Source organism: Electrophorus electricus, chromosome 3 (genome assembly GCF_013358815.1).
Source record: "Electrophorus electricus isolate fEleEle1 chromosome 3, fEleEle1.pri, whole genome shotgun sequence".
Lineage (NCBI taxonomy): Eukaryota > Metazoa > Chordata > Actinopteri > Gymnotiformes > Gymnotidae > Electrophorus > Electrophorus electricus.
Window position 1 is genome coordinate 9530408 of NC_049537.1, and position 72089 is coordinate 9602496.

Genomic DNA, 72089 nt, shown 5'->3' on the forward strand with positions numbered 1-72089 from the left:
CAACATATGTTTTTGGTGTGTTTCAGAAATGCAATGACAGATAATGAAAAAGTCATTAGTCTGCGTTATGAATAGCACTTCAAACAAGAATATCAGATTTTGCAACAAGGAACTCCTGTTGAACATCGCTGGTGAAAGCTAGTGTAGTGTGTGGGCAGCGTGTTTTTCTCTGTCTCTCCCCAAACCGGCCTTTACACCATGCACAATGAAGAATTGTTCACATTCTGTTCCCAAACCTTTGACTCCTGCAAATCCTAAGAGAGAAAGAGAGACAAAAAAAAGCAAAGACTGTAGTGCAATCGAGGATTAAATCATAACGGAATAGGCTGGGGTAGAGCATGTGACTCTGTCAGCAGTGATATCACTGGGAGGTGGGCAAATGCATGTAAAATTTGTCCAGAAGGTCAATAAACAACAACATATTAGATCTCTAAGATTATATTAGCCTGGATAACTCAATAAACAAGCTACATCAAATTAAACTAATCATAGCCATAGAAAAATATAGATGAAAGCTCCAATATGAGACTCAATGGGACTTTATGATCACCAAGAATCTATGTAGGTTTGGTTTGCTCTTCTGTGCATTGTGGAAAGTAGGTTGTGTAAATTGTGGAAATTTGTGGAAAACAGCAGCACAAAATAAGTTTACACCGTGGCTATTTAGATGATTCCCTGCTCCTCAGGTGTAAGCTTGCGCTATGCTGTTACCATGGCAATCCCGATGGATCCAGTCACCAGTGCTACATCTTCCTTCCTTCCCTGTGGCTCCCTGCTCAGTTTTGCCATTTCACCTCCGCTCAGCCACCTCTCTCCACCCCCTATGGCCTTTCTCCTTTGGCTTTATCCTTCGTGCTATTTATTTAATTATTTTTGGATGGCGTGTCAGTCAGCCATTATGCAACCCCTGAAAAAAAGTGACCAGTGCAACAGTAAGTCACAAATAAGACTAATTAGAGCAGACTAAATTAACCAAACAGTACATTTTGTTCCCTGCAGCCTGCCTCATGTTGCTGATTCATTGAGATTAGCAAACTGAATTGGCCAGTGTGTATTTGTGTGTTTGTGTTTGTGTGTGTGTGTGTGTATGTGTGTGCTTTGACATTTTCTTGAAGGCCTGATGAAAAATTGTAATGAAGAGACACTTGTTGGTGTAACTGCAATAAAAATAAGAGAAGATGCGCACACACACACACACACACACCCACACTCACACATGCACAGACTCGCACACGCACACACACACACACACACACACACACGCACACACGCACACACACACACACACACACACACACACACACACACACACACACACACACACACACACACACTTACCAGAAATCCTTACATCAACCTCTTTCAACATTCACCAGTTCTCTTGGGATCTCTCAACACTTCAGAACATTTTAACCCAACCTGTCCATCTCCCACTTTGCTTTTGTCTTGAAAACATCAGGCTCATTCACCCAAAGATGATTGCATCAATAGAGAAGGCGATGTGGAGGGAAGGGGAAAGAGAGAGACAATAAGAGCGAGACCCTCCATTCACTTCTCTGTGAATGGGTATGACGCAAATCCCTGACCATTTTATGGAACTAAGTGACCTCTGATCAACAGCATGTCCGTTTCCACCTGGTTTCTAAAGCCAGACAGACACACATTTCTGCCAGATTTGAACCCCTACCAAAGTTTCTGACCTTTGCCACACTCTCTCTCTGAAAACCGTTATTTCTGTTACATTCATTAAAATCTTAATTACTTTTGACATTAACAAGCCAAACTGTAATAAACAAATTGCTTAAGATGAATATCTGTAATATCTAATTATAAATCATGTCTCCATGAAGTTCATTAAATTCGTCCTCAAGTTTTTAATTAATAAATTATTATAAATTAACACTTAAATTAAACAGAAACAATTACTAAGAACCATGCATTATTCAAAATATACAAATTACTTGGCAATAAAAAGCAGCAATGAAATGAATGAAGAGGTGTAAAATTATGCCACTTTTCAAACTACGTGAAGAATAAAAATCAACTCTGCATCATGAAGTCATTGTACATATAGCTGCATAAATGAATAAAGAAATTAGTGCACACAGAAATAAACAAGATGATAAATAAACAATTAATAACATATATCAACCAATGAGTGCAGATGTTAGTTACATTACTGTAGTTTTTTTTTTTTTTTTAAATTAAGCGTTTTTAATAAAACAAATAATAGTCCTTTTCCAGTTTTTAAACCATTGCCCCCACCCAAAAGGTTTCTAAACAACAACAATCAAAACAAATAAAATGATAAAATTGATCCAAATAAAAATATGAACATACACTGCCTGGCCAAAAAAAAGGTCACACACAAAAAAGGTCAATCTGTTTCAGAAGGGTCAAATTATTGCCATGCATCAAGTAGAGAAAACATCTAAGGAGATCGCTGAAACTACTAAAATTAGGTTAAGAACTGTCCAATGAATTATTAAAAAGAGGAAGGACAGTGGGGAAACATCATCTTCAAGGAAGGAATGTGGTCGGAAAAAAATCTTGAATGATCATGATCGGTGATCACTTAAACATGTGGTGAAATCAAATCGTAGGAAAACAGTAGAACTCAGGGATATGTTTAATAGTGAAAGTGAGAGCATTTCCACACCCAGAAAGGGAAGGGAACTCAAGGGATTGGGACTAAACAGTTGTGTAGCCTTAAGAAAACCATTTGTCAGTGAGGCTAACCAGCAAAAACGACTTCAATTTCCTAGAGAGCATAAAGATTGGACTCTGGAGCAATGGAAGAAGGTCATGTGGTCTGATGAGTCCAGATTTTCCCTGTTCCAGAGTGATGGGTGCATCAGGCTAAGAAGAGAGGCGGCTGAAGTGATGCACCCATCATGCCTAGTGCCTACCGTACACGCTTGTGGGGACAGTGCTATGATCTGGGGTTGCTGCAGTTGGTCAGGTCTAGGTTCAGCAACGTTATGTGCCCAAAGAATGAGGTCAGCTGACTACCTGAATATACTGAATGACCAGGTTATTCCAGCAATGGATTTTTTCCTTCCCTGATGGCTCGGACATATTCCAAGATGACAATGCCAGGATTCATTGGGCTCAAATTGTGAAAGAGTGGCTCAGGGAGCATGAGACATCATTTTTACACATGGATTGGCCACCACAGAGTCCAGACCTGAACACCATTGAGAATCTTTGGGATGTGCTAGAGAAGACTTTGCGTAGTGGTCCAAATCTCCCATCAGCAATACAAGATCTTGGGGAAAAATTAATGCAACTCTGGACAGAAATAAATGTTGTGACATTGCAGAAGCTTGGGGAAACGTTGCCACAGCGAATGCGTGCTGTAATCAAAGCTAAATGCAGTCCATTGAAATATTAGAGTGTGCAACCTTTTTTTGGGGGGCCAGGCAGTGTATATTCATCAATGATATTACAGCATTGCATAATAAAATTAACAATGAATATGACATTACATGAAAATAAAAATTTACCTATGAAAGCAACCAGTTACTCATCCACTGTTACTACATGCCCAGCATTGTAGTTGTAGGGCAGATGCTCCACCCACTTCTTATAGACCATACAGATCTTCACTTGTGGTTATCAAATCATAGCATTCTTGAGAATGTGAGAAAGAATTTTAATGACATTGTGGCATGGAAAATTGCCCTTCCACTCAGTGCCTCCCAGAGACTAGATGTATCATTGCATCTGGACACATACACACCTGGTAATATTAGCAACCCTATGAAAGCCTGCAGGTCAGTCTCATCCATCCTTTTCCTGTAGTCTCCATATTTATAGAAACCCTCCAAAATTATGTGATGAGCGCGTAGAATGTTGAGGTGATGTCCTGGGCATGGGCAACTGCATATGGCGTGGACCCTGGGATCATCCTTATAATATTCGGTGCTGCCATTCTGCCCTGACTGCCATAAGGTGACAAGGATCATGCTATGTTGTTGTTCTTGGAAAGGAAATGTGTGTTTTATCTTGGGGGACTTTCTTTCATTGGAAGATGATGCACCATGCTCTAGCTTGTATTTTTTCTCATTTTCTTATTCTCTTAATCGTTCTTTTGTTCCTTCTGAAAAAACCATATCTGAAAAAACAAAGAGAGAACTGTGGGTATTCTCTTCTGCAGTACCTTTATAGCTTCTACCTGCACTCTCTCTCTCTCTCTCTCTGTGTGTGTGTGTGTGTGTGTGTGTGTGTGTGTGTGTGTGTGTGTGTGTGTGTGTGAGTGTGTGTGTGTCTTGTGATTATTAAATGCCGAAACAAAAATAACCCTATCCAGCAGTTTTGGTAGAAGGTCATGCACAAGTGATCAGAGATTTCAGGTCTTGTCATTCCTTTCTGTTCCATTATAGCTCTGCTTAATGATTTCTCTTCATTGTCAGCACCAAGTCACCTCAAATCCTTTTTATTAATATCACTCACAATTGCAAACAAAAAAGTTATACTGCTCAGTTTGAAGGACAGAACCCAAATATCAATAAATAATTGATTTAACCTCCTTACAGATCATTCCAATTTAGAAATATTCACAACAAACCCCAAAAATAGTTCAAAATAATTCGAGGAAACCTGACCTCATTTATTTTACGATACACTGAAAGCTCACTTTCACAGGTGAAAAATATACATAGAATTTAACAAACACCCATCACAAGATGGCTGAGATGGGAGAGATGGATGAGTAGGAGGGTGCTGTAGAAGACGGGGGTGGAGGGGAGGGAGGTTGGGTGGCTGTGGCACCTCATCACCTTTTTATATGTGCACAAACAATGAACTGTGTAACATTACTAATGAAAAGGAAAAAAAAAGGGGGGGGGGGGGGGGTAGCCCAAAATACTGGCCAAGGAAATGATAAAAAACAAACAAACCAACAAAAAAACACCCTAAGAAACACACTGAGACAATCTTTGTATCGTGGTGGTACAGGTTTCATAGAAATACTGTATGAACAAAGGCAATATTTTTTACTTTGACTAATGTTGGGTCACTTTAGGAACTTTATGTCATCAAATTTCAAGTTGAAAAATATAATTTAGGGGCTTTTCCTTGCTGTTAAAGGTGGTAGCGCGTCATTTTTCACCTCTAAGATAACACAAGGCTTAAGTACTACAATTGTATTTCAGAATAATTTGAATATATTTAGCATATTCATGCCAAGCAAGCAGGGGACCTTTTCACATACCAGTTTAGTTACAGGACCAGAAGGTTATCTGACAACCAATACAGCCCACTGGAGCAGTCATTTACCAATGAGTTTACCATCAAGCTGTAAATAACCCAAATAGGGAATAGAGGCCATTTACTGCTTTTAATGTTAACCACCCACAGTCTCTCATGGACACTGCTCCCCTACATTCGAAATGTTTTTTAAATAAACTCCACTAACTATTGAACCCGTATCTGTTAGGCAAGGGACACGCACCCCTCCTGTTGTCACCTTAATAACTGGGGTGGGTCCATTAAAGTAACTAATGCCTCTGCCTGCACATTAACTGAGCCTGCTCATACCCCAATCATAGCTTGGCTCCTTAGTACAGGGGGCGATAGTTTCCATGCTGCTCCTGAGCCTGGATTACGCTCTGGGCTTGCCATTGCCAGAGTCAGAAGTGGCTACAGTTACCAAGTAACATGTCCTATCCTCCCACATTTAAAACAAATACGTCGACCTGAATTGTCATACTGGGATTCCTGTCTTGGCCTACGAAGAAGCGCCTACTTCCTTGAGTCCACAATTGTGCCAATTTCTGAACCAATCACTCTAACCTTTCTTTCTGCCTCCCTTAACTCAAGAAGAATGGAATCAGGGTTAGGGGTCACAGTAGTAATGCTGGAACATTCTACTACAGCAGTTGTTGTTTCACCAGAAGAGGGAGCGCTACCTAAATTTTGATCTTCTTCCCAAAATAGCATAGCTTCCTTACACAGGGCAGTAAACTTTTTATAAAGGTCCTGTCTAAGCAACCTCTTCAGTTCTCGATGTAATGAAGGGTTCCTTACATTCTCAGAAAACTGATTACAAAGTGTCTGTTCCCCACATAACACTACACCTCCATTACACAGATTAATATCCTCAGCCAAAGACAATAAATCATGCAAGTATTCATATAGACTATCCCCTCTCTCACCCTTTCTTTATGTTAAAAAAAATTCTGGGCACTAATCAATGTGTGTGTGGGGTGGGGGTGGGGGGGCAACCATAGGCCTCTTTTAAGGTGTTCCAAATAAGTATTGGCTCTCTCCTGATTTGTTTAGCTTCACCTTCCAAATGATCATAAATAAAACTGCCTGCTCCATCTTTTTATATTATTTGAAATTAAAAGAATGTTGAGATTCATCCAAATTCCAGGGCTACCAGAAAACATGGATATTGTTTTGTTTTTGGATGCATAAACCAATTCAATAGAAGTATCTAAATTAATTGCAGAAGGTGAAAAAGCTGGGGAAGAAGGCCAGCTTAGCTGGGAAGCCTGTAAGTCTTATTAAGCAACCCTTTGGAAAAAGTGGACATAGTATCAGGTCACAAAGAAGCAATCACCCATAACTTAACTTTTAGTATCTCATTTTGGTCTTTCAGCTGGGCCATTTCTGTCTTTTCTCTGCAGTTTCTCTTTTTGATAGCCTCATTTTCTTCCTTTAACCGTTCCACCAATATTGTCATGGCAACCAAATCACTTCCGGGTTTTTCACTCGTCTCCATGGTTCCCTGTCTCCGCCCCTTTGTCTCCAGCTGTTCTGAGTTTTTCCATAATTGTAGTCTTATGTAAACCCCGTTCCTACGTCTCTTGGTTATTGGTCATTGTTTCAGTCACTACGTTTGTGTTTTGGTAATGTGTGTTTAGTTAGCTCTCGGTTTTCCTCGCTCATGTTGGGTGTCTGGTAAGATCCTGCTTGTCCTAGCTCTTCGTTAGCACATGTTTAGTATTGTCCCGTTTTGATCTCACTCCTCCTTTTATGTACTTTCTCCCCGCGCTCCCTGTTTGGTTACCCTCGCTGTCTTATTGCTTTCCTTTTTTGGTTCCCTGCTGTTCGTGTGTCTCTTGTACTTTCACTCTGTGTCTATGCTGCCTTACCCGTTATTGCCATCTGGCCTTGATTGTTCTGCGATTGTCTTGTTTACTATTAAACCTTTTATTTATCGTCAATTCCGTTATGACATCGCTCTTATTTCTGTTACATAACATCCAGCGCGTCAGCTCTTCGCAAGTGTGTTCGCTCGTCACCCCACCGTCGTTACACTAAGTGACACGGGCCACTCTCATACACTTTAGGTGTAAAGGTGAGCGCTAAGGAGGCGGACGCAAGTGCGGAGACGAGCGTGATTTATGAGGGTCAAATCCAGGTTCACTCGGAGGTTAAGAAGCACAAGGATAGGATAAACACAAAGGCACGGAGTAGAAACTTGCGTGCAGATACTGTGACGTGAGGAGGCAGAGCAGAATGCGGAAACAGTTGTTAAATGCAACAAAATGCTTTTTACACAAAACGGACAACTATGTGGCTAACCAGGTTCAAACAACGACAGCACTCGTGTTCAAACAGCAGACTTGTATACATGCACACTAATGATACACAATAAGAAGCAGGTGTGAAACACCAGTGCACACATATCCAGAGACATACCAGCTGATCTGTTTGTCTCTGGGGTGGGCACTGGTGATACTGCCTTCTTGCCTTTATGAGGCTTCAGCGTAGGCACGTGAGCTCTGGGGCTCCGAGCCTCTGCGGATGGAGTGTCCTCATCTGATGATGTTGCCACCCTGCAAGCCTACTTGTTCCAGAGCCGCGCCTTCTGGGTGGAGCCTTGGGCGCAGGAAGCCCTTCGCTGACCACAGCAATCTCCCTGAACAGGATCTAGTAATCACTATCAAACATCCAAGGAAGTGTCTCAAGCATGAAGAACTGGACAGCTCCAGGCCCTTACATGCTCTATGCCTACTGGCTGAAGAAGCTGATTCCACTCCATGAGCACCTGGCAGCACAAATGAACCAGCTGCTAACAGATGGAACCCACCCTGAATGGTTAACTGAAGGCCAGACAGTCCTGATCCATGTGCAGGCCCCGAATGGTATTGGGAAGAACACCAGAGGAGCCAAGCACCAGCTGTTGGTGGATAACACAATCATTCGAGACTCTAAGACCAGACAGGCCAACCTGTGCCATGCCAAGACTGATTACAAGAACGCCTATGATACAATGCACCACACATGGATCCTGAAATGCTTGAGGCTGTATAACATCAACAGCACTTCAAGAGCTTTCATCAAGAACTCAGTGGACCTGTGGAAAACAACCCTAGAGGCCAACTTCAAGCCAATAGCATGAATCACCAAGTCCAGGGTTTACTAAGGAGAAGCCCTGTCTCTGCTGCTGTTCTGCATAAGCCTGAACCCCCTCAGTGAGATCATCACCAACAGTGGCTACGAATACTAGCTATGGAATGGAGCAACCATCAGCCACCTCCTGTACATGGATGACATAAAGCTGTATGCCAGAAGTGAATGACACATCAACTCACTAATCCATCTCACCAGGATATACAGCAACAACACTGGAATGTCATTTGGATTGGATAAGTGTGGTCGTATGGTTACAAGAAGATGGAAGGTGGCTAGAACAGAAGGGATCACACTACCAGAAGGTAATATAACAGATGTTGAGGGCAGCTACAAGTACCTTGGAATCCCACAGATAAATGGGAATCATAAAGAGGTAAAAAGGGAAGCAGAGACAGCTGCAAAATACCTGCAAAGCGTCAGGCAAGTCCTACAAAGTCAGCTGAATGGGAAATCCAAAATCCGAGCTATCAATACTTATGCCTTGCCAGTTAGAAGGTACCTCACTGACATAATAAGCTGGTCTAAGGGTTTCATCTCAAATCCAGCACTCTGGGGCTGTTCAATAAACGTAAAGAGGGGGGCAGATAACTAGTGAGGGTCAAAGTCACTATCCAGTAAGAAACAACCAAGATCCAGGAAGACACCAGGATAATGGCCCCAATTGACAAAGTGCTTAGTGATTACCTCAGCCAGCAGAAACATGAGGAGGAACAGGGACCATCATGGCAGTAAAAACATCCGCACAGTATATTCCACTGGCAGATAGTGAAAATGGCTGATATGGCGAAATCCTACCAATATGCTGGAAAAGGCTGGATTGAAAGACAGGCTCGGATCTACAACACCAGGCAGGATCCCAGATACAAGCTGTGCAAAGATGTCTCTGAGACAATCCAGCATATTAAATGGGGATGCTAGCAGGCAGGGCCTACATGGAACACCATAATCAAGTGGCTGGCATAGTGTACAGAAACATCTGTGCTGAGTATGGACTGGAAGTTGCAAGGACTAAGTGAGATATACCCCCAAAGGCGGTGGAAAATGACCATGCTAAGTTCCTGTGGGACTTCCAGATTAAGACAGATAAGATGGTAATGGCTATCCAAATAGACATAGCAAAAGAAGGCCATAGTTAGTGATAGATGTAGCAATCCCAAGTGATAGAAACATCAGGAAAAAGGAATATGATAAGGTCAAAAAATACCAAGGGTTGAAGGAACAGATAGAAAAGATGTGGGGGCATGATTCCCATGGTAATTGGAGCACTAGGGGTTGTAACCCCCAAACTGGGAGAATGGCTCCAACAGATACCAGGAACAACATTCGAGATCGTGGTCCAGAAGAGTGCAGTCCTGGGAACACCTACAGAGGACTATGCGGGACTCTTGAGCTCCCAGGCCTCTTATAGGAAGGAAGAAGTCCACCCAGAGGGCGAGTGGGAAATGTTCATATATATATATATATATATATATATATATATATATATATATATATATATATATACACACACACAACCCACTCCTCCAACATAGAGTTCTGTTTTTATTAGTTTTTTATCAATTGTGAATTTAAATGACCAGCTTTCATTTCAATAAATACCATAATTTGCACTTTAACTAGAAACTTAACATTTTACATTGTTAAATTATAAATCACTTCATTATCTTAATAACATGAAATTAAATAATATTGACATTATTTATAAATCTTGTAATTAGTATTGTATTGTCATTAGTTATAAATCAAATATAAATACTGTTGTAATTGGTCAAAATAGTTGAGAAGAGTCTGATCACAGCTTGTGGATTGTGGAAATTCTGCCATCCAGTGGTAGAGATGAAACCGCTCTGCTCATGTGCACTGCATAAATCCTTTATGGGTCCTGTCATTGGTGTAGGTTAACTAAGGTTAGATAACATTACAATCTTATATAGCCCTGTTTTATTTGCCTATTAAATAATTAAATCATGAATTCCCCTTTATTATTTTTAGTTATTTTGAAGCCATTTGTGGTATTTGGGTTATGACAGCAGAGTGGCTTATTGTATGCTAATTTAGTTTTCATTCAAGTAAAATTATTATTCTGAATGCTTCATAAACATCGCAAACAACCCTTTAAATTCAATAAAAATGGCAAGGAACTTGACCTCTAAATATGATTAAAGATAAGTTAGATAAGCCGTCAAGTGTGGTCGAGTTTATTGTAGAATAATAACGGGTGCATTGAATATTGTTTATTTATTTGTTTAGCGAGACTCTGGTGAAAAAGATCCATTGTCTAATGACAACCACTGTACATACAGTATTTTACACACACAAATAATGATCCTGTTTGCTCTTGCGCCTCCCAGTGGCATACGTAGGTATTTAATTACTTATTTATTTAATGGTTATCCCGCGTGGATTTTTATACTTATATAGGGTCGTCATTAGACCCAATTTACTGGGGCAGGTACCCCAATAAAATGTTGCCGTGTCCCACTAAAAAGGTCTCCTGGATTGCTGAGTGGAACTACAGCGCATGCCAAGCAAATTCACTACAGGTACTATATTTCCCATAATGCTCCAGCGGATTTCAAAAGCTTGAGCAGCTAATGCTTTCAGTCCGAGCCAGTTTATTTCGTGCTGTACAATAATGGACATTTGTATATATTTAAAAGAAAGTCAGCCACGCAGCAGACAAGGTAATGATAGCTCATAGCTATGTGTTTTGGTTATAGCCACTTTTAACCTTTTAATCTACCAAAAATACATATTAGACCACTAAAGAAAAGGCATTAAACCAGCAAAGACATCAGCATCGACTGTATTTATGCTAGCTAGTAAAAGGGCATTGATAACACAAGTTGGAAAATGAGTGTCGTTATATAGCCAATAAAGCAAATTAATAAAAGTTTATTTTGTGTTAATATGTTATTTATTTCCCATCCATGGCAGAGTACTGCTTACTCTAGTTATAAATTGCTTAATCTATTTACTGTTTCACAGACTTTTTACTAGATGACAGTTTTGGTGCCACGACTCATTGGCAAGCAGAGGTGTAGCTACAGCTGTGCCCTTGTAAATTCGGTGTGTGCCCCAGTACAGTACGTAATCTAGAAACACCCACGTACTTATATATTTAAAAAACAAACAGTTGGTAGGTTAACAAAGAGGCAAGACGGAGAAGTAGATTGGACATTAAAAGTGTGAAGTATTGCTATGAATGGAAGCATTTGTTATGCGTTCATTGTTTTTGCAATAAGTTAGAAATCGTTGTACCATTTTAAACCATATTGGATGGATTGGACAAATATCATAATTGGCGGTTGAAGAACTGGTGTTATGTTTTACATGTACTAAATATGAAGTGAAAAACATCTGCCGAAACCCGGGATCGAACCAGGGACCTTTAGATCTTCAGTCTAACGCTCTCCCAACTGAGCTATTTCGGCAGCTTATCACTATACACCTCATGTACAATGACTAATATATAAATATATAAGTATAATATATACTTTTTAGCCTTTTACTTTATAACAAAATAATGTAACTACCTAGTTAGCACTTAGGTACACAGTTTAAAGTGCAATTGTCTTGATAAAATTAAAATGTGGATAGCCAATTTTGATTGCGTTCTCCCTTGAAGGCTCGACACCATATTTTTCATAACTAGGTTAACCTAACCTCACTAGCCATATATTTGGCACCGAACCAACACCAGCTAGGTTAGCTAGGTTAGCTTGCTACCAAGCTCCTATAGTGTACATTGAAATAGCTGACGATTGTAGATCAAAATCATTTATTTATATAGCGCTTTTTACCACAGCCGTTGTCACAAAGCAGCTTTACACATGCCTGAGTCAAAGCAAGCCAATGTTGACAGTGGCAAGAAAAAACTTGGGCATGCGGAAGAAACCTAGAGAGGTACCGATGCTCAAAGAGGGGGGCCCCATCTGCCTCTGGTGCCATAACTTTTGCCATCTTTAGATCCAAAGCAAATATTAATATGTGTTTGACTACATTATCACTGCGTTCCTTTTTTTTAAATAACTTATATAATACGTTTTTATAATATTTGAATCAATATGATTTCTCTGTCTATAAGCCTTAGAATGGCCAAGCAACTGACTGAATAAACACATTGCTGTCTACAGGAGCAGTTACTTTGTGGTTGTTCTCCCTTTAATCACTTAATTATAGGTATTTAATTTTAGCCAATGAATACATCATTTTCCCCCTATTGTTAGCTAACTTAACATTTTAGTAGTTACATTCATGAATTAAATATATTTTCTCTAAAGTAATAGCTCAGGGCTTGGTTGTAAAACATTTTTGCTTTCTGGCCAAATTTATTATTGTTGTTATTATTATATTAAATCTAGTTAGCCTACAATATTTTACACTTTGCCGAATATGAAAGCATCGATTTTAGCTGCTTAAACAAGCCTCACAAATATTAGCTGTTATTAGCAGGCACCAAGACTTATTTCATATGAAAGATATTTAAAAATGTCACATTTTATTAACATATCAGCAAAATTGTTTCTAAGGCAATGCATGGTTTATGAAAAAACAAACAATATATATTCTAGGAATGGGTAGGTTAAGGGAGTTTTTACATGAGTGACTGTCTGCCTTTTGCTAAAACTTTACACTTAAATTGCAAAGAGACGTAAAGCACTGTATGGCTAGGCTGCCATTTATTTTAGCTCTACCCTTAACGATCCCTAAAGAACAAAGGGAAGTAACAAAACTGCACTGAAAGACATCAGTTAAATAACTTGCAACTATTGCAGCCTCTAGGAACTGAAACATTTTCTCACCAGTAAGGTTCATGCCTTTAAAAAGGAGGCACATCTTTATCCCTGTTAGAATCTATACCTTTGACACGTGTTAAAAATTCTGTCTTGTTGAACTAGTCATGCTTGATTGTAACATTTTATACATGTTTTATTTATTCACCCTGTTCTGCCCTTTCTGATTTTATCATGCTGTATGGATGTGAAAAGATCAGTAACTTTTTGAGTTCACAAAAAAAAATCAGCAAGACAGATACTCTTTATTTAATAACATAAAATTTATGGGTGAGGGGAGTGAAAACCTAAAAAAACTACAGGGGCGTTTGTAGCCCTTTTATGCCTTAATGTTGGTCTGCTCTAAGCTATAGGCTACAATCCTTGGAGCTAGGTTTACATCAGTAAAGTAACTCATAAGGAGTACATTGGAAACAAGACTTTATTCAACAATGGTGCTTTCACATTATGCCCCCAAGAAAACATATAAATGTGGGCATATAGGCCTATGACTTTACAGGAGAGAGAGAGAGAGAGAGAGAGAGAGAGAGAGAGAGAAAGGAAGGGAGAGAGAGAGTTAGTTTGTGTGTGTGTGTGTGTGTGTGTGTTTGTGTGTGTGTGTGTGTGTTTTGTGCGTGTGTTTCCTAAGTTTTACATCTCCCTAGAGCTACAACCTACACACTGCTCTCCTGTTCTACTAGTGTACACATAGGCTGTGGATCCCACACAGACAAACTCACAGATGCTCTGAGTTTAAAGTATGGTGGTGGAAACTAAAGATATTTACTGAATGTGGTCTTTGTGGTTTTATAGCTCTTGGTCCTTACCTAATTTCACTATATTATGTTGCCGTTGTGTAATTTTCTTAATCATTTCCTTATTGATCAACAAAGATTTGAATCCATACTTTTCAAAACCTTTTGGATCAGACATTATAGATCATTTCCAGACTAACTGAAACTATCCAATTTATTGATACAGGCATACTAAACGTACATGAAAACAGCACAATGACAGTATTATACAGTAATTTCAACATTATATAACATGCAGTGCATGGTCAAAGGATGTGCCTCTGATTCAACACAACCAGTATGTGCCGAATAAAGAAAATTGTGATAAATACCTAACATGACTTTATTGTAAACCAATATAGCCACTGATAATGATGTAAAATATTCCCCATGCCTCTGTCTGATCTGCTCAGCCCCACATGGACTCCAGAGGAACAGGCCAATGTGCAATCAGTCTGGGGAGGGGCCTCAGGGTCTCATGGGGATTGTTCCTTGGCTTCCAAGCTGTTCAGGTGCCTTATTACAAGGCCTGTGGAACTAGGCAAGTGAATGGACATGTGCCATTCAGTTTATCCCCTGTAATGAAGTCTCAACAAGGGCCAAGCAACCTAATCCAGCTTTATGCATTAATATGTTACATGCATATAACAACACACGAAAACAAAACTATACAGTTTTAGGATTTATTGACATGTTTATCCATAGATGATATTGAGCCCAGTGAATAAATCATCTTATTCTACCCGGTTTATGCTGAAAGGGCATAGGAAGGGTTCTCCTACATCTAGGAGATTTTTAAATACCTCAAGCTCCATCTTTGGTGTGGACCTGCGTAGGATTGTGTTTTTTGAGATCCTGACACCGTAAACATTGTATAGTCATTGTCGACTTAGCACTTGCAACGCAGTGGCTAGAAAACAATGTAAAGTATGTACAGCAGTTAACATCTACAATATACTTGAACCTGATTCTAATACATGTTAATGCACCTCTCTCATACTGACTTGTGCAATCCTTTTTAGAGCATGTACACCCACACTCAGTGATGCACACAAGGGGAAACTGACTCTACACAGTTATATGTTGATGAGAAGATGAGAATCCTGCATTAGCCAGTGTAGAACAAAATTTACTTGTTGGACATACTCATATTGTGGTATCAGTAATTTATAACAGCCAAAAATAAATTAGTAAAGGAGCTAATTATACATCTCTTCAAACAGTTTTTCTTTCATAATCAAACTTCCAAACACCTTCTTTAAAAAACCAAACAGTGACAGATGATGCAACCCATTAGAAAAACTTGCATTCCCCTAATGATTCTATAAAGCCAAAAACTCATATTGAACACTATGGTAACCCATGAGGAGGCTTAAGGTATGGGCCAGCTTCTAAGCAACTAGATGTTTTGTAAAAAAAAAAAAAAAAAAAAAGAAGACAGCAAAGGATGCTTTTTCATGCATTTAAATGACATTATAATTGTTGTATGTTCAGTTTACTGTAAGTTGTTATAGAACATTAGCGCTTTAGTGAGTGCTCTCAAAGAGCAAATTTACCTTTACGTAAACAAGCACTTGTAATAAGTCCACAGACTGTGCTGCAAGGCTATTGAGCGCTTAATGCCCGTGTCTAACTCTGCATGTAAAAACGTGTAGGTGTGTGAGGAGGTGGCCAGGGACCAATCTAGCTAAGAGAGATTTTGCTTCAGCCTTCCCTTCATGAACCACACATTTGCTGGTGGTAGTATAATTTCCTAAACAGCAGTTGATAAGGAAGCCCAGAGGTGGCTTCTGTATCCAATCTCCAACAAGACTGCTAGTTAGCGAACAAATGAGCTGCGTAATTGGCACACCTGTGCCATTTCCAATTTGACTTTAAGTTGCAAATATTGCAGATTAGTTTATTACTGACAATTACATACATACAGTTCTTGAAAATATGATAAATGCAGTCATTCCCAATGAAAGAATAATTATATTGCATAATTACATTTATTATATTACATAAAATACAGAAAATAAATGAGTTCTTGTATTTGCCCAAAAATGCATACTACAAATGAAACATTTATTTAAAATAAATTTGCCAGTAATACACCTTTTATCAGATTAAAAATAATGTACATAATATCATATGTTATTTGTCATTGTCATTGTGTCAATCACTGCACAAAGTTAAAACAAAATCCCACTAACAATTCTGCAACTTGTGAATCCATTGGCTCTATTCATCTTTACTTCTTTTTCATCTATATGACTTTGGAATTGGACAGTACACTTTAAAATTCTGCCTGATAGGCCCACATCACCAATCCTTCTCCAGGAGTCCTTCCATGTTAGATGAATAGGTAAACCAAAGTGTGTGTTGCTTAATTTCATAGTGGTTCTGTTAGACACCTGTCAGTAGCATCACTGCCGTCTAAACGAAACTTACGTCCCTGCCGTGGCTCCACCCAAGAGTTGTGGATGACAGTTCCACCTGGGGATGGGTCCACTTGCAGCAAGGACACCACACGCTTCTTCACCTTGGCCCTGAGCGCCCGACGGAGCTTCTGCCGCGTGAAGGCGTACAGCAGCGGATGGGATATGGTGGTGCCATATGCCATTGCCAAGAACCAAAGCCGCGTTCGGACCAACCCGTCACTGGGGCCTAAAGCAAGGATGAGAATGTTGATCACAGAAATAGGTGCCCAACAGCCCAGAAAGCTGCAGATAATGATCAGGGACATCCTGAAGACCCGCCGTTGGCGCTCACGCCGGTCTCGGTGCCGCCTGACAGCCCTGCGGAGAGCAATGATGGCTGAAACCGAGGCCTGGACTCCTACGACAGGAGCGGGTCCGGTGGCAGTGCTAGCACTCACCAGCGGGGTGGAGGACTGTGCTGGGGGCGACGTGGCTGTAGGAGTCGGCGTCGGGGAAGACATGAGTGGAGGGTGTGTGAGATGCTTGGTCTGGTTTGTCGTTTGCTCTCCTCCCTCGAGGTCTGCTGAGCTGCCCTTTTTCTTCTGTCTCCTGCGGCGCCCTCTACAGGCGGGCCTGGTGCGGTGCTGGTTCCTCCTCATGTGTGAACCAATGCGAATGTTTAGTGCTCGAAGGATTCTTGAATACGTGAAGAGCATCACCACTAGTGTGGCAAAGAAGGTGGGCACCTGCAGCAGGATGTGGTAATACATTCCAAGGCCTGTGTGATAGCCCTGGCCTCCCACACACAGAAGTGTTCGGTTACGCCAGGCTGGGACCAAGGAGCCTCCAGTGAGTTCATTCTCCGGCTCTGAGGAGAAGAAGTCCACCTCAATGAAGGGGATGAAGAAGACAGCGAGAGATACGGCCCATACAGCAGCCAGCAGAAGTGCTGCCCATTTGGGAGTGAGGAACCGGTTAGCCGGCCGCACAGAGATATCGTAGCGGTCCAGGCTGATGACAAGCACATTAATGGCTGTGGAGATGCTGGCGAATGTGACACAGGCTTCGTGTAAGCAACAGATTAGCGCAAGGTTGCAACCTGTTGGCAACAGCACCACGACGACACTTAATGGCACGCACAGCACACATACAACAATGTCCAGGACATGGAGGTTAACTGTGACCATGTTACTGACCGAATCCACCAAGTTAGACTGGGAGCAGTAAAGCACCAGCACGGTCAAGTTACTACTGAAGCCCAGAACCAGCTCCAACAAGAGGAAACAGGTAAGAGACACCTGGAAGCTGATTGGATAAGGCATATACCAGCTTGTGGCAGCACTCGGTCCCATTGGTTCGTCCAAGCCAGTGATGCTGGCCAGTGTCCCGGCTCCATCACTGGTCTCCAGCTGCTCCGTGTAACTCTCTGTACCCATGGCAGACTTGTGTGGGTAGTGACCTCACGCGCTTCCACAGCTCCTGTCGCCCCTTAGGCAGGACCATGGTGACAAGCCCAAAGCATGATGGGGCTTCATGCCCTGAGCACTGTGCAGTCAATGAGAGATGGAGTCCTGGAAGGAAAAGACAAGGAGATTTATTGGAAAAAATCAGATAGAACACATACCTTATCAAATGCAGATATCTTATGCAAGTGAGAATCTGAGCATAGGAAAGAGTTAACTATGATCATGTACACATGTACTAAAAGAAAAGACATGAGACGGGGAGAAAAGCTTAATTGATGTAATCCCTTGTCTTTGAAGAAAGAAGTCTGATTAGCTCGATCTCCCTGTGAAAGAATGACTGCAAGTGTGTCAGGATGTAATTTTCACACTAACAATCTACTCTCTTGATTTTGCCATGGCTATCAGAGGAAGGTTACTGGTGATGTTGGTGTGTAGCCTATATCGGTAGACTTAAAACAACTGATATCACCAGACTTACTGTCTCCTTGGTAAATCACTGCTAAATAACTCGATTCCTGTATTGTATTTCCAGAGGCATGTAATGACTAAAGTAACCATTGATTTTTTTATTGCCCTTGGATGCACATTGATACAGGAATCATCTTAGGCCTTTCTTCTTCATCTTTTTGTTGCACTGACAGTTTCCTGTATTGTTTTTTTCACTCCCTTCCATTTGCCAGCTCTTACTTGGCACCCTGTCATCAAACCTGCCACACACCTATAGCATACTGAGCTGCAGATGTTGCAGTCTAAGGAGAAAACATATCGCCTGTTTTGATGCCTGTCAAGCTCAGTATGGTGGCTTCCTGAGCACAGACAAGTCACTAGGCCCATTTATAGCCAAGGCACTAAGCCCAGTCAATTTATAGCCAAGTCATCAAGCCTAGTCCATTTATAGCCAAGTCACTAAGCCCGGTGCTTTTATTGCAAAGAACAATTTTACCAGTGTTGCATAGATCTATGAATATAAATGTATGAAACTAATTCTTTTGATGGATACACAGATTTCCAAAACAGTTCCTGTGACTTTATCTGCACATGTAATCAAAATATGGATCTGACAGTCAGTTGTCAGAGGTGGCAAGTCTAACAGCATACTCTAACAATTATAACATTATTCTGCACTTTGGATACAAATGTATATAAAGTGAAAGGTAATGAGCAAAATATAAATAATGTAATAGGTCCAAATTGTTTGAATGTGATACAAATATGAAAATCATGCCTATTAAAATTCATTATCTACAAATGTTTCCTTTTATTCCAAACTAAAGTTAAGACTGAAGTCCAAAATATCGATTTTCAATTTAAAGTACTTTCACTTCTGTCAAATGAATCATTTAATAGTAATAGCTCCTGGAAGCTGAGAATCTGCATTATAGCCCATAGTCACATTGAAATACTAAGGAACATCTCAGTGCATTACATATTCCCATAATATACTCTGTGTGTGACATTTCACATGCTGCTTAGAAAAATACATTCCTTTTACACTTGCATATATTTTACAGTATGGTTTTAATGGTTGTCAGACATGAAGATAGCTGCTGTCTATGTATCCAAACAAGATATACTTGGCAATCGAGTATCAAGCAGCACTTTAGCACCATTAGGCAGCAGCACTCTTAAAAAGTTATGAATTGATTATGACATTAAATCTTGCAGTGAGGGAGTGACGTATCATCTAAATGATGCCTTCAGAAGCTTGGCACTCAGACAAAGTTAACAGTAGCGCTGAAGTAGGATGAAATAGCCAGAAGGAATTTTCTCTTAAATATTATATGACAAAGGTAACAGCAGCAGTGTCTATTGTTGTCTACAGCTACAGTTTATTTTTTTCAATCAAACAAAACATCACATACAAATGATGTTATGAAGGATGAAAACCTTTGCTAACCACATAGTACAGGAATACATGATTCACGTTTGGCTAATGGGAAGTGGTGAGTAAGCATGTCACAGGCTTTGTGTGAGCAGAACATGCCTCTGTGACTCCATACTCTAGAGAGCTAGAGGACTGAGGAAGAGCCTAGATTAAAGCTCTACATTCAGTTTGATCCTTATTGCTTTCTTCTGCACAGTCTACACAAATCAAAGCAATGGCAGACAAAAACACACTGTAATACAATCACTTGTCCCATCATCAAACTAGTACAAACATTTTGCACTTATGAATTGCATGTATCAAAGAAACATTTTGTGAGACTGATAGCCCACTGTTCACTTCTATTATTGTTGCCATAGCAACAGGGCTAGGGGCAATCTTTATGGGAGGCCAGATGCAGCTGATTGTTGCACACGTTATGCTTTTACTACTTGATATTATAAAATCATCTTCAGATAGCTAAAGAAATTTAAAAAGTGATGTTTTAACTGTGCTCCCCTCAAGACAAGGGAAAATATTCATTATATGTGCTGATTTAGCTATTCTGCCAATAATATGAAGACAGGGCCAGACATAATGCAAGGGTTGGTGGAATGGACAGTAAAAGGTCGAGTGGTTCATAGGGCCATAGAGTAGTGAGTGAAGACTGCAGAATGCATTACTCTCTCTCTCTCTCTCTCTCTCTCTCTCTCTCTCTCTCTCTTAGTCTTGCAGTCTCTCTCTCAGCTTGTAACGGAGCTGACTGGGAGCGTGAGCGGACTGCCTGATGTTTGCTGTGTCAGAGACGAGACATGGAGACAATAACTGACAGAAGGGTTCAGGGCTTTGTTCTCCTTCCTCCCTTTTATTGCAGCTTCTGACAAAACGCATTCAGTGTGTGCAGCGGGAGCACCTCTCTCCATTATTGATGGTTTCTGTGCTGTCCTGAGGTTGAGGGCGGAATTAGATTAGTAATTCCTAGTCCAAAGTCAGGACACTGTGAAAGGTGGGGTGGGATGGGGGTAGGGGTGCGATGGGATGGCAATCCTGTTTCACAGGTAAACATGTCACTCCAGGGGAAGAGGAGAGAACGTGGCTGTGGGTTTCTCACTCATTCTGAAGACTGAGAACTCCAGAGGCCTTTCACTCTCATCCTCTTTAATCTGTGTTGTCCTAAAAAGGCAACATTATTGGCAGTTCCAAAGAAGATGGGAAAACCGACATCAAGCCATCCAGTCTACTTTATAAAAAGACACATTTTAACAGTACCTGTGGAAAAGACGTTTTGGAAGTTGTCTGAACTTGAAAACGACAAGCATAGAATGGATATTGTATAAATCATGGTATTGGGGGTATGATCTATTCTGAACTCAACACTGTAGGCTTGTGGGTTTGGACCAGTGGGTGCTTATACTTTAAAGAAAGGGAAGGTCTCAGAGTGAAGAAGTGGAGCTACTAAGGTGCATCCTGATCTTCAACAGTGCAGGATTACTCACATAGTCTCAATGGAGTCAGGCAACTCTTTAAGAATCTCAGGTGGTTGGCATCCTCTGAGACCCCAAAAAACGTTACTTACACATTGCTAGTTTTAGGTTGTTTTCTACCCAGTTTGTAACTGAAGCAAGCATAAATTCTCTGGAGTTTTCTTCTGCACAGACCTTGAAGATGAGAGGAGAGGGGAAAGCAGGCATTGATTTCCTGATAGCGTAAAGATCTGGAGGAAATGTCTGTATCTGGGAAACATACCAATCTAACCTTCATTTGAGCCCTAGGGATGCTCAGCCCAAGAATAGACAGTAAGTCCACCCAAAATGAACAGAAAGGTGCTTGTTAAAGTTTCTTGAGTTTGAATAAAACAGTTGGTCTCTTAGCGCTAAATAAAGACCCTATTGCATACATTTGCTATTTAGCAATAAAAGAAAGATTGTATTGCTATCACATTCACATTTTGTAATATTTTTTATTTCCTCTAACAGGAAGACTTGCAAGTACAAGACAGCTTTGGAAACATACACCAACTAAACAATGATAAAACTATGCTACGAATTAATTAGAAAAGCTACACTGTTGTATAAGGGGGCAAATTTCCCCTCTGTTAATATTGTTTTGCATTCCTACCACCTCTCTATTTCTTCTCTATATGGGGCAAGCTATCCAAACACCATCCAGGAGGGTCAGTTTGCTTAATGTCTATCAATGCCCAGCATATCCCGGTGCCCGTGTCTCAAAATACTTTATTATCTCTGTCAAAACTGACATTCTTCCCATCAACAGAGAACCAGCAGAAGAGAGGGTACCCATGCTTTGCAGATTGCTGGCTTGTTGATGAGCCTGCGAGAGTGATGTGTGTGAGGCCCAGGTGCGTTCACAGCTAACACACACTTCCTAATGAAGTCCCCTGACATGGAGGGAGGTGACTGTCTGGAGGGTCTAGGGCTGCAGTTAATCGACTTTAATCACTCCTTCTCAAACCCAGAATAATGGCTTCACTGGAGGAGGCTAAGTATAACCCTGCTGTGATAGCCTTCAACATAATCAATCATCTTTCATCTTATTTACTTTCAAGCAGGCATGTTAGCATCAAAGGCTTGACGAGAATAATGTCTTAAGTCTGCAGTGAAAGGCTGAATCCACCTTTCTGATGTTTCCTGTGTGTGATTTTGTGTCATCACTACATGTCACACAAACTACAAAGACAGCAAAGAAAGCATCGAAACTTGCTCATTCTCAGTGGGCATCACAGTTCACTTCTACGGATGTACTTAGTGCAGGCTCCATTTTCAGTGCTTTTGTTAAGAGTCTTTGAGCCAGTCTTATAAACCCGAGTGCACACCAGTGCGTTTCTTTCTGCATGAAGAGCATAAATAGTTACTCATGTTACTCATGTGTTTTTGTATGCCACAGGTTTGGAATGTGCCTTGTTTGTACCGTTGCTCAGTAAAAGGATGAGAGAACAACATCCCTTTAACCCATTTTTATTTCTTCTATGGCATCAAAGTATGACCTTCCTCTTTTTACACCGATTGAGAGATGTATCATTCAGAACTCCATGTTTTTCAATGGCTGTCCTGTTCAGACTGCCATCAGGGTAGAAGGCAGGTGGCCAAAGAACTGCACACATTTGAAGAGCAGCCTTTAGCAAGATGTGAATTCTGAGAAAGTGTGGGGGGTACCAGCTTCTGTGAAGGTACAGCCTTGACTAGTCTCATTAAGAAGACTTGGAATTCAAATGCGTTTTCTTCACATACCAATTAAGATCCAGTTCTTCCAGAAGGAATGAATGAATGCAAAAGTGTGACAAGGCAGGCAGGGATTTTCTTGATTTGCTCCTGAATGTAATGATGTTTAAGATGATATTTCTGTCATACATTAAGTGCACATATCAGGTGACAATATTACAAAATAAATGTCAAGAGATATCAAGCCACTATACTGGTAAGGTATACTGGTACATTGCATTAAGTATACAAACTGCTTTTTACACCTGCTCTGATTTAGGCCACTCAAAACTGCATTTATTTACTGCAATGTTGATACAATGCCAATGTGTCCCCACGAGCAAGTGAAGGAGCAAAGAACCAAGACAATTACAGAGTGAGAGATAATCAGACAGGAAAAATGGAAGTATGGTGTTATGCTGAACTCCTCTGCTCTGAGCTCCTCCACACACCTCCTACTCGTAAATCTCTCCCAGAGAGAGAGAGAGAGAGAGAGAGAGAGAGAGAGAGAGAGAGAGAGAGAGAAAGAGAAGCCCACACAAATGAGCAGCTCAGTATTTCATCACAACATAAACTCAAACATCAGCCATAAAACATGGGACCACTCTGCATCCTTGTGTTGCAAAATACCTGCATCATAAAGCACTGTGTTGAGCAGGGGAGGCAGCTCTGTAGATCATGTTTTCTAATGATGTACTTTGCCTTAATGACTGCTACAACTAAATAAGAAGTCTCTCAGTTCATCATTGGGTAAACCATAAAGCAACATGCCAGTGTGAATGCTGAACTGATGATAGAAACATCACTATAAACTACAATAGCATAATTCCATATGCCATTCTCCAGCTAATGAGCTCCTGTTGCATCACTTACATTCAGATGGCTGCTCCCACAACAACTTCTAGTGATGCTGCCCATGTAGTCTAATGTGCTATGACACAATATTTCAACTTAATAGGTTATTGACATCCACATTCTCTGTCAAGCCACTGGGACTCAGAAACAGAGCTGTAGTTCTTTTGCAAAGCTGTGAATATGTATGATGTGGTCTCAAAGCAACAAACCAGTATGTGAATGATTAGATGGACATATCAAAAAAGTATATTGTGTAACTCAAACGCAAGGCAGATATCTGCTAACACTTTGGGTGTGTTCTTTGGGTCTACTGACTTAAACTTGCATTTGTTCCTGCAACCTAACATTTACCTAGATCAGAATTTAACAAAATGCTTCTGCTTGTTCTTTCACAAATCCCTCCTTTACACCAGGTTGCATTGGTCACCCAACTGGTAATGCTTGCTGATGGTCATTTCTTTTTTGTTCTTTGCTTGAACACGGTAGTCAATCATCTAAAAGATACTCTGCTTTCTCCCTATAATGGAAATTACATGATTTTTTCCACGCTTCATCTTTTTGTGCGCATTCTGCAGTGCCGATAAGATTCATCCCTCTGATTTGCTCTTTTTTTCAGACAGAAATAGCCATGCGTGCAAACTTGAAAGCCAAGACGCCCCAGCCATTTCCAGTCACATTTAGAAAGTGCAGTGTGAGCTCGCGCAAAAATACTGGCAATAGTCATGACCTTTTCATCTGCAGTGTGGAGAAATAGAAAACCCATTTACACAACGCTATCTTAACTAACTAAACACAGTAATGTGCTGAGAAAAGTTGATGCCTCAAAGAGTGTTAACACCCCCCCCCCCCCCCCCCCCCCCCCACTGCAATAGCTTAATGATGACACACTGGGCTGAAAGGAAGGGGATGTAAATCAAATTTGAGATATTTCACTGATGCTGTACTTGTACGTTGTTTGCAGGACACAGTAGGTAAGATTATGGGTAGGATTATGGCTTTAGTCCGGGAACGATAATACATTTGACACCAACTGCCCTGGCTGTGACAGTGCACCCATTTGTCTTAACGACTTTGGTCACTGTAAAACAAGAGAAACAGCATGATTCTAAAAAGAATACTCTTTTAGAACTGTGTTCTGGAAAGGCACCCAACAAGTCCATATAATCCTAAAGCTAAATGTCTGAATCAATAAAACATGCATGTGCTGCTGTGTCAGAAATCATTTAAGGAAACCAAAATATTCCTGAAGTCTTTCAGGTTGATCTTTGACCACAGGTACAAGGTTTGCTCATATAAATATGCTAATTTTAAAAAGATATGCCATTAAAAGAATGAATAACATCTCATAATTCCAGCTCAAACTGAGGAGTAGAATAACAGAGATAAGGATTTAGCATCTGGTCAAGAATTTCTATAACTCTTTAATGGAAGTTCCGTGACACCAGAGAGACCTTTCATCAGTGTCATCCACACATAGCTAGTAGCAGCAAGTGCAGACAAAGATGTGTCTCCACTTAGAAAGGTCATGTGACTTTAGAGCCATCAGCTATACCAACTCTGTGAGATGATTGTATGATATGGAATTACAAGACACTATTAAAATAGAAATGGGATACAACGCTAAATGACAAACCCACAGCAAGTGCACAGTAAGCTGTTTGGTAGGTTTTAATGAAGTTTTGGGCGCTTTAGATGAGCTCTTGTAGGTTCAATAGTTCTTAAAAAATGGTGCAATATTCTTTAAGTCATGCACTAAATAAAAGTCAATCTCAAAGCTGATTCCTTTATAGAAGTACTACAAAGTGTTCATTCTCTCTTGGCCATTGATTGACCACTGATGGTGCAGAAATGCATTTGGATCTTCGGTGTGGTGTTGTTATGGACATACATTAATAATATAAGCCCAGGCTTTCCAGGACTTTACTGATGTCTCGGGGAATTCAAATATAAAAAAAATAGGGCGGTATGTATACATAGAGAGAGACTGAGAGACAGAAAGAGAGAAACAGACTTGAGCTATTTGCCTGAAATGATGAAGTTTCTTATCTACAGAAGGGGGCAATTAGAACACAATTAATTTAATTCATCTCCTGGCAACAGAGGGAGGGTAGGACTGAGTGAGAGATAGATGAGGTGATGTTTTTGTGGTAATAGATGTCTCTGTCTGTCAAGAGGTTAACTTCCATTCATAGTGAAGGCACACAGGCAAGCAAGCCTTTCGTCGGGATTCTACTTCTCTCATTTCGCTTTGGCACCTCATCCTTTTCTCCATAGCCTGCCTTCACTCGCTCCCTCTTCTCTGCCGTGTCTGTCTTTTCATCTCCTGCTTTCCCCTTATTTCTTTCCTTTTGCAGCTATCGGTGTAACTTTTTCCTCTTGCCGTCTTCTCAGTTCTATTTCTATATGCCCCTGTTGCCTGTACAACTTTATTCTCACTCACTCACTCACTCACTCACTCTTTTCTGCACTCGCTCTCTGATATCGCCAAGCAACATAAGAAATAGGAGATGAGACTTCTTTCATCTCACTCTCCACTCCTCAGACAAGTAAACACCTCTTGTATGCTTGCGTAACAACAGAATTCTTATATTCCTCATATGTGGAAAGTAAAGCCAAAATGACTGAGGGAAAAGCAGAGGCAAGGTGGGAATCACAGTGATATTCAGTAACAGAGTGGCTCTACACCTGAGAAAAGTGGCACCGCTGAAACACAGGGACACATGCATAGAGATATCAGAGCAATATTTCTTGTACATAATATGCCACATACACATATTTTTGTGTGTGATCATTCAATAAAGCTTCTGGCAATTAAAAAATGCAGCACAGTCTATCTTTTGTTGTAATCCTGTATGCCTGCATAAAAAAGACAGAAACAATTTTCCTACTATGCCTGCTCCTTTCCTTATATTCCTCCTCCTCTTGTTTACTTTTCAAAATGTCTCACTCAACGCTTATAAAAAAAATGTTTTCCTGCTGACTCCTCAGAGAGCCTGGAAGAGAGAGTCCCAGGGGATTCTGGGAAGAATACATAATCTCCGGGTCATGAAGATGCACCTCTCTAGTCACAAATCAAAGCCCACTGGCTATGGAAATGCTTTTTCCACTATCAGATGTATAAAGTTATGTGTCTGTGGTTATGTGTTGGCGAGGCTAACCTATTTTCTCCACATGTTTACATGTGATCATTGTGAGTAATGGTAGCAATAAACAATTTATTTTACCTACAACATATATTTTATCTAATAATAAAATTTATATACTGCATCATTGTTGTTTATAGTGTATCCAAATGTGCCCTGGTAAAGTAAGCAACATCAACTAAACAAAAACCACACTTAAAGCAAATCCTTCATTTTCCAGTGTAAAAAAAATAGCAAATTATGAAACCTTGAAGTGCAATATGTCCCAACAGTCAATAAAAAACTTCCCATCAGTGTAAGAGCACAGATCACAAACAAACCTGCTCTGCACTGCCTGCTGTAACTGCTGACAGAATCTTTGTGGGTGAACACATCACTGCGCACAACTAATGCAGATACAACCTACTGATTGTTACCAGTTACAACCAGATGCTATTCAAGTGCTAATACATGGTCGAAAATTTGTAACCTTTAGGGATGTAAAATAGCTATATATGGTAATGAAAAACACAGAAAACAACAAAAACAGTTTTAAAATAAATGAAATTTCAGGTGTTAAAATTAAAGACACTTCATATATTAACAGATCGTGTAGAGCGCCGACAATTACGCACATGCAAGAAACGGGTACCATGCAGAATATAGACGAAATTGTACACAAAAACCATTAACAATTTATAATCCATGTATTAAACCTATAATGTATCCATGATGCTATCAGGTAAATGTGATACCAAAAATGTTTACAACTATGCATAACTTACCTCGCAAGCCAGAAGCGGACGATTCCCGCTACATTCCCGGACAGGTGTCTCTGTTTGTCGTAAAGCTAAGACGTAACAGGCGTCTTTTAAGATTTAACATAAATTACAAAATGCATCAACATGTGCTGCGTTGCAAGTTTATTATTTTTTTTTATCATATCATTGTAACAGCCTAAAGGCAATGTGGCATTTTGTCCAAAAACCGTCTAAATGTGCGCGTCTCATTTATCCTGCTTTCGTAAAGGAATGACAGCACTATATTTCTTGGCCAGCAACCTGCAGATATCTCTGTAGTATCTATCGGACTTAGAGCCACATGCACTGCGGTGAGAGTACCAGCGCGTGCTCGCCAAGCCTGGAAAACAGGCTCCGCGTCCGCTGTCCAATACGACGGTGTCTGCAGGCTGCGAGGGAGGCGGTGTCAGGCGGGTATAGGCTACCGGAGCACGCGGAGATAGGAGGTGCTACACATTCCACGCAAGGTCATCCAAGACATCTCAAGGGTGAACATGTCCGAGGATTCTTCATCGCCGAAACTCACATGCCAGTCTAGTGGCAGGCTTGTTCCGAACTTGATGAGCGGATGGTCTTGTCACTGCAGCATGATGCAACGATTTGTTTATCATTATGAGAAATTTCCCACGCTTTTTTGGCAGATATAGCGGTCATTTATCTCTGCAATGTGTCCCAGTTGTATCTCAAAAACTAAAAATATTGTAAGTTGGCTCAGGAAAAATAACTGTTACCCTTCAACACTTTCTGGCACGTGCATCAATGCACACTTGGTGATATCCACAGTAGTGACTATAGCCTCGTTTAGAGAGCATATTTATTAAAAATACGATTTCTAATAAATACACAATAAACAAACAAACAAAAAAGTTTATTTAGCTTTGTGAAGTTGCTGAGTTTTTCTGTCTGTACATTTTTCATTACAATATGGAAGCTCCTGGATCACCACTCTGTAGGTGTATGCATATGTGTGTGCGTGTGTGTGTGTGTGACAGAGAGAGAGAGAGAGAGAGAGAGAGAGAGAGAGAGAGAGAGGGAAAGAAAGAGAGAGAGAGAGACTACAAACAAAGACAGACAAGTTAGTGAAGGAAAGGACAGGCTACACAGGCAGCCAGTGTTATTCCTGTTGCCATGCTATGGCTCCACTGGTAGTTTGGTCCTACACTGGGGAGCTGACTCTCAAACCCCCCTCAACATCACATTCATCGGTCTTGTTCTTACAGGTCCTAAAAGATCTTGATCTCTAAACTTAATGTTTGATCTGAGGCTCTCGTGGTATTTGGTCCTGATTCCATTCTGTGGTAATAAGTGTTATTAAATGACACGTTATATTATGGCTACATGCAGTGCTATTAATCAAAATGCAGAGGAACACGTTTGGACTGGGTGGAATTGGATAGCATTCTATCCGTCACATTCCATTTGTGCTTGCTCGCCTCTCTCAGACACTCCAAACTGAATGCCTCATGCAGCATTACAAAGACCACTGAGAACTTCAGTGTGGTTCAAATACACATTCTAAAAAGTGGTGGGGGCAGAGGGGATGGATATGCATATGAGCACATGCAAGTTTGCTTGCATTTGTGTCTATGTGAAAATACTGCTTTACTGTGAAAAAAAAGGGGATTCTGCTGAAGGTCTCAGAACACTAGGATATATGATATATACATAAATTTTAACCTATATCTAAATATACAGAAACATACATTTGTAACAAATATGAAATGTAAATAAGATTTTCTACTAGTCTGAAACCTAACATCACTAAGTTAGTGAGAATGCAGCATACCCGGTAATTAAATAACTTCTCAATAGGGAATGGTGAAATTGCCTCTTTTGAGACTGAGGATCAATAAACTAACTGACCATATTTCTTTGTCCTTTACATCAATAACCAATTAGTTAAAAGCCTTGCAAAAGATTATTTTCACACTACAACAGCAAATGAGACATTTCTCCAAGACCTGCCTCTTCAGGGAATGGTTCATTCTTACATGAGAGGTTTGTGTGTATCTGTGTGTGTTACATCTTGTTACATCTTGATAATTCCCTATTGTCAAAGATGGAAATTTTAATGAAACATATTTGAATTATGTTTTTATTGTATTTTCTGTATAGTATTTAAAATGTATAGTATTATGTACTATAAAAATCTATTTTACATATGTACAAATCATTATAAAGACTATATTACTTCTGTTCTAGAATAGCAGGCACAATACTGCTCCTTTAAGCAGCCCAAGAAACACACCTGGGTTGGATATTCACGGGATAGTGAAGGTCTTGATTAGCTGGATCAGGTGTGCTGCTCTGGCTTGGAACTAAATTCTGCAGTGTACAGTGTACAGAAGCACCCATGCTGCAGAGTGGCTGCCTGAACTGAAGACACAGCCACCTTAGTTCAGAGCACGTTTGAGATACAGAGAAGAGAACAAAGTATAGGGCATGACTTGGAACTTTCATATAGGTGCCATTACCATCTGTTTTGCTTCTTGCTGACATTTTTCAGTATGGCAATATTGACATTTAAATGAGAGATGCTTAGTATTGTGTAAAGTCAAATCATTACATACATTTCCTCATCTCAACTTCACCCACAGTTAATTTTAGTTATGACCCTATTTGTTGAAACATGAGGGAACCTGTTGTAAACAGGGCAGCTTAATGTTCTAATTGTGTTTGCCTAATCATCAGTTTGCCAGTGCCTTTTAAAGCGGAGGCACTAACAAACTGCCCCGCCGGCAGCAAGGCCGCAGTGGGAGCCTTGAGAGAGTGAATGGGCATGATTTGGAAAGGCCGTTGACTGGTGTGGAGTGGTATGTGCAGGATCCAAATGCGTCATCCACTTTCCTCTCTGTGAAAGGCATCATTTCCGTCCCCTCCACTCTACCCCCTTCAGCTGTGCCTATCCTTATTTCTCTCTCTAGCTCCTTCTCTCTCATTCACTTTCTTTTTCTCTCTCACCAGCCTCTCTCTCTCATTTGTTAATCTGTGTAGCTCAGCCCCTCCTTTTTTCTCTCCGTCTTATAATATTCTCATGTCCTCTTTCTCTCTCTGTCTTTATCTATTCCCCCCCACCCTACCCCCACACCCCAAGTCCTTCCCTCTCATTCTCCCTCAGAGGCAATTATGGGCTGATGTGGGATGTAGGAAAGCTCCCGTCCAGAGTCCAATTACAGCCCAGGCCAGTCAGACATGCATGTCATCCCCTTTCCTAGCACTGGGCTTACAGCTGCAGGGTACATGCAGAATGCACACCACACACACACACACACACACACACACACACACTTTGCTAAAGATCAAGACTTATGAATACACAGCCAGAAACCCGAAGGCCTGACAAGACCTGAAGAAGCATCCAAACTTAATGTTTAACCCTAGCACTTTAGAAAAGAACAAGAGACAAAATAATAAATTGTATCAAAATTAAAAATAGCAGTGTGTGGTAGCAAGTGGAATTGTGAATAAATATTAATAGCTCCATTGTTAGAAACACACATTCGCAAAAATATGTACATAACTTAAACTATCAAGTGCAAATAGCAAAATATATCAAGTACAGTGGCTTCCCGGTTATTCTGATACCAAGTTTTGCCATGCCATTATACTCCCTAACATGAAATATGACACCTTAATGGTTTCCAAGCCATTTGCTTAGGAGAAAAACAAGGCCATTGCCATCTGTGTGGCTTGTCTACTCCCAGGTTTCTAGTTTTTCTTTCTCCACTGAATGGCCTGTATTGGTTTAGCTGCATGTTCCCATGCCACCTGTGCCTCAGCTTTCTCGTCCTCGTCAAGAAGATGTTGCATGTAGCAGGAGGTCCCCAGTAACACGTGACCGGTGGCCTGCATGCTGAAGAGAGTCCATCTTAGGACCTCCCTGCCAACAGGAAGCAGCAGACATGATTAATCAACAGAAGTGCTTGTTTGTCTGTCAGTCTATCTATCTATCTATGGCTATGTTCACACTGCAGGTAAAAGTGGCCCACATCCGTTTTGCTGCCCAAATCTGATATTTTTTTTAATTTGCTCCTTCACACTACCTTCTAAATGTGATCTATATCCAACAGTCTGAACAGATCATACACCTGAACTGACCCATATGTACAATGAAACAGTGCTCCATGTTACATATTCATCTTGTTCTCACTTCAGCAAACCACAGCAACAACTAGTCTTGCTAATGCTCTTGTCAATGTGGCAGGCTACAAATTTGGCAACAGATTATAATGAGAGCTAGAAGGCAAAAGAGGGTCAAGATTTTAATTCTGGCTCTCTGTGGAGACATGGCAGCTATCTTACAAAGAGGAACATCTGGATGCACCTGTTGTAGATTTGTCTTCCTGCCAGTTTAAAATTATGACAAAAACTGAGTTGGATTGACATAAAATCTCCAATCTGGCTGTTCAGACTGAGTTGATTTGTCAAGTAATGGATAGTGTCCCAAATCAGAACTGAAATTGTCAGATTCATTGTGTTTGAGCTATTCACACTGCCACACAGATAACACATCTGTGTCTTTTTATCTGTTTGTCTGTCTGTGTGTGACTTCTGTCTGTCTGTTTACAGTGCATTCTCTCAGTAATTTGCCAATGAGCTAATATCTGTCGCAATCAATCAATCAATGCTCAATCAATGTTGAAGCTGACATTTTGCATTTTAACCTCATCATCAGTTTTATTTCAAGTCCAATACAGATTTGTGTACTTTGTAGCAGGATGAAGCTATTTTAGAGGACTGTTGTAGAGTCTCACTGCAGTGTCTCTGAGTGGTTTGAATCCTATTTCTTGAGTTGATCAGAACTGTCACAAACAGCAACTAATGTTTTAGATTTGTAGTGCAATTGAAAAGCAGAAGATTTCTGATCCACTTGAAATTCATGCTGATCATCCTGCTGATCATATTTCTTCAGGAATTGAAGCTATTAAAGGCATTTTATGCATGACGCTCTCTAAATAAGTTCCACTTATCTTGTTACATTGCTTGGAGTATTTGAATGTTCAAGACACAAGTGATTACTGATTTGCTTCAAAATTAGCATAAGCCATTTTTACTCCTAACTGTACAACAAAATTTCTAATGCAGTTCCGCAAAAACAGCATCTACGAAAGCATAATTAAGAAGTATACATTAAAAAAAACCACAGACTACAATAAGACTGCAATACACAGTAAAGCTCTGTGACAGTGCATTTAGCCATGTTCTCTAGTTTATGCTGGGATTTCACAGGCTACAAGCTTTGCTTCTGCTTACCTATAAGCACATTTTAAATATCATAGCAGCTTTAGGTTTGAATTGGACAGAATGTAGTAGAATACACTTTGCTCACCTCAGCATCCTCTTGGCATGGTAGCACTGCAGGTTATATGACATGGAGTACATCCCATAGAGAGTCATCTGTACATTCAGGCAGCCAATGAATTCTTTTGGATGGTTTTTGTAGAGGTCCAGCGTCAGTTTGGCTAGATCCTTCCTCAGCTGCGACTTTTGCTCTCCAGCTTGGTCTTGTGACAGGGATCTCTGTAAAAACATAACCTATGTCTCCTACTGCATTGTTTGTGTTTGTGATAACTACTGCATACTTCACAGTTAAAAGTGTTAAAAGTAATGATAATTCAGTGTTCTTGAAGGACAGAGTCTCAGAATCACATTTTTCAACATCCTGACTGATGTGCACAACTGAAAAGTGCCCCAGGCAAATTATGTGGTGGAATTTCTACTCTGGAGTGTGTGCTTGTACGTGTGTGTGTTTAACTTTTGATACTCTCTGTTAAAATGTAATGGATGAATGCAAGAGTTGGGTCAGATTTGCCCCCACTGTTTTCCACCTCCTCTCCACTCCTCCAGCCCCATTCGGTCTCTCAAAAATTAATTTAATGAACATTTGAATACAGATTGATGCATTCAAAGAGATGGGTGATGGCGAATGATGGACAGGGGAGGGAGTAGGAAATGACATATGCTAATATGACAAGCTCAGCATGGAGAGAACCAAATAAACATGAAGGTTAATGGAATTCGGGTACCTGAAAATCATTACAGACATAATGAAGCGCATATATAAATTACCTGCTTTGGACAAACACCATTTTAAGCAGAGGAGATTCAGTGTGGTGCATAAATGCTGCTCTTATTCAGGCTTGCTGGTCAGCCTAGCATAGAGGAAATGGACTTGGCAGAGGGAGCCACTAGGCCTGGGGCGCTGCTATTTGTCAGCAGTGCAACACCATGGTGAATTCTCTAAATAATTACTCTGCACTACTGGAATCCATTATTACAGGCTATGAAAACTTAGGGGACACCTTAGGTGGTGACTTTAGAAAAAACAACTTTATAATGCTTTTTATGTCTGACATGACATAATGGACTTACAAATAGCATTGTGATTTTTGGGCTTATGTGAACAGAGCAAAGTATTTATGAGTCAGTTAGGAATGCTTACATCATGCACGGTAAGTCCTGTTTCATAAGGCACTCCCTGTAAAAGCACGATATTGAGGTTTTTGGGTCTCTTACCTGCTGAGGAGTCCACATTTCTCCCTTTTCCAGGATCATGAGCACAGTGCTGTCCTTCAGTGTGTGGAAGAACTCCTCTGTGTCCACTCCAGTCCCATCCTCGTCCAGCACCAGATCTGCCACGCAGGACACATGGAATGCATCCGTTATCTGAGGGGTCAAATGGCAAACCAGTCTCCAGTTAGAACTTGTGACTCAGGCAAATGAGGTGTTTATTAACTGGTTCCTTCATCATGTGTATTCCCTAATAACATGTCCATTATTATAATGTTCAAAAAGATATTCATGAAATTTAGAAAACATTTTCTCATAATTTACTTAAGGAAAGATAGTAAAGGCAGATGCAAGTATGGCAGGGCTGTGCTAATATCAACACTTATTTATTATATGTTCCAAGCTAAAGGACAATTTCTGTCAACTTGGAATTGCCCATAGCAATGTTAAAGAAACACAGAAGATGCCATTGTATTTGTCAAGATCTATTGGGAGTCTAATTAATTAGGTAGTTGTTAACAGTTTTAATCATTAGCATAATCTTTAATCAAACATTCTTTTGTATGAATGATTTCATGAAATTTAAAGGATGTGAATTGTACTATATATTAAACCAATGTTAAATTGCACCAAAAATGTGAATGGTAGTGCTTTTGCGGTTATTTCCATTGACAAATGTGCCCTAGGAATGACACATTTAAATCATAGATAATTCTACGAGCCCAGTATCAAAGTCGGAACACTTCCCACTCCTACTCTATCTTGGCTTCTCTAGCTGTGCCTCAACGCCGAGTCAGCCTATTTCTCTTGGCTTCTCTATCCACGCCTCAATGGCTGAGTCAGCCCTCTCTCCTTCTTCCATTCTCTCCTCATCTGCTGACTCATTTCACACTTTGAAGTGATTGTGAGGGGCCCTCAGAGGACTATCCACATGATTCGACTCCCTCTCATGTCCTTCCACTCATTCTGCTCCTCCTCTTCTCCTCTCCTCCTCCTGTCCTCTCCACGTTCTCCTCCTATCCTCACCTTGTTCAGTAGATCACTCAGTCCATCTGCCATGATCCCTTTTTTTATGGAGCGGTTGGAGTTGGTGACTCGAAAGGGTCTGGGCCGTGGGCTAAAGCTTGGGAGGACCGAAGCACTGGCTGACACACATCTGTGGGATATACTGCACACAAACACTCACACACACACACACACACACACACACACACACACACACACACACACACACACACACACACACACACACAGAGTTTATTTAATTGTTTTTTAGAAATGAGGCAGCACTCTTGTGCTCTCAGATAACCATGAACATTGGAAATATTGTAAAGACAATGCTAAGGCACTCACTTGGAGAGAGAAGAAGCTGAGAACAGATTGAGAGACTTCTTGGCATAATCCATCCTGTTCAACCAGCACAAACAGTTTAGAAACAAATAACAATACCAAAATAGCAAAGATAATAGGGAAAGAAATGATACAAATATGTTAAAATATATACATGAGTCTGACAAGTGAAGGCAATGCTTTCAGTAGTCAGCAAAGGAAGCAGTCCCATCATCTAAACAAACAGTAACAAGCAATGCTAATCCAAACACTGAGATAAGTGGTTTAAAGGTGAACAAGGTAATCTCTTTGATTCTTTCATGAAGCAGTAACATAATTTAATCTGTAAAAAAACACTAAGTTTATCTTGTCAGTAGTGAAGTAAATTACATTAGTTTTTGACTGCATTTAGACATTTAGTGCATTTTTATATTTTATATTTAATTTTTCAGTTTGCCTAAGCTCGAAAAAGGTCTTCACCAAGGTATGTGTTATTGTTGGGAAGTAGAAAAACTGAAGTTTGCTAGAGTTCCTCAAAAATACTGCTTCACAAATATCATCCTAAAATGTTTTCACCCTTATTTGAATCCAGTCCTTTTTTATAAATGCACTTAAGCAAGCCAAGCCACTAACACGAATACAGCAATATGTAATGAACTACATATTCATATATTTACATATTGGGTTATGCTAAACCCATTTGTGCATTACTAGATTCGAGCAACTGTTTGAGATCTTTGCAGAGAACAAACTCTACCTTACCTTTGGTCTCAGCTAGTCAGGTACCACGTTTCAGAGTTTCCACTGCTGAAATGTCAGCATGTTATGGGCGGTTGCCCTCCTTCTAGTCCTGTGGTGTCTTTGCGTCACTCATTCGTTCACCTTTGCCCCAGTGCGACAGCAGGGAGGATGTGACCTATCACTGAGTTAAGCAAGGCAACATGGCAGTCATCCAGGCGCCAAACACTGTTACATCTCATATTAGGTGTACAAAGCACCAGACTCATCTGTTATTCATCTCCTATACCACATGAACTGATTTATGTCAAAGGTATTAGTCCATACATAATGTCTCATACTCATAACCACAGAAATTGGAATCTTACTGTTTATCTTAGCAAGTGATAAAAAGGAATTGCGTCATTAAAATCTTGAAAAGTTTCATAAATGCCTTGATCCAGTATTTTCTTAGATTTCTGATCTTCTCATATTACTTATAGTACTAACAAGGAAGTAATGAAGCAATGGATTTTACAAAATGCTACATTTATTTATGGAAAAGGTGAATACTTGTGTAATACATCCTTTAGCTTGCATCTTGAGATATGGTTGATACCAAGGAGTGTGAAAACACACTGCATAGTGTGTTCAAAGGTGTAGGAAGTGTAATATATATATATATATATATATATATGTTCGTGCTGACTTATGTTTATTAACTCCAGTCATGACATCATAAACAATACTTTATCATAATTCCATATTCCTTATATGGCGTTTCTTATCTACCGTCTTTGGTGAGGATAGATACGGATCTGACATCACAGCCATGTGACATCTATGCAGCAGGGATGACTGAGTCTCTAAAGGTGGGACGTTCTGTTTCAGCTCTGTTTCACCATGAAATCAACGCAGTATTACTAGAGCTGTCACGGAACGCTCCCCTTCCTGCTGATCGCGTGGTACGGCTCACCACGTGCAGTGGGAGTTTCTCATTGACTGTGACTTGTCTTGTTTGTAACCAAGTTGTTTAGCACACACCTGCAGCTGGTTTAGTCTCCTTTATGTCTATATGTATTTAAACCCCTGTTGGTGTGTGCATCGGGGTCGGTTATTGTTCGTGTTGCATTTGTTCTTGGTCACATCGTTCATGTTTGGTGTTTACGTTATGTGTGAGTGCCACTGTTGTATGCGTCGAAGGAGTCTGTACGTCCGGCTCCTTGCCCTGCGGCACTCGGGCTGTTACAGAGCCTAAATGTTTATCTCTACAAAATCACTGAAACACAGAACAAACAATCTAATTACCACGCCACTGTTGGTGCATAAATTGGCCATAAATACTGCAAGGCAAAGTATGTTTATTTCTAGAACAATTTTCATACACAGTGTCAATTCAAAGGTCCTCATAAATTTGTCAGAAACATAGACGAATCTAAATAATAAAGCTTGTTACATCCTTGCATCTATCACATACCCCCTGCACCCCCTTTAGTCTTGGTTCCTCTCAAGGTCTCTTCCTCATGCTCTAGGGATTTTTCCCTTGAAACTGTCACCCTTGGCTTGCTCACTGGGGGCTATGTGACAACATCTGTTGCAAAAAGCACTATATAACTATATAAATAAATTTGACTTGACATTGGGAAGATTTTTGCCAAAAATGATTAAAAAAAAACCCCAGCAAAAGTTACATGAACAAGTTATTTCAATAATAAATAATAAAATATTAAAAATGAATGAAAAGATAAAAATGCATTAAAACAAAGATAAATGGTTAAAATAGAAATAAATTTTGATTTAAAGAAAAAAGTAATAAAGAAATAAAAGCTGAATCAATATAAATATGATTGATAATATGTATAAAGTGCATAAAATCATAGCTGTAGAATAATAAGAATAAATCAATAGATGCAGCTGACTGTAGACAGGTTGGGGACAGTAGTCAGAAGTACAGGGTCCGAAGATTGACAGATGAGATTAAGCTTGTGAGACATAGATAGAGAGTGTACTTGGTTTTGGGGCACTGGGAAGCACCCCATTATCCCAGTGCAGAGGATAAAACCACATCATCCTCCCTTCATCTTGTGACCTCTTGAGTCAGGCTCAGTCCTAGTGGAGAGTTCATTGCTTCAGGCAGCACTTTGGTCTAGTAGCGTGTCTCTTTCTCAAGATGCTCTCTGCTGCCAAGGCATTTCACACAGTCCATGACCCAGGGTGGATTTTCAAAAAGTCACATGCACGCCTGCTCATCCACCCACCACACACAAACAACTTGCAATACTATATTTATAGAAGCGTTCCACAATACTATGAAGCTAAATCTATATTTATGATGTTAAATAGTGCAGCAACACTTCTACCTAACTATAATGTTATTAGATAAGCATGTAATATTTACATGTAATATGTAATGTAAATGTTCAAATGACTTAATTTTCTTTAAATAAATAAATAGCAGGGATCAGCAAATGTTCTAGAGTTTTTCTTAGCTTAGATTCTTTAAAAATAGTTCTATATGGATATATGGAGCCCCACAGACAATTTACACACACACACACACACACACACACACACACACACACACACACACACACACACACACACACACACACACACACACACACACACACACACACAAGCCTACATCAAGTTGACTATATGCAGTTTCTCTCTTCACACAGGTTTGCAGCACTGGTTGTTATGTGGTGTACTAATGAGAGGATACGCAGGGCCTAAGGAACAAGAATGGTGCAGGAGGATGGGATAAAAGCCTCAGGTGCATTAAGATAACAGTATCCCACTGTTATTGTTCTCTCTCTCTCTCCATCTCTTCATCAACTGCACAAAGCACATTTGTTCACAGCCCTAATAACAAAACTAGTCACCCATGATATCTTGGCAATCAAGTCAGAGGCATTTAGACATGAGCAGACATTGAGGGGGTAAGACCTGGTCAATGCATCATAACTAAACTGGCAAAACAAAAAAACAAAAAACGTTGCGTCACAAACGATGCATGCCAAATATTATGTTGCCATAACGCAGTCACAAATGTCATCACACATACATCATCTACACCTGACACCACCGGCCCCGCGTGTCTACGCGTGTAGAGGTATATGGTGTGGGGCGTTGAGACTGGATACACTGAAAAACAACAGATAGGTCTTGATAATTTTGTTTGCTTAAACTGATTTTAACAAGGTGAAACATCTGTTTCAGCTGCAGTCCAGCTAATGACACCATGTGGTGAAGGAAAATGCTTCAGCTCCTGGAAACTCAGGACATGGAGATGCAGACTACGGATTATGGTCGAGGTTGGCTAAAATATAGGCGGCAAATACGTTACATTTGCGGTTAGGTTTATGTTTTCAGTTCCCTTAACAACTTCTGCTTTCACTAACTTTTACTCACTTTTCAACTTTTAGTAAATAAAATATTTTCCATTTTTAATGATTTTCAAGACGACTCTGTGTCACTGCCTGTTAAACTTGAGAATGTCCGGAGATTGGCTGCTGTGTTGTAAAGCTTTGTAACGCACGAGTTGAGGATCCACCGCGGGGCTGGCGAGCGACCGGCAAGTGTAACTGACACATTGTCAAGGCTATGTAACCAAGGGACCTGTGACTCATCTTTAATTTATTTATGCATATCTATAATACAGTTGAAATAGGCATTTGTATGATGCACATTAGTGAGTAGCTATGATTACATGCAGTGTTAGAGGGTTGTTAGTCTTAGTGGGCGGTGTGGCAGATGATACTATGGAAGTACCTTTTTTTAATTTAAATTTTTAGTATATTCATTTTTAAAAATGAAAAAAAAATTATTTATATTCTGTTACACTACTTCCAACATATGCTTGCAGAAGCATCCACTCATGCGCACATTTGTCATTTCTGAATCACCCTTCATTAAATTCACTATTTTTGAACCAACATATTTATGAGTTCAATTAATAGTGATCTTTTGCAGTACCATACATATCTTACCACTGGAGACAATATCCGCCCCTCCTCCACCCCATTGTCCTCTTATCCGTCACACACCAGCACACAATCTCACACATTCATTCCGACTTTCAATCAATGCATCATCTCTGTAATTAAAAACCGTACGAGCGTCATAAGGTCGAGCAGACACAAACTGAGTCAAATTATTGTAATTTATTATACAAGTATACAGACAAACGAGCTAATAGATCTAAATAACAGACCCTAATTTGTATTTCTGCTGGTGTTCTTTTCTTGGCTACATAATATGCTAGGCTAACAAACAATTAAAAATGACTCGGTGACACTTCTCCCCCACCCTCTGTAGTCAGGGTTCTACAGTCATTCGGCACAGATTAAGAGCAATTCGATAAACAAAACTGAAACAAATTGGTCACGACACGTTTAGGTAATATTATTTGTGAACTGTTCACTGCATATGACCACTTTTCATTGCTTCTGCATCTGGACTCACTGATACCCTGACTGAAGTCCACACGAATCTCTTGTCTATTTCCGCTTGCCAATACGAGCCATTAACTCTGCGTTGGCTGCGGCCTTGGCCCGCATGTCGTGGTTCTTGGCCAGATCTATCAGAATGCTTAAAATACTGGTGGGGACATCAAGAGAAAGCGCAAAGCGCGTACCCTGGGGCGCCCTTTTAGGAGTTGAGGACGCAGGCCGCGAAACTCGCTTTTGCCGAAGATCGTGGCTGTATTCTGGCGGGAGTAGAGAGCTGAAGACTCCCATACGGCTTAAAACATTGACGGTCATCGAGTCCTCCTTATTCTCTGTTAGCTGACAGAGAAAAGTGGAGGGGAAGAGTAGCAGCAGGTACAGACACAGGCCCATCCCACGCATGGTCACCTCTCACCAGGGCAGTCCCACACACTTTCACTGAAGTCAGAGGAGAGATGAAAAGACACAGGGGTCATGGGAAATGGAGAAAAGATCACAGGTAGGAGGAGAAAAAACTCAAACAAACCTTTTCGGAATGGAACAATCAAATGACCCTGCTGCCTTTTCACAAACAGCCAATATCTACAGATGAATGGGTGACAAACAGAATGCTATAGTACTTTTTGCATGGAATTACATTGTATCAAGTACCCAAATTTACTTGTTTTGAGCTTATTGAAACGGTGTTTTTCTTTTCTTTGGTTAAGCTTGAATAATGGATCCCAGAAGATAATGACTAAAAAATAGCATAATATGAAAACGAGCATTGCATAATTGCATAATCAAATGTTGGTGTTCTTGAGCAAAAAAATAGTGTGTCAAAAAGTCCATTAACTTCTGCAAAGTTAGTAATTATCTACTCAGATAACTGCAGCAGCACATCACATATCTAGTACTTGCAGGGTCTTACCAGGACGGCTTCAACACACCGTGAACTCTCCTTCCCCTTTCCTCGTTCTTGTGTGATGCAGTGTAGGGGTTTTTCCTCACACTTTGTTCACCTTTACTTTGCTCTGCTGAACCTCGGGTTTCGTGTCAGTACTGGTCACCCCCTCCTGCTTATCGACTAGCCAGAGCTGGACCTCTCGCACGAAAAGACAAGCATTCATGTGGAGTTCTTCACCCTTCTTCAGTGCCCCTACTCCCAGCCTTATTCTCTCTCTCTCTCTGCCTACGTCTTTCCGCTCACCGCCGCCTCGCCCCCTTTCACCCCCCCATTTATCTGCTCTATCTCTCCTTTTCATGCTCTTCTCCCTCCGTTCATTTCCCCCTCCCTCATCTCCGTCTCATTGTTTGTCTAAAAATACATATCTGAGTGATTAGAGATATTCCACATTGTTTCTTAGCTAGGCTTTAATGAAAGGGGCAAGCTGCCCTCTCTCCTTCTTTAAGCGGCACCCTTGACTAGTTACCCAAATCTGTAGCGTCCTCGTAGCACATAAACACCTACTGACGTCTCCGTCTTGGCGCAGGCCTATTCAAGGGCTATTTTTGAAAGACTGTTTATGAGACTGATGGATGTAGTGTCAATCCTTAAGCTTGTGTATCAGCAGAGAGAAAAATAAGAGAAAGCGTGCTTAGTGACTCGCATCACCTGCATGTCCCCAACCGGCACTCGTATATTCAGCATAAACATTCAACGTCATTGGTAAAAAGCATTTTTTTTTGCCACTATATTGGGTTTGAAAGTGAATGCATTGTGTTCTTGTTCTTCAGAAGATGCACTTCACCTCACAGCCAGGACTGACGTCATTTGAGCAAAGTAAAGGTGATGGCATGGCCTCCTGGTAGCATTTACTTCAGGTTTTCCTTTTGTTCCCTTTTCCTGTTCAGTCTGTTAACAGACTGAAACGTGTGTTCCTACTGTATCAGCATAAGTTTCCTTTTTTATTCTACCAGTGCCAGTACCTGTTGCGGAGAGTCCTCCCAATTACACACTGTTGCCCTTGCTGCTCACTGCTGCAGGCATGCTTTCATAAGTCAGAAGCAATGTTAGAACAGCAACTCTAATGATGCTTTAAATTTTGTGTTCTGACTCTAAAAGCTTTCTCCAACTTCTCAGTTTGAGCTCCCTAGAGAACCTCCAGGCATACCTTGAGATTACTGCTTTTAAGTATGGACCATTTTCTTTCAGTGCAGCCAAGCAAAGGTAGCAACAGAATGTTGTAGCCATAGCCCACAATCCCTGACAAGTACTTAAAAGTAACTGTAAGTAAAAGTGAGTAAAAGTAAAAGTAAGTCATTTCCTTCAGATTTTTTCCTTGTTTACTTTCAGGTTTCTGCAGTTTGCTTTAAATATGACATACTGTACTGTATATGATATGGTGAATCTCTTTTTTAATGGACAGTACAGAAATGAGTTGATTACAAAACTGTGTCCTCTGGAAGAAGCTGGATATCCTATTTATGGACCGTCACACTGGTCATGCTTTGAGAAGGTTGGCTGTGAAGTCCTGCAGTCTGGACCTAAGAAGTTTCCAAGACTCACAAAAATGGCACACTTAACCTTCCACTTGTCCACATTATGCAAATGCATTATGGGTGAATAAAATCCTACTGTCACTTGACAGTGAAAACCATGGTGCAAAGCTAATATGACCTATCAATCCGTTTACAGGTCAGGTGACAAAAAATGTATGTATTTTTTATTTGAGGGCTGAAGAAAAGGAGCTGGAGAGGGTAAGTTACTGCATGAAATTGAGGAACAAATAACAGAAGCACTAAATTAGGCCAAAGAACTGGAATAGAGACAGTATTAAGTCCTCTCTGGTCTCCTCCAATCTCCTCCAGTCTCTTCCAGCAACAGACATCAAAACATTATCTTCTTCTGAATAATGAAATGCTCAGCCTAGTGTTGCCCAGTTCTTCACGTTTCTGGCTGCAAGACATCATTGCAAGATTCACACTGCAATATTCACACCCTTAGGACAAAGCACAGCTTCACCTCCAGAGAAGGCACACGGTGAGCTGTCACAGCATTACTGACATGGCAACATTCCTGGGACAATGCGTAACATTATAAAGTTCAACACAAAAAGTAGGTTGCAATAATACAGTTAATGTTATAAAAATGTTTCTTGGTTATTCACAGGCAAATAAAAATATGTTGCATGTTTTAGCTCTGTAGAAGCTTGAAGCCAAGAATACTGATTTAAAATGTAAAACAGATAACTGCATGGATAAATGTGTTGCTTTAGACTTAATGCAAAACCTAATCAGTTTTGGTCAGATTTTCAGCAAGTCACAATTAAATACAAATATGAGCCATTCATACTATCAGCCAGATACATTTACAACCACTTTTCTTCATTATAAGCATAATTATTTCTGATGCTGCTAGTCACAAAGAAAGGTGTGTGCATAAAAACACCTGTATTTACTGTTTTGATATTATTAGTCATATTTATATAGCATCATTCTCAAAAGCAAGGACACTTTATAGACAGAAATCAGCTTTTTTATAATCAAATCACACACACCAGTGAGAGTTAGCAAGCAATGTGCACACAGCATACTCCACAACCCCCTGGGGACAGGAAGAGGGAGGAGGTAGAGCACCAAACATATATACACATACATTCTTGTAGCTATACATATCTATATACATACAGAATTCATATTAATACAAGACAATTTAGAGTATCCAATCAACCTAACCTCCATGAAACCCACACAGAGACAGGGAGAACATGGAAACTCAACCCAGACAGGGACTTGAACCCAAAACTCAAAACTCAGAGGCAAACGTATTAACCACCAACCCACAGTGTGATATTTTCTCTGTATTGGCATGTTGTCAGTTTCCACTGACACTTCAATAATAAAGGCTTTATTTAGAAACAAAATTTGCAATATTTTCCCTTCTCAGCAGGCATACACTGTTATGAATTCTCTCTTTTCCAGTATCACACCTCTATGTACTACCATCATGCTAAATATGCACAGGGCATAATTAATTGAAAATAATTTACGTGTTTATACAGATTACTCAAATGTAAACCCCTGAACTATAGGGGTTTCTTTTTTGGAAAAGCAATAGCTTTTGAATTGAAAGAGGAGACAGTGATATATAGTGATGGTCTGGTGCTGTATGTGGCTGTGATGGGGACAGTGCAGCTCTGCAGTAATGATGTAACAGTAATGATGAACTGCAGTTACATAAGAAAGGTTTAATCCTTTAGACCCAAAGGCCAGTTCAAAATCACAGTGATTCACAGTGACTCCTCATCATTTCACCATCTTTTACAATGTCATATGCACTGCATGACATCAGAGATTAATGATGCTACATCAATTTTGTAATAAATTATATATGGCAAATGATTCCTGCTCAAGGCAGTGGGTGCCTCTGCTGCATCTCAGTATAATATACTGCAGTTGGAACAGACAGATTTCTTTTTTAGTCAAGCACAAGTCTCTTTCTCTTGTAGAATGTTAGCACAGGGACTTTTTCCTAACAGTTCATCAGCTGTCTGTGAAATTCAATATAGCCTACAAAATTAAATTCAGTATACAATAAGTCTTTGTTTTTTTTTTGTTGTTTTGGTGCAGATACGACATAAGGTTACGGAACTGGTTTATTTATTGCGAATTGCAAGTTTCAGCAAGAAGAAATATGATGCAAAATACTATGCAATATATTAAAGATATCTATATACTATGCAGTATAGATTTTAATGTACATTTGTAGCATTGAGCAGGCACTCTTGTCCAAAGAGACTTACAGATGGGCTTTGCTGCCTCCACGGGCTCCTTGCATGTACATTCTATTTATACAGAATCTAAGTATACTATTGAGCTAGAACCCTGTCACAGACATTACACAAGTAGTAACTGGAGATTTTTTAACTATATGTACTTAAAAAATCTATATATACACTGACATTACATTAAAATCACTGACAGGTGAAGTGAATAACATTGATTATCTTGTTGCAGTGGCACCTGTCAAGGGGTGGGATATATTAGGCAGCAAGTGAACAGTCAGTCCTTCAAGTTGATGTTGATGTTGGAAGCAGGAAAATAGGCAGCCATAAGTATCTGGGCAGCTTTGACAAGGGATAAATCATGATGGCTAGATGACTGCCTCAGAATATCTCTGAAATGGCAGGTCTTGTTGGGTGTTCTGAGTGTGCAGTGGTAAATGCCTACCAAAAGAGGTCCTTGGACAACCGGTGAACTGCGACAGGCCCAAGGCTCACTGATGCATGTGTGGAATGGAGGTCCAATCACACAAAAGAATTTCAGTGTCACAAATCGCTTAAAGTTTTAATTCTGGCTATGATAGAAAGGTGTCAGAAAACACGGTTATATCAAAGCTTTCCGTGTATGGTCATCCATAGCCACAAACGAGTCAGTGTGTCCTTGATAACCCCTGTCCACTGCCAAAAGCTACTACAATGAACATGTGACCATCAGAGCTGGCCCATGAAGCAGTGTAGGTCTTGGCATTTATGTAGATGCTACTTTGACATGTACCACCTACCTAAACATAGTAGCAGACCCCTCAATGGCATTCCCTAATGGCAGTGATCTCTTTGAGCAGGGTAATGATTTTGTTCAGGAATGGTTTGAAGAATATCAGTTGAGGTATTGACTTGGCCTCCATATTCACCAGATCTCAGTCCGACCTGTGGGATGTACTAGAAAAACAACTCCAAGCAATGGCGTCTCCACCTTTCAACTTACAGGACTTGAAGGATCTGCTGCTAATGTCTTAGTTTTAGTGTTATGAATAAGTACATATGTAGAGGTTGTAAAAGTAGCAGCATAGTGTTTGTCAATAAACATGACATTTCCAGTCCTTAGTTAGCTGTGAATGCAAAGTGCACGCTGCACCTTGGTTTGATTAGGGGCCTGAATTCTCTAACATAGATGATTTTTGTAAGTGCTTTGTGACACTTATTGTGAAATTTGAACTAAACTGAATGCACACTAACTGCACCTACATCATTTTAACAAATGTTAGAAATAATAATAATAAATAATAATAATAATGATGTGATTGAAGGTAATGGAGGCTTTATATAAATAAGTAGCTGCATAGAGCCACATAGCTCCCTCACATTTAATAGCAAGAAAACCACATTACTAAAGAACTTGTAAAAGAGCAGAGTATCTTGCACACACAAAACATGAACCCAGTATTAAAAGTATCAGCTACGAAGGTACACTGGTCACTGCAAAAACAAAGACGGCCAATTAACACTCCTACCCATTTGTTTAAATTATGTCGCAAAACAAGAACAACCATATCCCTGGAGGAGCACCCTTGCGACTGCAGCCAACAACTCGATTTCCCCCAGCATTAACACTGGACTGTTAATTATGTTCTATAACGGTCATATTACTCTTTCATTCTTCTTAAGGTGTTACGGTTTCACATGAATTATCAAACAGAGTTATGGTTCTACAGAGCTTGAGTTTTCAGCATTTTATTGGCATGAGAGCTTCTGTTATATACAACAGTGGACAGAAACAAAACACACCACTTCATAAATAGTTCTGCTCCACGTGACATGTTGGACTCTGAAGTGATTTCCCTGTACCTGCTCATTTGAAATGTTCTCCATCTTCACCTACCTTCCTGCTTTCATGAGAATTTCTAAATGGAAATTCTTCATCACAAATATGAGGCTGTTGTTGTCACTGTTGCAGTTTAACCATCTTTATTAAGAATCAACAGCTCATTAGTTTCATATTTACGTATTTCCGCAAACCTGCTAATCACTTGACACTATCCCCCATGAACACCATAGAAACGAACTAAGCTAAGATAGTAACAGAAAGGATGGAGTTACCATTTTCAGAGCAGAAATGAGGGGAAACTTTGAGGAACAGGGACCTTAGGAAGAGGAAACAAACCAGTGAGCGGAGAAGAGTATAAACGAAGCTGAGTGATCAGTGTGTGAGGGAGAGATGAGTGGACATCAGACAAATTAAATGAACATTTAGAACCGAAGCCAGTACATGGCACTGCGCATTCGGTTGTAGTCTGGAAGCTGTTCAATTGGACCTGAAGATGAGAGAGAGTACAAGTCACACAACAAGAGAACAATTATCAGGAGGAAATCTCTTCACATTCATTCATGCAGTTGTTGGCAATATGAACACAGAAACGATAACAATTAACTCACCAACAGCAGACACGGCAGGACATTTGTCATAGATGTATTTGATGCAAACATCACGCAACACCTTGGGGGTTACAGCCTGAAAGAAAGAAAAACTATTTTAAAACACACACTACCAGGTAAAATATATTAGAAGAAACCAAACAACTATAACCATAAAAAATAGCTCTTTTATATAAAGGGAAGAGCACTTAGCAACACTTAGGTTTCCAGTTACATTGTAACAAAAGTACCAATGAACAAGGTCACACGTAATGTGGATTCATAAAAATGCAACAGCTGTTCATGGGTTAGTGTCCGAAGGGTGGAGCTCACATCAATCCTGGACTAGTTCATATGTTAGTGTCAGAAGGGTGGAACTCACATCAATCCTGGCATCCCACTCAGCTAATGGGATACGGCGGCCATAGTTGAGAATGTGTCTGCCAATGTCATCACAGATTGGTGTGGTACCTAAACACACACACACACACACACACACACACACACACACACACACACACACACACACACACACACACACACACACACACACACACACACACAGAGAGAGAGAGAGAGAGAGAGAGCAATATGAAGAGAAAGTGTGGGAATGTGAGTGAGAAGTACTATTTTGTTTAGAGTACAAAAAAAAACTTGTTTAACCACATACAAGTAACAACATATGACTGATTTTAGTGATGGAATATGTATGCATTTAGGTTTAATTTTGTGTACAAGAATCTCTCTCACCGTTCAGTTGTCCTATTAAACTGGCCTTCAGGGCATTCTTTCCTCTGGCCACATCACTCTCTGTCACTGTGGTGCACACATTCATCCTTTAAGGGAAAAAACAACAAAAAAAGGACTTTAGTTGAAATAATTTGATAAACATCCACTTTAACCGTTACCACGGGAAAACAAAATTTATAGACCTCCAAAATAGCTGGGCTCTCCTACTAAAAGTCCATATCTGATCCAGAATGAAAAACTGTAGTTGCAAACTCTGGGACTAACTGACCATGCATTTTGAGCCCAGTGCATCATGTCCTCGATCTTGTGTTTGTCTGTGACGAAATAGATGCCCATCAGTCCCGTGTCACTGTAGGTAGTATGGAAAGCCTCGTAGCTGTTGCACAAGCTTAACTCTGCAGCCCGGCGTGCTAAGGGACTGCTCAGGTTCTACACATACACACACCAACACAGTCACTTTCATTAATATTTCATTAACATTCCACTATAACGCATTAAGTAATACCATAATTATACAAATAATAAACAACTAACCATGCCACCTCCAAATGTGAGGTCATAGCTGCCGATGATGGCATTAGCAACCATGAGGGGCACGACATCTGGATTGGCAGCCCCTGCTCCCTCTACAGCAATAGCAACATGTGCCAGTGGCATGGCATCATCACGGTATCGAATCTGATCAAATTGCATCAGATTTGGACACACCAATCAGATCCAAAGTACAGCAGAGAGTTCAACATCTCACAGTTGGTGCAAAAGGGTGTGTGTGTGTGTGTGTGTGTCTCACACATGCGTGCTTCTCTTACCTCACTGCCAGTGAAGCGGCAGGGATGCAGCACAGGCACAGCATCACCCTGATACTCAAACGAAACACCACTGAAGTACTGCTTAGCCAAACCAACTAGGTCTGCATGGTTCACACCTATACCAGGGTAACGCACAGATTGAACACTCTCCGTCTTACAGCCTCCTGCCAGAGCCTCTTCAGTTAAAGGGAGGCCCATATAATGCTTAGCAGTAATAGGAGGAGGTATAGGCAGTACCTCCAGCAGCAGCCAGAACCATACGAGGAGCCTTGTAGTGGCTGTTGATGTATTCCACCAGATGCTGCCGAGTAAAAGTCCTTAAGGTAGAGAGGAAGGCAGAACTCCAATGTCACGCGATTAACTATACCACTGAGACAAAATGCACCTGAAGTGTTGGTGTGCATGCAAACATATGCATACCTAGCATTTTCAGAGGGTCCCAGAACACTATGGCTGAGTGGTGTGCCCTGGAAAGCAGTGGAGTGGAGCAGGTCCAGACAGACGTCTGACAGACTGCCCTCCACCTCCTCCAGCTCTCTGAGCACCACACCTCTTTGCTGCTCAATCTCAGCCTCACTCAGAGAAGAGCTCTGCACCACCTCAGACAGCAGTTCGACCGCTGCACACAGTACAGTTCAGCTGGTATGGGACTAAGAGGGCTTGGCTTAACCACAAAATATACAGTACAGTACAAGGAAGCAATATAGCAAGTACAATATTGTTGCTTCAAAATTAAACATTTCTAGAAGTAACCCTGGTACTAAAGAAAACAAGTATCCTAAATTGAACATAACCTTCATTGCATCCTAACTAATGAAAAATAATTCTGATGAAAGACTTCATGACCACTAAAACAAATTACATTAACATTTATTATCAAACATTTTTGTTAATATGGCCACATTTTTAAAGCTGTCATATAGAAACAAATGGTCAGCCAAGTGTTTTGCCAATTTAGCAAGATATACTGATTAGCATAACTATATAATCTATATATTATGTTCATATTGCACACAGAGCACACTATACAAAGGATAATTAATGAATTGTCTACAGCTATGTATCAGCATCTGGTAGACTACAGCACACATTAGTATCATTCATTACAGAACAATACACTAGAGGGAAACAACACAAATCAGGATGCTGGTCACACCTTTTGGCAGGTCCTTAGCCAGGGTCTTCATGTAGTATGCAGTGTGCTCACGAGAAGTGTATGTGCTTAGATGAGCTCCCATCGACTCCACTGCCTGCTCAAGAGCAGACTGAGAGTGCTTCTTTGTGCCCTGGAATTGAGAAAAGGAAATGAGTGTGAGGAGGGATGCACACTAGAAACTAATGAGAAAGGACCTTTAGGGAAATTGTATTTCGTACCTTGAAAGCCAAGTGCTCCAAGAAGAATCCAGCACCATTGTTCTTCTCGGATTCATATCGACTACCTACACTGATCCACAGGCCAACCTAGTGGATAAACAGGTTGTAAATGTGGAAAAACTATATTCAGATAAACATAAAATGAATGCTTTATTTATTTTTCTTGGAGATCCAGGAGATGCCATTTTTAAAGGTGCCTCATTAGAAATGTGTTTGCTTTGCTTGGAAAGCAATGAGCTTGATTTGAGAGAATTTCTTGACTGTAATGTGGTATGGCATACATGTATTCACTCACAGTACATGTAGCATGGTCAGTCTCCTCTGAGGCAATTCTCAGTCCATTGTCCAAGGTGGAGAGCTGTGCCTCTGAAGCACCCAGTATGCTTTGAGCATACGATACAGTTGCCTGACTCCGTCTCAGAGAAAGCAGAACAGGCTAAGGAGACCGGGGGGAGGGGTTCAATATCAAAGCATGGTGTCATTTCAATATCAACCAAATCAAGAAACACAATAATGCAAGTCAAAACAAACCAGTAAATAGACTGGACTCGCAAGACCGTCGTCCTACAGACTGTACTCTAGACAACTGCGTTTTGTACAAATTCACAACTGATATAAATCAGAATTTTCTGATCAGAGATATGAATAAGATGGAAAAACAAGAGTGGTGCTGAGCTGATAAACAATGTTAGCTAGCTAGCGATGCAGCATTCACTGTTTAACAACCCATCAGATATCTTAGCAAACCTAGCTATGTGTTAAAGCTTACATCAACTAGGTTAGCCAAGACATATGCTACCGATATATGCTACCAGATAGCAGGGCCTTCTCAATGACCTTGTGAACGAAAACTTAACGCTTGTCTTTGAGGTATAAGGCATAAATACATTCATTACGAGAATCACCATGCAGGTCCTTGTTCACAAAATAATCAGTCAGAACTACTCTGTGAAGTGCTGACACTCCAAATAAGACTAACCAGAGAACTAGCTAACGCTTCCAAGCTATACAAACCTGCTAGGTTAGCTATGCAACATGCTAACTTTAACATTCCACGGCCTACGGAAGTCATATGAATGACAAATGACTTCGCAAGAGGCGAATATCAGTTTGCTCTCGACACGTCTATCGAAGCATTCAGAAATAGTTTAAATAATTCAGTATTAAATTTACTTACACTGCGAGCTTTGGCAAAAGCTCGACTCACGGCTCCCCCGAATCGGCACACGGACGCTGCCATCTTTTCCTGGCACACCGAGGAGTAGAATGCGCGCGCTCGTGTATCGCATAGTCGTGCACGTCAAGGCATCGATCACTGACGTGTGCGGTAAGGTCACTAGGATAAACATCGACCTATCTGGGCTTTGCATTGCGGATGAAAAACGTAACGAATAATTTGTTCTATTTTTCATATAGAAAAAAATAGAGTGGGGAATGGAGCAGTAAATGAACAAATACAAGAACAAATTATTTAATATTGTTTTATAAGGTACAGTGGTTATGTCATTGTGCAAAACAAGACCTTGCAGTGAACCAGGCTGCATGTATCCTGCTTAACACATACATGTGTCAGTCCTCTAAAACCCATAACTTAGGCCTTATAAGCCATCCTTCCAACACCAGTAGCCTGGATAGCCCTATTCTGATGGTGCCATGAGAAGCGCTGAAAGCGCACATCAGAGAATGGAACTCATTTGCTGGGTGCTAGCAGTGTGGGCTCTCTCTTTGGCTCCTAAAAGCTAATGTAGCTTATGAGCAGCACAGGGTCATGGTGGGCCTGTTTTTCAGGGTGTGCTTTTTCTGGTCTTTGCCTCACAGCTGCATGGCCCATGAGTAATGGCCTCCGTGAGGTTGCATCAAGTGAGCCAGCTGTTACTTGGAGTGATACATGCAATGAGTCGGCCCCCAAAAGAGAATGGTGAAGCTTGCAGGACTCCACTAGTGGAAAAGCACACTCAGACATTTCTTGCACTATGTTTAAGGTCAGCTGCTGAACTACCATCTTCATCCAGTGTTTAGGAAAAGATTTGGGGTTCTCCGTGGTGGTTTCAGTTTCTTTAGCAGCCAGGTGTCATCTGGAAGCAATAGGTCTTGATTGGGTGTACTGAGGTTTGGGATGATTGGTGGTTTTATGAGGCAGGAGCTGGGGTTGTTTGATACGTGAGCCCTCAATAAGGAGGCTGACCCATACATATTGTGGAACTTCAACAGCAGCCTACAGAGAGAAAGGGAGATAGAAGAGTCAGCATATAGGAATCTAGAGGAAGTAGACAACTTCTCCAAACAGTATACATACTTTAGCCATGCACCTGCTTGTATATGAGCTGAAAGGCCCGTGTGAGCTCCACGGTCTAGCCTGTGGTCTAGCACCACACACAAGGTGTCTTCCTGCACAGCTGCACACAGCCTGGCTTTCAGAGCCTGGCTTTCACAGCCATGGAAGGTGCCAGAGTCGGACTGGCATTGATCTCAATCAAACAGGGGCGCAGGTTCTGCCCCAACATGAAGTCAGCTCCGTACAGTTCAAAGCTCCCATGTCTAGATTCCACTAGATCCTGTGCTGTCTGCAGTGCATGAATTATAGCTTTCTTCATCCCTGGAACTACCACATTTGCCCGCTGGGTCCCCTGTCCCTGGCTTGCAAGGAAAATACAAAACTGGTCACAGGACCACGCTGTCCTTAGGAACCAGAGTGTGGCGTGGATGAGAAGTATGGAAGTGCTTTTGGATGGAGTTGCTGCACAGGTGTACTGAACTGTATGGCAGCGAGAACAAACCAGTGCAGTGTTGTTGTAAATGCTAACAGGTTCTACTAACAAAATAGTGGGCTCAGTCATAACAAAATGCCACTATCAATCATTAAGCATTTTGAGAATTTCACTGCTAAGCTAAATGTCTGTATATACTAAACATCTAATAAAACTTTTTTTTCACCCTTCTTTAATCATTAAAGAATTGCTAGAAAAATTTCAAAGTAATTATGACAACAATGCATACTTTTTTGAGTTCATACCTGTCCGGTGTGTCCACTGAATAAGGTTGAGTGGAGAAACGTAGGTAGCAGTTTTTGTAGAACCACACAGTAGGAGGGTTCCAATCAGTCACCAGGAACTACTGCTGTATGTCGAACTTGGTTCCATGGATCAGATAGGGCTGTTCTATGTACTTCTGTACCACCCACTTGATGTGCTTAATTAGTGTGGGATCACTGTCCACGAACCTCAGTATCTCATCCAGACGCTTAATGCACATGATGCCTGAAAATGTATGTTCACAGCAGAAGCACAAGCATTTTTCACTATACCACTGATTCTGAAGAATATTCTTCAGAATATTCTTCTCATGTGCATAGCACACAATTTTGACATCAATTTCAACACAAATTGAGGATTGGTCTGTTTGTATGGTTATTACATATTTTATATTGTTAATCATTTCAGTTTGCTAGGTTTGATATGGTCTATTTTCTTTGTTCCTTCTCCAGTTGCTCTTGCTTCACCAGTCAGCACTACTCTGAGTCTCACTCCTTCCATGAGACTTAGTTCCAGGTTTGACGATCCAGATGTTCTGGACAACATCTATGGCCAGCTATGGGCTGAACTCTTGGAGCCTGCGCAGCACAGCCTGGCAGCTTTCCAGATAATGAACACTGTCCTCTATTTGTACTCCATGGCTGATAAACAGAGACAGGGACACATACAGCATTACTAAACATGCATAGCAAAAAGCAATCTGTAGAATATAGGCAATCTTTTAAGGTTTTCAATCCAGGGGTTTTCAATCCAATCCTCAGGGAGCCCCAGTCAGTGCATGTTTTTGCTGTGCTCTATTTCCCTAAACACATGCACTGCTAGGTAATTACTGGCAGGCATCATGGGGTCTCAAGAAATGTATTAGCATTAGCCTTTATATGTCATTGGATTTGTCTATATGTCACTTTTTTAAACCATTTTGGATTTGGATTTGTCTATATGTCACTTATTAAATCATTTTGGATTTAGATTTGTCTATATGTCACTTTATAAATCAATTTATAAATCACTTTTCTGTTGCTTTTATGGTGCTTTGCTTGTCCTTTAAAGCACCCCAAACATATGATCATTGGTATAAGAATTACCCTAATAAGACAAATAAATGATAAAAAAAGGGGGCATTAGAAAAATCTGCTAATTTTGAATGGATGTCAATGAACAAAAATGCTTTTCACCAACATACTGGATTTATAACATTTGACTACTTGGGATAGGCAGTCACACTGACCAGCATCCTGCCATGAATTATCTGGGTGGAGCTGGGACAGAGTAAAAGTCTGGACTGGTTTGGGTAGAGGACCCCAATAAAAGTCTGGACTGGTTTGGGTAGAGGACCCCAATAAACTTTGTTATATTTTTAGATTAAATTGAATAAACCTTTTGGTCATATATTAATTTAATGATACAATACAAAATTATTGATAAAACACATTGGTGTAAGACCATTTTAGCTACAACCAAGAGAATATGGAGCTTACTGGACAGCCAAGTAGTAGTTATGAAGGAACTCTGACCACTGCTGGTCATTGAGCGTGGGTGTCAAATCCAAGGCTATGTCTATATCATTGTGGTCAAAACTGTCCAAATAGTCCTGGCCCACCTTTATTGCACTGTCAATCATTTTGGAAGGTACCACTGACAGAGATTGCCACTTACTTTCTTCTGATCTGCAGGGAGAAATATGATTGGTGGTTTCAAATTGATAGGGTTCTATTTTCTATTGCCAGTACCTAATAGCTATAGGTAACTACTGTTAGTGAATGGTTTGAGGTACCAGCACTTACAAATACATATATGAAATTTATTCAATTTATTTTTTGTAAACCATAATTTTTTATGATAGGTGGTTTTCCCAGTTACCAACCTTAACCTGGTTCAGGGTGGTTTGACGCAAACGTTAGACAGACTAACTCAAAAATTTGGGTTGCCAAAATCCAACAGTATAAGTCATAATAAGTACACAATGTACAGTATGCTACATGCCATAGGAATAGATAAATATTACATAGACATAAACAGCCTGAAGACATGTGTCTAAACAATCAGAAGATAATGTTACTGTGATATTGTAAGCTTTACTTGAATGTGATTGGTCAGAAAATGCTTTTGCCCCACCCTCATCTGTTTCACTGTAAACTCTCTCCACTACATACTGAAGGAAGCTGGTACAGGCTGTTTTCCTGAATCCTCTATACCAACAGTCAAGGAAAAAACAAATATGGTGGCAGTGATAGGTTGGCAACAGTATACAGTATAAGATACAACGGCAGCATTTGCAGTCTGTTTTATGCCTTATGAGCAAAGCCCTAAAAAGAAAATGAGACTGTATAAAGTGAGTCAGGATGAGAGGAAAAGAGACCTCACCAACAAAGGCATTCTTCTCGTCCTCAGCCCAGAGCCCGTAACATCTTGGGGGAAAAAGCATTTGGTTCAGCTGCATCAAACCAATGCAGATTACTTAAGTTCACACATAACCCAACCAAAAGAAGCTGAGGGGGTGAGAGAGAAAGGGGGAGACAGCATCCAGAAGAACCTGAAAACTCCTCTAAGTGAACCTCAGACCAAACACATAATGGGAAATGGCTACAAGAAATAGGGGCTTGTCTGAAATACAGTATCCTGGAGGTAAATGAAACCAATAAATATTACATATTATTCAGTCAGACCTTTGTCCTGAAAGTTCCAGACTTTGCATAGTGATTGGTCATCTGCTCCTTCCTAAGACTGTGATTATTGATGGAATCTCTCCGTGTTGTCCAAAACAAATATGTCATCTCATTCTGACCATTCGAGACTGAAGAGAAAACCAGAACAAACAGAACATAAAAAACTATAATGACATTGAACACAGATATATAATGAATACTCAAATAAGTATCAGAGAGGGTGCAGAGTGATTCTGAGGCAGATGAGGCTGGTTTTGAATAAATAAAATGAATGACCTATGTCTTACATATACCCTGCAAATACACACACACACACACACACACACACACACACACACACACACACACACATATACACACTCACTACCTACTGTCTCACCATAAGGTCATAAATGTCATCTGGATCTTCCTCTTCTGCTTCCTCTGTCAAGAAAGAAAATAATACACAGAATGAGAAATGAAGCTTTGAGAAGTTATGACTAATCACTGAATTTATTGCAGAATAAATAGTTGATTTCACACACTTGAGCTTGTCTCATAATCATTTGTAAACACAAAATTGCCATTATCATCATCGTTATCATTGCCACTTTCATCCCCATCATTACCATCGTCCTCATCCTCACTATTCCGACGAACTAAACAGACATCGTTCAACCCATCCTCTGGCTCTCAGAGCTGCACGCAGCACATGGTACGGACCCTGGATGGAGAAGGAAGGAAGAGGGAGAGAAGAAATTGGCAGGTTTAACTCCAAAAGCAGACATGTGCTGGGAGTGGTCGCAAGTTGCAAAAGTTCACTTGCTGCCTTCACCTTAACGGCCTTCTCCACTAGGGCCTTGGCCGTGCGTAACCGCTCTGGGTTGAAGGCCAGGAGGTTCAGGATACTGCGCTGCATCCTACCCTCCGGAGCTACCAACAACCAAACACGAGTTCATACTCAGCTTGACAGTCTTGTTTAAAGCAGGTTTTCAAAACTCACACATTACTAGCTGCAACTATAGCTGGCTTTCTTGTTGTTGATGACCTCTCTATTTTTCCACATAGAATTTTAATGTCAATATTAAAAACTCTAGACAAAAAAAAAAGCTGTAGACAATGAGAAACACACAAACTTTTAAACCCCTAATTAAGCTAGTAACTCAAGTACAAACAGTGTCTGCTTCCTTTCTAACGCATTTGATCTCACACCTATAGTCCAATGCCATGTTCGGGTGTGAGCCGTATTACTTATACAAAACAAGACTCCTTTGCACATATCAGTTATAGCCTCTGTAAACTGTGGAGTTGTGTGTGTGTGTGTGTGTGTGTGTGTGTGTGTGTGTGCGCCCTTAACAGCTGGCGGTCTGGACATACCTCCCTCACCACTGTCTGAGCTCAACACAGGACATTCTTCTGTTCTCCATCCCCTTTATCCCTCTGGCCAGGTTGGACAGCCCTAAAAAGCTTAGGAGCTTGCATGTAGCCTCTGATCCTCAGTGGAACATAGACCTGCAGAATGAGACTTAGTCATATCCAGTCTGACCCAGTCTCTCTCCACCGTCCTCTACTGGCACCAATAGCTTCATTAGCTTATAGATAACAGAAGATGGCTATCCAATTTTCATATCACTGTGCGCTAGGTAAACGACATACAAGATGGATAAACAGGGATATCTGAGTTAAATTCACAATAATGAGTGGTCTCTGTGCAACCACAAACTGGAAATGGAAATAAATGTTATTAAAAATGGGAGAACTTGCGTGTGTTAGAAGTGTATTATATGCTATAGAGGCCCAGTTGGAGCTTGGCTACACTTGTCACCTCTCACCTGCATACCCGAGAAAAGGTTATGTTACATCTTCGTAGGCAAGGCAGTCGTCACGAAACAATCTATATCTAATACATATCCTTAATCCATATTATTTGAAATAATGCGTATGAATGAGGAATTGTTGAACTAATGTGTAAATCTGTTAAATATTTAGCTTTATAAGCAAATTTGACAGTAACGGTGATATAATCACTACTCTGTCAGTGACGACATGTAACGGAAACTGTCGAAGAGGCGCGTGCCAAAATTGTAAAACCCCAAACCACTGGACGTTCATGTCGGAGTGTATTACCTGTTTGTCCACATGCTATCTTCGTCCGGCAATGTCCCCCATGCCCCCTGCTGTAGCGTCCTTTAGCTCAAATAGTGAATGAACCAATAAGATAAACGAAAACGAATCTGCTACATGATGGCATTATTCATGCTACCAAGAAGCTATCAAGAACATATCTTTTGCACACCGGGCCTCACGCATTGCACCTGCGCAAACCACATTCACTCTCTAACTATCGCCTGTTTACAGTCTCCGTAACAGTGCATAAAATTGTAATATGTTATAGATCTCCAGCAACCTCGTAAGTGCCACTGCTGGTATAACACTGCTGGTAACTATAGCCCAGTCAGGATTATCTTTCTATACTCGGTTACAGTTTATAATGTATTTGCCAGTCACCAACCATTTTACTCGCCCAAATTTACAGTAGCCTGTTCGCCGTGATCCCGTTTTAGTTTACTGCATTTACCTAGGATTTATTACCGAATACAAAAGAAACCTTGAGCAAGCATTTGACCAATATAAATGTCAGTTTAATGAAATACGGACTATACACAAAACTTACTTCTCGACAGACAGTGACATCCTACACTTGCCGATGTTTTACCTATAATATATAGGTCACAGATGGTTGGAAATAACTTTTTAACAAGTTAAACAACTTTATTTTCCCCACCAACAACTGTAATATATTCATCTCCATTAGATGTCGCCCACCACCAACCTTACGAACCGATCAAATCATTCAGAGATTCAGCAAATCCAGCAAACTGTAGCTTAATTAATTATATTTCATATTGAGTATTAAATCGCTTAATACCCTCGTAAACTCACAAACAATGTTTACGAGATGAACAAAAAATCGTTCCTGCATCACGGAAGAGTAATACATATAGACGAATCAGAACAGATCGCAGCATTCCATATTAGGATTTATCCCAGACATTTATGGCCGTTCCTAAGGGACACGCGTATTTGCCGGATAGAGTGAGAACATGTAGAATATTCTCCCTCCCATGCAATAAGCAAACAAAACCAGCTCTGGAGGACCACTGGCTATTGAGGATTGGGTATTGCTCAGTCGTATTCCATGGAAGCTATGGTAATTATAGTAGTCAGGAATGAATGCAGTGCATATATAGAAGAGGCTTAATCTCAGCTGGGGCTGCAGGAGAGAAAGAACAGGGATTGAAATGTGTCTGAAATGCGAGAAGGGAATTAAAGGACTGAATTCTGAGTAAAAAGACGAGATTGGGAGAATTGAAGGATGTGAAAATATCTGTAGGGTAGAGACAGTTCATGGTTCTGTTCATGGTGTAAAAACAGATGGTCCACAGTAGAAATTTTCTTATATTTTACAGAAACATAACACAACAAATTATTGAGGGAAAAAGACAATATTCACATCAAAGTAAGAAGAAACTGTAAGTGCTGATTAGAAATTGTTCAATACCCACAAAACAGATTATTTCTAAATATAGATTAGACTAGCTGAGATTTGTTTTAACCCAGAGCTCCTCCTTTCAGAGTGATGGTACCACATAAAGACTTAGTTCACTCTATGACTCTAAGTCTGCCGTTGTTGCTCCTTTCAGATCATTTTTATTGCACAGATCCTCATCTTCTCATCATAACCATCTGAAGGATCAGTGGCTATGGAGCTTTTCTGCTGAATAACCTTTGTGTTGGGGGTGGGACCTCAACTCCGTCTAAGGTCATAGACAGTAGACCGTAATGAAAGATTTATGGGACTTTTATGGGAAGAAGCTTGAAGAGCTTAACAGGACCACACTTCATGTGAAGTAGAAGGCATCTACAGTTCAGAGGCCCTACTGAGGGAGCGTTGCGGGCAGTGGCAGCTAAGGTGCTAAGCAGTAGGTAACTAGGGAAGGATGCATGTCTATGTATGTGGTATTGTTAGCCTGTGCTGTAGCTGTATTTTCTGTGTGTGTGTATTTGTGTCTGTCCAGCACATAATGTATATGTGGTATGTAGCTGACCTTATAGCTATGTGTAGATGTGAATCTGTGACAAATGGGTATGGATGTATGATGATAAGGCTGTGTGTTGGACCTTTGTCTAAGAGCTTCAGAGAAATGGCTCTGTTTCTCAAGTTTACTCCTACTCCACCTCCGTCCCTGCATTCCAGGGAAAGAGAAAGAGAGAACACTTTGTACAATGATGGTCACGCCCCATATCTCTTAATCACAAAGTTCTATTGTTTATGATAGAATGTTTCAACAATTGTAATGTCATAATTTGTCATTCCCAGAGGTGACTTGGGGGGGGCTGTAAACTGATACTGTGTGTGTGTTTCATGCAAATGTAAATAGATATAGATAAAGATGAGAACATTCTTTTCTGCTTTCCTACTTTTGCCTTTGTTCTTTCAGGTTAAGGGGCTTTACACTCCTCTCTGAAATAAAACTATTGCACCCTCTTGTTCTGTTCTTGTTTTGTCTTTGCTTTGAATCACAGGAGTCATGAATAACCCACTCACATAGACACTATATGCCACACCCTTTAACCCCCTCACCATTGGCTGTTATTTGAATGTGATTTGAATGTTATTTGACTGGCAGTTGAAGGTTTTTTGTGCTTCCCAGTTAATTTGATTCGGTATGCAAATTACACTTTCTCTATTTCTTCAGGATGGGAGCTTTCTTTATGCTCCTCTTTTTGCACCAGGTGAGGTTTCACTTACAAATACAGCAATAATAGTTACAATAGTTTATGGGGAGTGTGTGTATATGTGGTTTATTTTCATAAAGTGACCAAACAATGAGATATATCTGGATTATGAAAAAAGTTATTTATATGTGGCCATGGTGATGGAAAAAGACTAAACTATTGTATGGGTTTGTTGAGGTAACAGTTAATAAACACATTATTGGTGCTTTTTCAGTAGTGACGATGTTTCTTGTGCTTAGATACTGTAGATGCACCCAATAAACAAAAACAAACAATCACTGGTGATTCTTAAAATAATTTTATTGTGCATCACTATTAAATGTAGCTTTGCTTAAGCAAATCAATTCTAACTTATAAGGTGCATTTTAATCGAAGCATTGTTGTATAACTTTGCATATTTGCCCTGATAATTTTAGAATATTCTTTATTTATCCTTTAACTACCCAATCCATCTTGCGTTGCAATAAGGTTTCCATGGCAACTGAAACCAACTTCGAATCCAGCTAATAAGGCAATTGGGAGAGCTGTTTGGGGGCGGCACGGTGGTGCGGTGAATAGAACTGCTGCCCCACAGCTCGAGTGACCCGTGTGTGTGTATGCACAAGTGCCCTGCAATGGATTGGCACCCTGTCTGGGATTGGTTCCTACCTTGTTTCCTGTTCTGCTGGTGTAGGCTCCAGCCTTCCATGACCCTGAACTGGATTAAGTGGCTTAGAAGACAACTGAAAGGATAGGTGTTTGACTGAAAGGATAGGTGTCTCTTCTCAATAGATTTTTTAGGATAATGTGTTTCTCTATCACACTCATCTTTAAATACCTCCTACCTATCACATTCCAGTCTATCATATCAGTGTGTGTGTGTGTATGTGTGTTTGTGTGTTCCAGGATAGAGCTAGCAGCAGTTGACCAGCTATTGTTTCCAACACACAACTGCAGTTTGCTTGTGTCACCAAGGTAATGTAGCCCAGCTAAAGGGAATTGTTGAAGATTTCTCATGCTCAGGTTGTTCCACCTTGTTAAGCCATTACTGTACTCTATAGGATATTTGGCCTGTTTGACTCTTGTCACAGCAAAGATAGGCATCGGAAGACCAGAACAATGCCAAAGGCAACTTGAAAACAGCAGAGTATGTGATAGTCACGCAGTTTCTCTTCATTTTTATTGGCACATATACTTGCACAGGCCTTTCAAGGATTCTGCTAGTTGCCTTATTTATGTGTAATCATTTTGAAGGCATAGGAAAGCATGAGCCTCTGAATGAACAGTGGAAGAAAAATGTCTATAGTCGTCACTGTAAACAGTCAAGGAGGTATTCTCTCTCATAAAGTCCCAACACAAACCACAGTTTCCTGCATGGCCGCCTGCAAAAAGAAAGCTGATGGTGCTTGCGATACTCGCACGCTGTGAAGGCCGGGACCGTAGGAACTCAGAGACAATCTCTACTTGCCTGGTTATTATCATCTGAGTCATTATCATCCGCTATGTGTTCTCTCCTCTGCCACCCACAGAGAGAAGGAGAGAGGGAGAGACAGAAAGAGGAGAGAGAGGGAGAGGCATGACAGAAGTATTCTAAATTTAGTGTGCTTTCCCCCCCCTGTCCTTATAAAGCACTGTGGTGGAATCAATGTGTGTGTGTGTGTGTGTGTGTGTCAGCAGAGTATCCCCGGCTTCCCTGCTCCCAGTCAGAGGAAAAGAGCAGCCATGGTCCAATTCAACATGCTTTTTCTCATTGATTTTTTAACAGAAAAAAGGAGGTTATCTATAAATTCGCTGTCATATAACAGACTAAGAGGAGTCAGAGAGATCAAAAAGAGAGATAGAGGGTGTGTGAGAGAGAGAGAGAGAGAGAGAGAGAGAGAGAGAGAGAGAGAGATGAAGTTGTGGTGGTGAAGAGGGAAGAGATGAGTTGTGGCTGCTCAGAGGAGTTTTACAGTATCACAGCAACATGGCTTCCTTCAGGGGATTCCTTTGTTCTCTTTGTTTGGAAAACTTTGTCATGTTTGCTCTTTAAGTTGTATCTTAGCTTATTGTATTGTTCTTGATCTTTGACAGAGACAAAATCAACCATAATCATTAATTTTTTTAGAAAATAACTTACACTGTCCATTTCACAAAATTTCATTTGTTCAACCACTTTTGAGTATTTAATGTTCAAGAATAGTTGATTACATATATGGCATTTAGCTTTGAGCAATTGAGGGTTAAGGGCCTTGCTCAGGGGCCCCAACAGTGGTAACTTGGCAGTGGTGGGAGTTGAAGTGGCAATCTTCCAATTACAAGTCAAATACCTTAACAAGATGTTCTAAGGCAATAAATAAGTGAAGACAGAGAAAACAAAGACAGAGAAATATAAAAGCTCACTCACATATACTGTGACCTTGTAGCCTAAACATCTCAATTTAGTGAAACACAGCACTAAATAGGAAATTTACATAAGTGTAAGTCCTTATATTCTCTCTCTAACACATGCATTCACGTGTTCACAAAGACAGACACTCAGATGACTCCCTCACACATGCACCTCTCCATCATTTTTTCTCTGAGTGAGCCTACAAATGTCAAAGCCTGAATCTTACAAATGCTCTTTAGGACACCTGCAGATGATGGGGAGTGACAGGAGGCCATTGACACAGCTGTTTCTAAATGACAAAAATGTTACTGAAGCACTCTGAAGTAGTCTTCATGCCTACACCTGTTGCCCTGTCCTCCCATTTCATACTGTCACACATGGAGGTCTCTCTCTCTCTCTCTCTCTCTCACACTCACACACACCAGATTTATACACACAACAGAACCACAGCAAAAGGACAGAACAACATCAATCAATCAAAGTATTTTATGCTTCTTCCTTGTGCGTGTATGTGTGAGAGAGCGAGTATGAGGATTAAACAGCTGTGGTGGACAACTACTCCTTTATGATCACTACAAGGGCTGACTGGTGGCAGCAGGTGTGTGTGAGCAGCGGTGCACCCACTTGGTATTGTCCTTACAACAGCACATGTTGAACAGATGTAAAACAGAAACCACCCCCCACTACAAACACACAGTTGTACATACATATTCACACAATGCATACAATACATAATATTTAGGACTAAGATAGATATAGACATATCAGGAGTGCCACATTAGTGATCAATTGAGTAGCACAAAATGGAAACCAATTAATGACTTCTAGTTGTGATGGTGCATATGTTAAAGCTCTTCAGTAAAACAACTGCTATAATGATGTCGTTATTGCTTTAGGGATGTTTTTCAGGTCTGCGTGTGTTTGTGTGCCATTGTGAGTTCCTAGGTGTTTGAGAGCACCCATCTGTGTTCATGTCTGGGCCTCTGGAAGAGCCTGAGGGTGGGTGTCATGGGGACCAAGAAAGGAGATGTCCCTGGGCTAAATGCATGCTGACCACAGATAAGCATACTGGGCAGAAAATCAAGAAGTCAACAACTCCCCCCCTCCAAAAAACCCCCAAAAACCCTGCAGAAACATGTAACCACTGAAAAGTGCACGCATGCATGTGTGTGGGAGAAAAAGAATACTTTCACACCCAGAAGGGGTTACAATAACTTTTATATAATCCTAAATTTTCATATGCTATTATTGCCATTACCCCCTGCACTGAACAAACCCTCTTCTTCTGGGGCAAAAAGTCATTTACTTCAAATACAGGGGTATAGGGTTTCACCAATGAGTCTGAATGCAGATGGCATAACACAGAGAAAACAGACTCGGACATCTCCACCTCTGACTCACTGTTTATTTATTTACAGATGGGAATATTTAGGAGGTGCGTACATCTGAACAGTGCTAAATATGGTGGGATTTTAACGCTACCTCTCATGTTTTAAGACTGAGCTTATGTTTCTGGAACTCAACACATTTGGAATCAAATCTATGTTTAAGTTGTTCCACATGATATTAGGCATCAGAAGAGGTATGTTCTAAGCTGCAGAGGGGAACAAATATATAAAGTTACAGACTGTGACAGGAAGTACCATCTCATATTGATCAGGGGACCATGTGTAACTTTGCAACCGATTATTACATGACATGTAACTGATCATTACATGATAAGGCATGCTCATAGAATCAGAAATTGTCTTTAAAAATAGCTGTCACTCATTCGTTAGTCATACTCTCTTATCTGTCCTCTTCCAATATTCACACCCATATCAAGAGAAGGCGAGAGAGGAAGAGAGAGAACACACATGGGAGCATGCAGCATGAAAAAAGAAAATGCCTGTGTACGAGTTGTGATACGATCACAGATAGAATGTGTCCCTGTGCCACCCCTCGCCACCCAGTTCACTCGGAACCCCAGGTCCGTCCTCTTTATCTCAATGAGACGGCCACTGATAGCAGGCATGCACAGGGACACACAGTGGGACAGGACGGCCGACATCAGTGTCGCCATCTTTAAGTGCTTCACTAAATATAGAGGCTAAGGCTACTCTGACATGACACCATGCTGAGGGTGTCATCTGACAATAGCCAGATCCAACCAACACCATAGGCTTCACAGCAGTATCTAATCTGAACTGACCAAGGCACAAGAAAATTAGGGTAAATTAGAACTAATATATTAAGAAAATGTGGGATCTGAATCTTAGAAACTATGCATTATCCCATTATTTCATCTGAATTTAGAAATAATCCCTGTGGATGGGAAATACCACAGGGCGTGCCCATAGAGCCAGAGCCAGGCCCTGTGGCGTTCTGAAAATGCAAGCTGCAGGTGTGAAAAGGTGAGGCTAAAGGTTTCTATATATTAAAGTGGATATCAGGGTGTATGGCATAACAGGAAGCCTTAAATGTTTCATAGGTTTGAAATATACCAACTTGACTGAGCAGGCAAGGTTATGACAATGCAGCTGTGCGTATCAGTGACTTAGCATAAAGGTCTCCTCTCAGTTAGCATGACCTTGTTTGTCAAGCTGACACTCACCTCTCCCCTTACTTCCCTCCTACTGTAAATCTGTGAGGGCAGAGAGTGTGGAGCAAAAAAACAATGAGGGAAGTAGAGAAAAGACAGTAGAAATAAAACAGGAAGAGTTCAATAAAATAAAATCAACATTGATTTACTGAAACCTTGAAAGGAAAGCTTAGGAGGAAGAGATCTTGGATGTTAGGATTGAAAAAAAAAGATGAGAACATGTACAGTATGAACAAGTGAGCCCTCTCAAAAGGAAGAGGCTAGAAGAGCACTTAGGAGGGCTAATACAAAAACAGCACTATGAATCTAAGAACACAGGGCATATGACACAAAGTAGAGCATGTAAGAGCTCTGCTTGCATGCTCATGTGAGACCCAGCTTAAGTATTTGCTGCCAACTGAGAACAATCAGACTTAACACAGTGACAAAACAGATCAGCACACTTGTTCCATAGCTTTGTAATCATCCATAAATAGGAAAGAGCACATCCAGCTCATACACTCAGTGAGCCACTGTTTATTTAAACTAGCCTTGTGACTCTGTTACACCAAAGCAATGCTACATATACCTACGTGCTTACATTCATCTCTGCTGCTCACCCAGCAGCTACCTCAAGATTATCCAGAAAAACCTGAGACACATTTACAATGGAACCCACAAAGGAGGAATTTCCCCAAAGGTCACCAACAGCAGTTTGTCATAAAGTTCATCTATATTAATGAGTTGGAACTCTAATGACAAACAGTAAGAAACAGCTTGGCTTTGGAACGGTTGAAAATAAATGGTTGTTTACTAGACAGAAACGTTTCTTCATAAGGGAAATAGAAACAGGAATTTGAGAAACAAGTGTTTGCTGGCACAGACTGACAAGTAGCAATGACTATGAAAATATTCAAGTGCTGTTTATACAAGCCGTACTAGACAACCCCCTCCCCCACTGGAGCTGGCGGAGGTTGGGCCTCACTGCAGAGGTGCCTGAGCGAAGTAGGCACAGCAGGGCTGTGGCCTGTTGCAGACTGATAACCAGTGGGGCCCCTTCACCATGACCCAAAACCAAACACCACACACGCACACACTCTAAACACACTTGAAGCTCGCCGATAGGGGGAAGTCAGATGTATAGTCCCAGTCCCACCTGGCATGCTGCCACACATGCGTCACACGCACGCACACACACACCAGGGAAGCTTTTCAATGATGAGTACATACACAGCTGTCCTATCAGAAATGGCAACATGGTTAACCACTTGAATTTAAACCATTCAATAGGCAGCCCGATTTCACAATTTATGACATAATACCACTGAAGTCACAATCAGGACTTTCAGAATAAAGCTAGGCTGACAAACTCCACATCGTCTTGGAAGCAGAGGTTGGGGATATTTTTCCCTTCTACACTTATATACAGACCTGCAAGGGAAAGTCAACAACTGAAAAGAGAGAGATTTAAATATTGTGTTTATATCTGCTACATTTGTAAGCAAGCAAGAATATTCAGCTCACAAGAAAAGTAGACCACCCATGTTTAGTAAAATGAATCAGCAGAGAATATCATGTTAGTGGCAATATACCCTAAACTGGATGCAAACAATGAGCCTAAACAAATTAAGCTGTAAGACTGCTTCACTCAGACAACAAAGAAAAATGATAGAAATGCTGTTCAAAACAAAGAGATCATACAGGCACAAATTCAAGAAATAAATAAATGATTGCACTCCTATATTTAGTATAAAGTTTTTATTTTACCTCCAAGACTTTTCTTGGTATGGCTTCATTGCAGATATTGAAATGATGTGACTTAAAAAATGCTTCATAGAGCAATTATGTGACTGCAAACAGCAGGTGCAGACTGTGACTCAAGAGACTACAAAAAACAAAAAATGCAAATGAATCAGTTTCTTAGGTGCAGACCAGTAACACATGAGAATTTTTCAAACGACTAAAAAGGGGAAAAGAAAATGAGAAAATGCTATAGGCCATATACACTTTCTCTTGTGGCATCCACAAGCCTGACACTTTGCGTTTTGCTTACATATGGCTTGACACCAATTTATAGGGAAGCGAGATGAGGGGAGGAAAACAAACAAACCACAGACCACTTAAATATCTTAATATAAATACTGCAAAATGCACTTAACTGGAGCAAGATTTTGAAAATGCTGTACATAACGAATGTCAGCTTAAACAAGACATTAAATTATCTTAGTTATAACAGTTAGACAAAACGCACTATAGGCATCAGTGTCAGCTACCATACCTGTTAATAAAAATCAAATGCTTACTGCATGATATTTCCACCCATGCATGATCTAAACTGGGATCAACATTCAACACATCATGTGAATAGGATGCCTGTCTTTATGGTATCTTTATGGTCACATTCATCAACATGGACTGAAACCTGATCAAAATCCGATCTTCAATTAGCACCCTTACTCTAAAATACCACGCACCCTGGACTTAACTGTTCTGGGAACTGCAGACCAGGCTTTTCATGTAGAAGCAGGTGGCAGCTTGTTCACAGTTTACCCTGCATACAAATCTAAAAATGAACTAAATCTAATGGGAGATTCTACTTTTAAGGCCTCTTCATTATAAAAAGATATCCCTGGGGGCTTTCGGGTGTCTTCAATTATGAGTTCTCCATTCTGTCAGCCTGATAAACTGCCATGTTGGAAGAATCTTCTGTTAAAAGGCGTGTGTGTGTGTGTGTGTGTGTGGGGTGTGTGTGTGAATCTTTCCTCCTTTAACTCACCTTTGAAAGTTTGCTGTGTATCCTGTCAAGTTCAGAGTACAAAACCCTCTCCCTAGTGTTCTAAAGCAGCAATGCCCCATTAAACCTTCAAGAGTGGTAACTTTATACAGTCTCCCGCTTTTCCAATTTGCACCCACTACTCAACATCCAGGCACCTTACTTTGATCTTAACATAATAATAATAATAATAATAATAATAATAATAATAATAATAATAAGCACATTGAGCACAAGTACTAACAAAGAAATATTAATACAATAAAGCTTATGGTAATGAGTAATAGTAACAATAACAATAATAATTTTTAAGGATCCTCCCAAAAAAAAAAAAAAAAAAAAAAAGGCATCAGTGCTTCTGGAAGCCCTTTGAAGCCATGGCACAGTTCGACTCTTTCTGGACCTCACTCGAATCCACAGCCGGAGCCAGTCCTGATGGGACAGTGCAATAGTTTGTCCAGAGACGACCTGCTGCTCACTGCATGCGCTCGGATTGCAGGTGCTGCTGGGGTGGATACTGGATAAAGGCGGGTGTGGCCAGGGTCTGATGCAAGGTGGCCGAGGCGGGGCTGGAGGTGGGGCCCCCACTGGGGCTGGCGGCTGTGTAGCTGTAACCCACAAAGCCTGGGGAGGAGGTGTAGGGGTAGTGCTCGAAGGCTGATGAGGCGAACTGGGCGTAGGCTGCACTGTAGTCCACATACTGGGAGCTAATTGATGCAGCCACCTGTGAGGGGAGCACAAGGCTGGGCTGGACAAAGGCCTGCGGGTAGACGTAGTGCTGGGCCAGTCTGCACACAGGGACACAACAGTTAGAGCACGAACACACACACACACACACACACACACACACACACGAAATGACAGTTAGTGGCCATTTCCCAATTCTATTAGCAATATCAGTGCTATTGGACTTATTGATGATGAATTATTTCCTAGCAGTGCCACATCAATATGGCATTTGAATTTAGATCTGAAGCAATGAGAAAGCTTTGACACTGGGAGAAGGCCAGCAAGCAAGCATTTAACCCAAGTCTTATACCAATGAGGTCAGAAATACACATGAAGGAAAGCTTGTTATGCAGGTTTATGGGACAGAAGCCCAACCCCCAAACCCAATCCCCCTGCCCAGGCAACAGTGAGGTGTATGCAGTGTAAACTCGACAGTTTGAGGAGCTGCAGGCACAACTGGGCCATCGGCAAGAGAGGCAGCAGACAAGACGCTTCTGGAAGATTCTCACTCAAGCGTTTTAACAGCTGCTACTTTTCTTGTTCAGAGAGGGCTAGAATTCTCACACTCACTCACACACACACACACACACACACACACACACACACACCCATGTAGTAGCATGTTTATATCAACATCTATAAAATTGTGGAAATAGTAATCACTCATGAGTCTTTAGCTGTACAAGAGAGGTAATTAAGAGAATGGAGCAGAAGAGTTTCATCCATATACCCCCACTCAACACTGTTTGAATGCACACGGGAGGGGTACCAAAAAACACACCACACCCCCACCCCTCTTTCCACACAGAATGGGCACATTTAAGGAAGGTTCTTGTGGTAGGGGTGCCGTTGTGGAGGAGAGGTGTCAGAGCGCAAGAAACAGCAGCTGAAAAACAGAACGACTTCCCCAGAGAAACGACGATACATGTCACTGGGGGCCCCTGTTCAGACAGTAGAAACTAAAACACACTGTGGTCCACCATTTTCTCTGTGAATTTGGTTAAAATATAGTGCTATGAAGGAGTTAGTTAGCTTCAAGTGAAAAGCACATGTAAATAAGAGGAAAAAAAAAAAAGGGAGCTTGGATGCTACTGTATCAAATATAAAAGGAGAGAATGTATCAGATTAATGGCAGTATCTATTGACCGGGAATATTAAACATGGCAGCATATGGAAGCCTCAAGAACCAAACAATACATTAAGTGAACTTACATGAGAGGACTCTCAGAACTCCATGCGTGTATATGTGTGTGGTGAAAGAAAGACTGTACACACCTCAGTTCAGCAGAGCAAAAGATGTGTGGGTGGGCATGTGAAAAACATCCAGCAACACCCCACCCCTTACTTTCACCCAAACACACACACACTAAAATCAATCAATCATTCAGGTCAACACTGCAAACCAAACACCATGCAAAATTCACAATTCTGCATCAGCACGACCTTCTCCCTCTCACCACCCCTCCCCCCCCCCCTCTGTTACAGTACACAGCACAGCACTCTCAAGTCATTTCTGGCACCTTAAAGGTGGGGGCAGGGCCAGTGGCACGCCTCGGGACCTTCAAAGGCCCCATCGAAACCTGGGGCTTGATTGTCTTCTTCCCCCACTGATGCACTCCATCAACTGGGTGACCAATAAAGCATGGACGGAAGAGCAGTGGTTAGCCGAACACTAGATTTAACACTGATGATCCTATTAGAGAAAGAGAGGGGAAAAGAAAAAAAGAAAAAAAAAAAAAAAAAAAGGGGGGGGGTAGTAAAAAAAGCCTCTTGCTTGTTCTCCCTCACTAACACACATACATACACATGGGAAGAGGGACACTGTAGCGGGGGCTGTGGATTGGCCACACAATCCTCCGAGTGCCATGGCCTAAGGAAAAGTATTTGGTTGGTTTATTTGTCGGCAGAGTCGACCAGACATCACTGACCATGGTCAAGGATGAGTTAGTGTGCGCGCGCACAAGCGCACACCTGTGTCACATTCACACATTAATATCTTGTACAATGGAGCATTAATGGGTTGATGCTTTAACACTTTTCTAAAGCTTTATATTGTGATACAGGCAAGCATCATACAAAAAGTTGAACACTGGATAAGGTAGATCAAAACCAAAGCTTCCAACTCTAACTCTGTTTACCATTAAGGCATTTTTTGCAGATAAACAGTATACTGATAAGAACCAATACATAATGAGAATAAAAATGGTATCACTTAACCTCTAAATCTCCAAAGTTAATAGCCCTTCACAGGACAAAGAGGCATTCAGACTGCTGCCAACTCAGGCCCACACTCCAGCATGAGCCAGTGCCCCCCCCACACACACACAATAGTGTGTGTGAAGTGACTGCTTGGAAAACTGTACTAAATAATACAGAACTACAGCAATTGCAATCCCCATGGAATGTTTTTTAACAAGCAAGATGCAAAACAAGGTGTAAAAGAACTATTGGTTTTTTTCCTTCCATCTTGGCCAAAGAG

The 72089-nt window shown here is 40.7% G+C and overlaps 4 protein-coding genes, 1 long non-coding RNA gene, 1 other non-coding gene and 1 pseudogene across 7 annotated transcripts in view; all 7 read right to left on the reverse strand.

Annotated features, from left to right (window-relative positions):
* Nucleotides 1-11731: 11731 nt before the first annotated feature.
* On the reverse strand, nt 11732-11804 carry trnaf-gaa. Its single transcript has one exon. It is a non-coding gene; the product is annotated as a tRNA-Phe (tRNA).
* Nucleotides 11805-14608: 2804 nt separating this feature from the next.
* LOC113569649 (G-protein coupled receptor 22-like) lies at nt 14609-27994 on the reverse strand. Its single transcript, XM_026997607.2, has 2 exons — nt 27652-27994; nt 14609-17912 (listed from the first exon to the last, which is right to left on the reverse strand). The coding sequence occupies exon 2, from the start codon at nt 17775-17777 to the stop codon at nt 16314-16316; it is 1464 nt and encodes a 487-aa protein (XP_026853408.2). The 5' UTR covers nt 17778-17912; nt 27652-27994; the 3' UTR covers nt 14609-16313.
* A 2767-nt stretch (nt 27995-30761) lies between these two features.
* Nucleotides 30762-36348, reverse strand: cidec (cell death inducing DFFA like effector c). Of its 2 annotated transcripts, XM_026997611.2 has the most exons (6): nt 36268-36348; nt 35530-35583; nt 35203-35344; nt 34183-34332; nt 32996-33186; nt 30762-31546 (listed from the first exon to the last, which is right to left on the reverse strand). In XM_026997611.2, the coding sequence occupies exons 2-6, from the start codon at nt 35580-35582 to the stop codon at nt 31375-31377; spliced, it is 708 nt and encodes a 235-aa protein (XP_026853412.1). In that variant the 5' UTR covers nt 35583; nt 36268-36348; the 3' UTR covers nt 30762-31374. The 2 variants fall into 2 exon arrangements, with proteins under 2 accessions (XP_026853412.1, XP_035380423.1); XM_035524530.1 differs by lacking the exon at nt 36268-36348 and having other exon boundaries at nt 35203-35357; nt 35530-35579.
* A 4728-nt stretch (nt 36349-41076) lies between these two features.
* Nucleotides 41077-41810, reverse strand: LOC118241073. Its single transcript, XR_004775837.1, has 3 exons — nt 41584-41810; nt 41200-41255; nt 41077-41111 (listed from the first exon to the last, which is right to left on the reverse strand). It is a non-coding gene; the product is annotated as an uncharacterized LOC118241073 (long non-coding RNA).
* Nucleotides 41811-47091: 5281 nt separating this feature from the next.
* On the reverse strand, nt 47092-52004 carry LOC113569667 (cytochrome b-c1 complex subunit 1, mitochondrial). Its single transcript, XM_026997630.2, has 13 exons — nt 51899-52004; nt 51017-51157; nt 50722-50808; nt 50504-50633; nt 49768-49966; nt 49585-49664; nt 49348-49463; nt 49073-49216; nt 48807-48967; nt 48539-48624; nt 48171-48259; nt 47810-47885; nt 47092-47688 (listed from the first exon to the last, which is right to left on the reverse strand). Exons 1-13 carry the CDS (start codon nt 51959-51961, stop codon nt 47624-47626), a joined length of 1437 nt encoding a protein of 478 aa, XP_026853431.2. The 5' UTR covers nt 51962-52004; the 3' UTR covers nt 47092-47623.
* Nucleotides 52005-52225: 221 nt separating this feature from the next.
* Nucleotides 52226-58563, reverse strand: LOC113569239 (annotated as a pseudogene).
* A 9286-nt stretch (nt 58564-67849) lies between these two features.
* LOC113569250 (RNA-binding protein 38-like) overlaps nt 67850-72089 on the reverse strand; it is an 8541-nt gene continuing 4301 nt past the window's right edge. The window contains exon 4 of the mRNA XM_026997305.2: nt 67850-69669. Coding sequence (XP_026853106.1) covers nt 69357-69669 — 313 coding nt within the window. The 3' untranslated portion in view covers nt 67850-69356. The remainder of the gene's footprint in view (nt 69670-72089) is intronic.

Excerpts from the sequence above, each read along its gene's own strand:
- LOC113569649 (XM_026997607.2), bottom strand. The coding sequence starts at position 17,777 with ATGGGTACAGAGAGTTACACGGAGCAGCTGGAGACCAGTGATGGAGCC.
- cidec (XM_035524530.1), bottom strand. The coding sequence starts at position 35,575 with ATGCCAAGAAGTCTCTCAATCTGTTCTCAGCTTCTTCTCTCTCCAA. Across the intron at positions 34,333-35,202 it reads TGAGTGATCTACTGAACAAG|ATAACGGATGCATTCCATGT; the intron begins GTGAGGATAGGA and ends TTGACCCCTCAG. Across the intron at positions 33,187-34,182 it reads AAATGTGGACTCCTCAGCAG|AGATCCCTGTCACAAGACCA; the intron begins GTAAGAGACCCA and ends ATGTTTTTACAG.
- LOC113569667 (XM_026997630.2), bottom strand. The coding sequence starts at position 51,961 with ATGGCAGCGTCCGTGTGCCGATTCGGGGGAGCCGTGAGTCGAGCTTTT. Across the intron at positions 51,158-51,898 it reads CTTTTGCCAAAGCTCGCAGT|CCTGTTCTGCTTTCTCTGAG; the intron begins GTAAGTAAATTT and ends CGGTCTCCTTAG. Across the intron at positions 47,689-47,809 it reads TCCTGCCGTGTCTGCTGTTG|GTCCAATTGAACAGCTTCCA; the intron begins GTGAGTTAATTG and ends TCTCATCTTCAG.